The following is a 72,089-nucleotide window of genomic DNA, read 5'->3' as shown; positions in this document are numbered from 1 at the left end:
AAATGTATGCTCTTCAACCGATCGCTGCCCGCACCCGCCCGTCCAGCATAACTACTCTGGACGTTTCTGACTTAGAATATGTGGACAACTATAAATACCTAGGTGTCTGGCTAGACTGTAAACTCTCCTTCCAGGCTAATATTAAGCATTTCCAATCCAAAATTAAATCTAGAATCGGCTTCCTATTTCGCAACAAAGCCTCTTTCACTCACGCTGCCAAACATACCCTCGTAAAACTGACTATCCTACCGATCCTTGACTTCGGCAATGTCATTTTCAAAATAGCCTCCAACACTACTCAGCAAACTGGATGCAGTCTAACACAGTGCCATCCGTTTTGTCACCAAAGCCCCATATAGCACCCACCACTGGGACCTGTGTGCTCTCGTCGGCTGGCCCTCGCTACATATTCGTCGCCAAACCCACTGGCCCCAGGTCATCTATAAGTCTTTGCTTAACTCAGCTCACTGGTCACCATAGCAACACCCACCCATAGCACGCGCTCCAGAAGGTATATCTCACTGGTCGTCCCCAAGCCAACACCTACTTTGGCAGCAGAGAACTGGCAGGAAATGCGGCCAATCACTGGAACGAATTGCAAACATTTCTGAAGTTGGAAACTTATCTCCCTCATTAACTTTAAGCATCAGCTATCTGAGCAGCTTACCGATCGCTGCAGCTGTACACAGCCCATCTGTAAATAGCCCATCCAATTACCTACCTCATCCCCATGTTTTTATTTACTTTTTTTGCTCTTTTGCACACCAGTATTTCTACTTGCACATCATCTGCACATCTATCACTCCAGTGTTAATTTGTTAAATTGTAATTACTCTTCTGCTGCTACTATGGCCTATTTATTGCCTTACCTCCGTACTCCATTTGCACACACTGTATATAGATTTTTCTATTGTGTTATTGACTGTACGTTTGTTTATCCCACGTGTAACTCTGTTGTTTTTGTCGCATCGCTTTGCTTTATCTTGGCCAGGTCGTAGTTGTAAATGAGAACTTGTTCTCAACTGGCCTACCTGGTTAAATAAATGTGAAATAAAAAAATAGAATCTTAACTTTATTGACAACAACCAAATGGATACTGTCATTAACGCGGTTCTTCAATAATTACACATAATTCTTAATACTGTAGCAAACATTTATATTAAACAGGACATTCAAACGAGCCTTACAATTATAATCCAAAGTAGTGTGAAATGTACTCATAAGCAACCTGGAAATGGAGGTTACTCCCCTGAGTTTCCCCCATTCACATTCAGAATACATTGTGAAAAACTAAAGTCTTTGCTCACCATTTTTGCTCCAGGCCGATATGGAATATCCATAACTACCGGTTTCCTCATTAGCAGGGAGGAGTTTCTGCAATCAAATTGCCCTCGTGCTGCAATTTTAAGCAAACACAGAAAGGGGCCTATATTGGAGACCAAAAGTCTTCTGGCACACTGTTTAGAGTTTCAACAACATGAATATCTTATTTCTAGCCTACAATCATCAATGTTACTACTAATGTGAAAACAAGACAAAATATGACTATTCTTGCTCATTTTAAGACAATTGTCAAATAATTTTAACATTCATTACAGACGTCAATTGTTGTATAACATAATGGCTACGCTGTTGGCATCACCTTTTACAGTGGATTTCTGCTGTTGTGGGCCTTTAATCATCTGTCTGACTTTGTTGTTCACACAGGAGAGATGCTTAACTATCGTAAATCCTCTGGGGAGCCTCAACAACCTCGTGATGCTGAAGAGGCAGAGAAGAGTCTCTCCAGATCAGAACACCTCAATAAACACCTGCAGAGATCCACAGGGAAGAGAACTCACTGCTGCTCTGACTGTGGGAAGAGATTCACTTCCCCATCAGGCATTAAAATTCATCAGAGAATCCACACAGGAGAGAAACCTTATATCTGTGATCAATGTGGGAAGACTTTTGGTCGATCTGAAAATCTGACAGTGCACCAGAGAATACACACAGGAGAGAAACCTTATAGCTGTGATCAATGTGGGAAGAGTTTTGGTGGATCTAGAGAGCTGACAGTGCACCAGAGAATACACACAGGAGAGAAACCTTATAGCTGTGATCAATGTGGGAAGAGTTTTACTACATCTAGCCATCTGACATTACACCAGAGAACACACACAGGAGAGAAACGTTATATCTGTGATCAATGTGGGAAGAGTTTTGGTCAATCTGGACAGCTGACAGTGCACCAGAGAACACACACAGGAGAGAAACCTTACAGCTGTGATCAATGTGGGAAGAGATATACTTTATCTGGCTCTCTGACTATACACCAGAGAACACACACAGGAGAGAAACCTTTTATCTGTGGTCAATGTGGGAAGAGTTTTGGTCGATCTGGCTCTCTGACTCTACACCAGAGAACACACACAGGAGAGAAATTGCATAGCTGTGGTCAATGTGGGAAGAGTTTTGCTGCATCTAGCACTCTGACTCGACACAAGAGAACACACACAGGAGAGAAACCTTATAGCTGTGGTCAATGTGGGAAGAGTTTTAATACATCTGGGAATCTGACTATACACCAGAGAACACACACAGGAGAGAAACCTTACAGCTGTGATCAATGTGGGAAGAGATATACTTTATCTGGCTCTCTGACTATACACCAGAGAACACACAAAGGAGAGAAATCTTATAACTGTGATCAATGTGGGAAGAGTTTTGGACAATCTGGCCTGCTGACTCAACACCAGAGAATACACACAGGAGATAAACCTTATAGCTGTGGTCAGTGTGGGAAGAGTTTTGTAAAATCTAGAGATCTGACAGTGCACCAGAGAATACACACAGGAGAGAAACCTTATAGCTGTGGTCAATGTGAGAAAAGTTTTGGTCAATCTAGCCATCTGACAGTGCACCAGAGAAGACACACAGGAGAGAAACCTTATAGCTGTACTCAATGTGGGAAGAGTTTTGTTCAATCTAGCCAGCTCACATTACACCAGAGAACACACACAGGAGAGAAACCTTATAGCTGTGGTCAATGTGGAAAGAGTTTTGCTGCATGTAGCATTCTGACTCTACACCAGAGAATACACACAGGAGAAAAATATTTTAGCTGTGGTCAATGTGGGAAGAGTTTTGTTCAATCTGGCCATCTGACTCGACACCAGAGAACACACACAGGAGAGAAAGCTTATAGCTGTGACTAGAGATAATCTGATAAAAGTACATACATGAAGGAGTTGTTTCATGATATCAATGAATTAATGTCACAATGTAGAATGTTTTAACATTGTAGTAGGAGTATTTTAATGATGTCACAATGTAGAAGCCTAAACGTTTGTCCCCTGTTCTATTGATTTCAACATGATATGGATATTAGCCTCAGGGGGAAAATCCAGGCTCTGAAATGGAAGAGTTACTATTTATGAGATTTAACAAAAAGTGACTAACAGGAAAATAGTTGTGTTATACTTACCATGTTGGTGATCCACTTGAATCAAAATGCAGCACTTCAAAATGTAGCTAGCTGTTTTCTACAAATTGTCCTCTAACCAGGGATGTACACATTATTCCCAGATTCCGTGTGGTTTTTGAGCTGTTAGTTTTAACAGGACGTGCAACCTCATCTCCCTCCTCTCGGCACAAATGATTTCAACATGATATCGATGAGTGATGACAAATAAGTGTTGTGTTCCTTTGTTTAGCGACCCCTACATTTAAATGCATCACTCCAAAATGTAGCTGACTTTCTTCTGCAGGTTGTCCTCTAACCAGTGAGGTAAAAGATATCTCCCATTTCCATGTGTTTTGTTTAGTTGTGTTAGTTTCAACAGCACGTACAACCTGATTTCCCCCCTAATCGATATCAGTGATTTATTGCTACTTGTCAAAACAACAGCGTTTTTGGTGCTTGTGCAGTTTATAAGGTGCTTGTTTTAAAAAATACAAGTAATATGATTATTGTGGCAGATGTTTGTGTACATCGCACATTTTATGTTTAGGTTTTCACTTTATCCCAAACTGTCTGCATATTGGTTATTGATTTGGACACGTTAAAACTGTGTTTTGACATTGGGCTATCCCACCTAGCAAAATGTAATTGAAAATACTTTGAAAATAAGACTATGCAACCAAATATTTCATATTTACATTTCATGTAACATTTAGTAATGATTATTATTATTATTAGCATGTAGTAAGGACAACTTGGTTGCTGATTGTCTCAAGGGTAGGCAGTCAAAATATTTGTGTTTTGCGTTTAACCAGTGTGTTACCATTTATCACAATTTATCTTGACACGTTTTTCCGTGTTGGATATTAGTTTTATCTCTTATTCTTATCTTATTAAACTGCACTGCTGTTTAGGGGCTCGTAAGTAAGCATTTCACTGTAAGGTCTACACATGTATTCAGCGCATGTGACTAATACAATTTGATTTGAGTTTTGTTTGGGCTCGTTCCAAGGGGACGAGAGTTCTTGAAGGAAAAAGGAGAATAAAATAATACGATTGTATATTATTATTTAGAAATACGTGTTTTTTTCTTGTTTTAATGTTTGACTGCCAGTAGACACCATGTTTATATTGTAGAAGGTTTAGCATTGTAGTTGATTATAATGTAAAATGGTAGTTGTTTTCTAGTCACTTGTACAACTGAAATGTGTCTTGGGTGCACTGATTGGTGTCACCTCGTTAGTCAGTGTGTGTTACACCTGTGCTGGCTTGTCCATCTCGTTAGTGGGAAGGTGTTTCACCTGAGCTGGTCCAGGTTCTATTTAAGAGTGTCTGGCCCAGTGCTCCAGTTGTCTTGATACATGTGGAGAGTCAACACCTTTAGTTGCTCCACCTTTTTGGTTTGCTTCCTGTCTTTAAGTTTGGTGTGGGTTTTTCTTTTGTTTTCCTCTTCTTGGGCAGATTTAGTGGGTCTCATGGTGGGTGTCTTTTAGGTCCCAGTTGTTGTTACTAGTCAACTTCCAGTGGACACCCCCATAGTGTCTTTTAGAGACCCTCCTAAAAAACAAGCTCATATTTTGGGTTGGATATTGCATCCAATTAATATTTTAATTAATGGCATTTCCTTAGGGTGCTCATTAGTCTTTCTGTTGTTAGTCTTCTGTTTGTTGTGTACTAAATATTTCTGTTTATTTTCTTTTTTTCTTCCTGTGAAGCCATTATGTTGCATCCATGTCTGAAATGTGCTGTATAAATAAAGCTTGATTTGATTTCAACAAATTAACCCAATGACTGACCAATCGACAGACTCTTGGTCCCTTTTAGTATGAAAAACCGTATCAATCCCACTTTTCCAGCCTGCTGAAGGCGTGGTGGAGTGGTAAACACCACCCCCGGCTCTACCAGGGGCTTGAGGTGGTCTCCCACAGCTCTGCTTATGTCATGTTCTGTGGCCTTGCTGTTCCATTTCTTGACTGCCCCTGCAACACAGAAAGAAACACATTTAGTCATATTATATAAAACACTCAAAGTAATGGATATGGAGCATCTATGGCCTCACTTACACCTGGCACCTAAATGTGACTTCTGTCATCTGATCACACCAAACTGCATTAGGTTCAGATCTACCAGGTTGGGCCTTTGACAGTCTGGATGCAGTCAGGCCACTGAATATGCATCAGCAATGAGTGGAGAAAAGTACATTTTACACAAGTGACCTTCATAATAAATCAAATCAAATGTTATTTGTCACATACATGTGTTTAGCAGATATTGCAGGTGTAGCGAAATGCTTGTGTTCCTTGCTCCAACAGTGCAGTAATATCTAACTAAATGCTTGATTTCCTTGCTCCAACAGTGCAGTAATATCTAATAATTTCGCAACAAATACCTAATACACACAAATCTAAGTAATGGAATAAGAATATATAAATATATGGACGAGCAATGATGATGTCAGAGCGGCATAGACTGATACAGTAGAATAGTATAGAATACAGTATATACATATGAGATGAGTAATACATAGACAGATACAGTAGAATAGGATAGAATACAGTATATACATATGAGATGAGTAATGCCAGATATGTAAACATTATTAAAGTGACTAGTGTTCCATTCCTTAAAGTGACAGCCTCTCTGTGTTAGTGATGCTATTTAACAGTCTGATGATCTTGAGATTGAAAAACAGCTTCTGTCTCTCGGTCTCAGCTTTGATGTACCTGTACTGACCTCGCCTTCTGGATGATAGCAGGCTGAACAGGCAGTGGCCCGGGTAATAATAAAGAACAAATGTGTGTGTCTGAGGGGAAATTAACTTTCATACAGCCAAAAGGGGTGAGAAATTACACCAATATCACCGATATCAGTGGACAATTTGCACTAATGGAACCTGTGTCCTGCGTAACTTCATGAGGATGGACACGAGGACCAGGAGGGGATCTGCAGCTCGCCGCCGTGTGCCAGAGGAGGAGTCTGCTGCTCTGCAGGATGTTTCAAGAATGGGGTTCAACAACGCAGCAAGAGAGGCAATCCGTGTGCAGGAGATCTTCACCTCCTACTTCTTCAAAGAGGGTGCTGTTCCCTGGCAACACCATATACTACACTATGCACAACCAAAGGCTCTTTTAAGAGCCATTCACATTGCAATAAGAGTATTCTTCCATTTACTTAGCTATGTCAACTGCAGTTATTCAATTCACAGTTTCTCTCCCTTTGATTTCTACTTCTCAGGTGAGGGTGCTGTTTAGGTAAGGGTGTGATGTCTGTGCAAAAACAAAACAGGCTATTTTAAATCCCCCATATTGAAAAAATGTAGAACAATTAGACACCCTATAACCCACACCTACACACTCATGTATCAATCTGATTGATGGATTGTGCTGTGCAGTAAACAGGCTCAGATGTATAACTGTGGCTCCTTCCACCTTCAAAGAATAGGCAAGAGGGCCAACCATGGAGAATAGTAAGACACTTCATTATTTCTATAACTACACTGTATTGTTTGTCCTCGTGGGTCCGTTCATGTTTTTCAGCATAAAGTACTCTGCAGCCACTTAGTGTGGTGTGGACACCAGGTGAGGCCACACACAGATTCCTGTTGAACACTGTCACTTTAACTACCTTATTTTCTCAATAACAGTCTCTCTCCTTCACTTCATCCCTCTCTTCCCTTCTCCCTAAATGCTCTAGGTTATATCAGCTGTGTCGGTGAACCCCTCCTGCATCTGAACTGGCTACATAGAGGGCACAGCATGATCAGAGGTGAGAGGTCACTTGGTCAGGTCAACAGGAAGTATTGTTAAAGAGATGCTTTACATTGAAATACAGATAGAGATGCAGTAGTCCCAGAGTTAATGATCCCAGGTCAGTTTATATGATACAGGAAGTATTATTCAAGAGATGCTTTACATTGAAATACAGACAGAGATGCAGTAGTCCCAGAGTTAATGATCCCAGGTCAGTTTATATTATACAGGAAGTATTATTCAAGAGATGCTTTACATTGAAATACAGACAGAGATGCAGTAGTCCCAGAGTTAATGATCCCAGGTCGGTTTATATTATACAGGAAGTATTATAAAAGAGATGCTTTACATTGAAATACAGATATAGATGCAGTAGTCCCAGAGTTAATGATCCAAGGTCAGTTTTGCATTTCACCTCCTGATTGATGACTAACAATGTCAGAATAAAAAATAAAAACAAGGCTTAAACATGCTCTCTCTCCATCTGTCTCTCCATCTGCAGGTATGTTTTGATGTGAGAGGATGCCAACCCCCAGTCCCATCATCGCCACCTCACCTGCTTTTAAGAACCTTTGGGCCGACGAGAGACACTATTATGTAATTGTGATGAACTGAGAGAATATTTAGGTAGCACTGTGATTCATTAATCATGTGCTGCCTTCCCTGCTCCTATGTTCTTACCTCTTTCCCTTTCTGTCTTTTACACCTCTCTCACCACCTCCTCTTTCTTCCTCTGTTTTTATAATGCACAACAGATGTGCATTGAAGGACAGATTAAACTTGTATTTATAACACTTGGATAATGAGCTTTTCAATAAAGTGTTTCACATTCTCTACTGGTTGAAATGAAGTGTAATGTGATGAAATACTCCACCTATCCTGTGTTTATCAGATCAATGCAGATGAAGGGCATTAGATGTTGAGATGAACCAGTGTTAGAGTATTTACATGATGCATAGGAAGTGTAGTGTTCTGTTTTTTAACATTATATTTCTGTATATATGAACTAACTAGTTAAATCCTGTTTGTAGTCTATTAGTTACAATGTGTAATCATTGATGTCCCAGGACCAAGATTGGTAAACACTGTTGAAGTGTATAATTGTAATACATACTTGCAGACACAGCGTCATTCAAAGACTGGAATTTGATACTCCTGGTATTGGATATGACTGAAAAATAATCTCAAAGATATTCATACCTAAACTGCACCTTTATTTGCCAAGGTACATGATCAGTGAATATATTAAATGTACAGGCTACAATGTGGGAATCTCATGCATGGTAATAACTACATGTATATACGACTTGTATCCTTCTCACAACATGATATTATATTCTACTCAATCCATAGGCTTCATTAATGTCATTCAGGCTGTTTTGAAGGTGATACAACTGGCTATGATAGCTGAGGTTCATAGGTTCTGAACTAATATGTATACCAAACGTTTGGGTCCATACACAGATCGGCTAGATAGCTATCTACACATCCATAGGCATACAGGTATTATAATCATCCATTGCACAATAAGCAAGAACATAGCTAGCTACGTTATTTCATCTATTTGCATGGCAAATATCAGCAAGGCAAGCTTACAAAATTGTACATTCAATTTGCAGTAAATTCTTCAACTAGCTAGATTCTATACATCCACTGTTTCACCAAACGACAGCCTGGTTTGCTGGTTGTTTCAGTTTGCTGAGTAGAGTGTTGGAGGCTAAATGACATTGCCGAAGTTAAGGATCGATAGGATAGTCAGTTTTACGAGGGTATGTTTGGCAGCGTGAAGGAGGCTTTGTTGCGAAATAGGAAGCCGGTTCTAGATTTAATTTTGGATTGGAGATGCTTAATATTAGTCTGGAATGAGAGTTTAGTCTAACCAGACACCTACCGTAATTTCCAGACTATTGAGCGCACCTGAATATAAGCCGCACCCACTGAATTAAATATATATTTTTTTTTAACATAAATAAGCTGCACATGTCTATCAGCCGCAGGTGCCTACCGGTACATTGAAACAAATTAACTTTACACAGGCTTTAACGAAACACGGCTTGTAACAAAAATAAATAGGCTTTAAACGAAACAAGGCTTGTAACAAAAAATAAAAAAATTTGCTGTAAACAGTAGCCTACCAAGAAAGTCATTGCTCCAGACCAAGCTCCCGTGCAGCAGCTCTATTTCCTTTTCCAACAGCCAGATAAATCGCCTTCAACTTGAAAGCTGCATCATATGCATTTCTCCGTGTCTTTGCCATGATGAGGGTGACAAAATGACTACCGTAATCAGAATGATGGGAAGTTTGAGAGCGCTCGATTTAATCTAAAAAGTAAACAAAAAAGTTGTTTGACCTTAACCCATTCGGCAATTTCATTGGTCTAATGAAAGCTTCATGCCGCCAAAAAACTGAGCACATCACAGAATGTTTAAAAAAAAAGAAAAACATTTATTTGAAAGCGGGAAAAATCCATATATTAGCCGCGTCATTGTTTAAGCCGCGAGGTTCAAAGCCTGGGAAAAAAGTAGCGGCTTATAGTCCGGAAATTACGGTAGGTATTGTAGTTGTCCACATATTCTAAGTCAGAAACGTCCAGAGTAGTGATGCTAGTCAGGCGGGTGTAGGCAGCGATCGGTTGTTGATTGATCGGTTGTTCTTATCGGCTGATGAGTCTGCCAATAAGAATACGGTGATTGACAGAGTCGAAAGCCTTGGCCAGGTCGATGAAGACAGCTGCACAGTACTGTCTTTTATCGATGGCGGTTATGATATCGTTTAGTACCTTGAGCGTGGCTGAGGTCCACCCGTGACCAGCTTGGAAACCGGATTGCACAGCGGAGAAGGTACGGTGGGATTCGAAATGGTCAGTGATCTGTTTGTTAACTTGGCTTTCGAAGACTTTAGAAAGGCAGGGCAGGATGGATATAGGTCTGTAACAGTTTGGGTCTAGAGTGTCACCCCCTTTGAAGAGGGGGATGACCGCAGCAGCTTTCCAATCTTTAGGAATCTCAGACGATACGAAAGAGGTTGAACAGACTAGTAATAGGGGTTGCCACAATGGCGGCCGATAACTTTAGAAAGAGAGGGTCCAGATTGTCTAGCACAGCTGATTTGCACGGGTCCAGGTTTTGCAGCTCTTTTAGAACATCAGCTATCTGGATTTGGGTGAAGGAGAAGCTGGGGAGGCTTGGGCAAGTAGCTGTGGAGCTGTTGGCCGGGGTTGGGGTAGACAGGAGGAAAGCATGGCCTGCCGTAGGAAATGCTTATTGAAATTCTCGATTATCGTGGAGTTATCGGTGGTGACAGTGTTTCCTAGCCTCAGTGCAGTGGGCAGCTGAGATGAGGTGCTCTTATTCTCCATGGACTTTACAGTGTCCACAAACGTTTTGGAGTTAGAGCTACAGGATGCAAATTTCTGTTTGAAAAAGCTAGCCTTTGCTTTCCTAACTGACTGTCTGTATTGGTTCCTGACTTCTCTGAAAAGTTGCATATCGTGGGGACTATTCGATGCTAGTGCAGTACGCCACAGGATGTTTTTGTGCTGGTCGAGGGCAGTCAGGTATGGAGTGAACCAAGGGCTATATCTGTTCTTAGTTCTACATTTTTTGAAAGGGGCATGCTTATTTAAAGTGGTTAGGAAATGACTTTTAAAGAACAACCAGGCATCCTCTACTGACGGGATGAGGTCAAAATCCTTCCAGGATACCCGGGCCAGGTCAATTAGAAAGGCCTGCTTGCAGAAGTGTTTTAGGGAGCGTTTGACAGTGATGAGGGTTGGTCGTTTGACCGCGGACCCATAACAGATGCAGACAACGATCGCTGAGATCCTGATTGAAAACAGCAGAGGTGTATTTGGAGGGCAAGTTGGTCAGGATAATATCTATGAGGGTGCCCATGTTTACGGATTTAGGGTTGTACCTAATGGGTTCATTGATAATTTGTGTGAGATTGAGGGCATCTAGCTTGGATTGTACGACGGCCGGGGTGTTAAACATATTACTCTGAAGATAGATAGGGGGCAATCAATTCACATATGGTGTCCAGGGCACAGCTGAGAGCTGAGGGGGGTCTATAACAGGCGGCAACAGTGAGAATTATTTCTGGAGAGATTCATTTTTAAAATTAGAAGCTCGAACTGTTTGGGTACAGACCTGGAAAGTATGACAGAACTTTGCAGGACATCTCTGCAGCAACTCCTCTCTTTTTGACAGTTCTATCTTAACTGAAAATGTTGTGGTTGGGTATGGAAATTTCAGAATTTTTGGTTACCTTCCTAAGTCAGGATTCAGACACGGCTAGGACATCACACAGGGCCTGGGTTAACCTCTACATCACCCGAGGAACAGAGGAGTAGGATGAGGGTACGGCTAAAGGATATCAGAATTGGTTGAATAGTGCGTTGTGAACAGAGAATAAAAGGAGCAGATTTCTGGGCGTGGTACAGCACTTTGAGATTTCAGCTGATGTACGAAGGGCTATATAAATACATTTGATTTGATTTGATTTGCTAACAATGACTAAATAGCTAGTAGCTAATTAGCTGGTTAGCTTCTGATGGCTAGGTTCTAGCTATACGGTCTAAAAAAATAGCAGATCCGTGTCACATTGGGTGAGGCGGATTGCCGGAAGGTATATTTAATTTAAACATGGAAAAAGAGATTGAAATATTTTGCAATATATACAAAAAAAGACAAAACATAACATTTACAACAAACAGGTCATACTGCTACGCCATCTTGGATTAGAAGATGACTCGGTTAACCTGTTATGGCTAGGGGGCAGTATTTTCACGGCCGGATAAAAAACGTACCCGATTTAATCTGATTATTACTCCTGCCCAGAAACTAGAATATGCATATAATTATTAGCTTTGGATAGAAAACACTCCAAAGTTTCTAAAACTGTTTGAATGGTGTCTGTGGGTATAACAGAACTCATTTGGCAGGCCAAAACCTGAGAAGATTCTGTTCAGGAAGTACCCTGTCTGACCATTTCTTGCCCTTCTTGATTATCTCTATTCAATACAGGGGATCTCTGCTGTTACGTGACACTTCCTACGGCTTCCATGGGCTCTCAGAAGGCGGCAAAAAGCTGAATCGTGGCTTTGCAGGCTCTGGCTGAAAAAAAGTAGCGCGTTTGGATAGTGTCACAGTACTATGAAACTCAGGCTCGTGCACGAGGGGATCCCATGCTTTTATTTTCTCTCTCTTTGTAAGTATACACGCTTTCCCGGTCGGAATATTATCGCTTTTTTACGAGAAAAATTGCATAAAAATTGATTTTAAACAGCGGTTGACATGCTTCGAAGTACGGTAATGGAATATTTAGAATTTTTTTGTCACGAAATGCGTCGTGCGTGTGACCCTTATTTATACTTCGGATAGTGTCTTGAACGCACGAACAAAACGCCGTTATTTGGATATAACTATGGATTATTTTGAACCAAACCAACATTTGTTATTGAAGTAGCAGTCCTGGGAGTGCATTCTGAGGAAGAACACCAAAGGTAATCCAATTTTTCTTATATGCATATTCTAGTTTCTGGGCAGGAGTAATAACCAGATTAAATCGGGTACGTTTTTTATCCGGACGTGAAAATACTGCCCCCTATCCAAGAGAGGTTAATAACCCTCCAGACGAGCTTCAATGCCATACAACTCTCCTTCCGTGGCCTCCAACTGCTCTTAAATACAAGTAAAACTAAATGCATGCTCTTCAACCGATCGCTGCCTGCACCTGCCCGCCCGTCCAGCATCACTACTCTGGACAGTTCTGACTTAGAATATGTGGACAACTACAAATACCTAGGTGTCTTGTTAGACTGTAAACTCTCCTTCCACACTCACATCAAACATCTCCAATCCAAAGTTAAATCTAGAATTGGCTTCCTATTTCGCAACAAAGCATCTTTCACTCATGCTGCCAAACATACCCTCGTAAAACTGACCATCCTTCCGATCCTCGACTTCGGCGATGTCATTTACAAAATAGTCTCCAATACCCAACTCAATAAATTGGATGCAGTCTATCACAGTGCCATCCGTTTTGTCACCAAAGCCCCATATACTACCCACCACTGCGACCTGTACGCTCTCGTTGGCTGGCCCTTGCTTCATACTCGTCGCCAAACCCACTGGCTCCAGGTCATCTACAAGACCCTGCTAGGTAAAGTTCCCCGTTACCTCAGCTCGCTGATAACCATAGCAGCACCCATCTGTAGCACGTGCTCCAGCAGGTATATATCTCTGGTCACCCCCAAAGCCAATTCCCCCTTCAGCCGCCTCTCCTTCCAGTTCTCTGCTGCCAATGACTGGAACGAACTACAAAAATCTCTGAAACTGGAAACACTTATCTCCCTCACTAGCTTTAAGCACCAACTGTCAGAGCAGCTCACAGATTACTGCACCTGTACATAGCCCATCTATAATTTAGCCCAAACAACTCCCTCCTCCCCTACTGTATTTATTTATTTTATTTTGCTCCTTTGCACCCCATTATTTTTATTTCTACTTTGCACTTTCTTCCACTGCAAATCTACTATTCCAGTGTTTTACTTGCTATATTGTATTTACTTCGCCACCATGGCCTTTTCTGCCTTTACCTCCCTTATCTCACCTCATTTGCTCACATTGTATATAGTCTTATTTTTTTTTCTTTCTATTATTGACTGTATGTTTGTTTTACTCCATGTGTAACTCTGTGTTGTTGTATGTGTCAAACTGCTTTGCTTTATCTTGGCCAAGTCGCAATTGTAAATGAGAACTTGTTCTCAATTTGCCTACCTGGTTACATTTTTACATTTCAGTCATTTAGCAGACGCTCTTATCCAGAGCGACTTACAGTAGTGAATGCATACATTTCATGCATTTTTATTTTTATTTTGTACTGGACCCACGTGGGAATCGAACCCACAACCCTGGCGTTGCACACACCATGCTCTACCAACTGAGCCACAATAAAGGTGAAATAAAAATAAAAAAGTAAACAAAGTCTGATCCAGATCAATTGCTTATGACAATAGTTCCTCAAAGTATTTTCATAAAATATTTCCACTTGGAATGAAAGGGAAAAATGTAACGCTCTGATCCAGTGGAAATGTCAAAAAATTCCTGATTACTTCTTATCCTTTGCACAAATAGCCGACAGCTGTGTCTGTCCCAAACTCACTGGCGCAGGAAACCTAGGGCCTAGAATATTTTATACAATGTTGCCAGCTGTTATCAGGAGTTTCGGAGGACCCAGTTGATACAATGTTTCAAGTTTGTTGTAGACAGGCCATGTGCAGCCAATGTGATTTCTAGGATATTTTGTACCTGCAGGCTGCAATGTATATATTTGTTATGTAGACAATTGTTTTACATAGTTGGCAATGGCAATAAAAGTTACTTTTAGATTTGTATAATTTTCATTTTGATTTAGATAGAATGTAGATTAATCACAGACAATAATTTTGAGATAATATTATAAATTAAATGAAACTGTTCCAGTAAAAGGTGCATATGAAAATCATAACTGGCCCGCAGATCCGTAGAAATGGTAAGATACATTGTCACTCTAAATGGAATAGTTTGACGACCGCTGGTGTAGTTAATTACTGAAAACTTCAGGAGCATAACGGCAGAATTTACAATGTCCAGCAGCAGCGGGAGGAGGAGGGGAGAAGAGTTTTTCTCGGTTATGTTGATGACTGGCTCCCTCAAGTAACTTGTGTATCTGTAATTATTTAATCAAACAGAATGCTTAACTTCTTTGGGAGCGGGGACAGTATTGAGTAGCTTGGATGAATAAGGTGCCCTATGTAAACTGCCTATTACTCAGGCCCAGAAGCTAGGATATGCATATGCATGGTAGTATTGGATAGAAAACACTAACGTTTCCAAAACTGTTAAAATTATGTCTGTGAGTATAACAGAACTCGTATGGCAGGCGAAAACCTGAGAAAAATCCAACCAGGAAGTGGGAATTCTCAAGTTTGTAGTTTAAGCCTATGTATAACACTTGCATCTTTCAATGTTTATGATGAGTATTTCTGTAATTTGATTTGGCTCTCTGCAATTTCACCAGATGTTTTTGAGACAATGCATTACTGAACATAACACGCCAATTTAAACTGAGGTTTTTGGATATAAAGATTAACTTTATCGAACAAAACAAACATGTATTGTGTAACATAGAGTCCTGGGAGTGCAACCAGATGAAGATCAAAGGTCAGTGATTAATTTAAACGCTATTTCTGATTTTTGTGACTCCTCTCCTTGGCTGGAAAATGTCTGTATGGCTTTTTGTGGTTAGGCGGTGTCCTAACATAATCGCATGGTATGTTTTCGTCGTAAAGCCTTTTTTGAAATCTGACACCTTGGCTGGATTAACAACAAGTTAAGCTTTATTTTGATGTATTGCAATTGGGATTTCATGAAGGTTTAATATTTATAGTAATTTCATTTGAATTTGGCGCTCTGCCATTACACCGGATGTTGAAATTAGCGGATGTTGACGCTAACGTCCCACCTATCTTAAAGCATCAGACAAGTTACGTACATACAGTTGATTTTATTAAAACACATGGAGAGATTGATAGAAAGAACAGATGACTTGGTTGACCAAGATTTATTTTAGTTGGGGACAGCACTAGAACATGATTCTGGGGCTCCCGAGTGGCACAGCGGTCTCAGACACTGCATCTCTGTGCTTGCAGCGTCACTACAGGCTGTATCACAACCGGCCGTGATTGGGAGTCCCATAGGGTGGTGCACAATTGGCCCAGCGTCGTCCAGGGTAGGCCATCATTGGAAATAAGAATTTGTTCTTAATCTTAACTGACTTGCCTAGTTAAATAAGGTTACATTTAAATAAATAAGTGTTTTTTTGACAAACCGTTTTTCACAAATCCATCAAGGGACCAACTTTGAGAAGGGTTTAAAACAAAGGTTTCAAACCAATTCATGAATGTTATTGAATCTTGGTATGTTTCGCCTTTCATGAATTGCCATGAAAAAAAAATTGGCTGAATATTATACAATGACTTATCAACAGCTGTAATAATTTGACCCCCACAGGAAATCTACATGGGTAATTATAGAATATACTATATAGCCTAGAAACCTGGTTAAACTATCATTATGACATCATGGGTGAAAACTAAAATATACTATATAGCCTAGAAACCAGGTTAAACTATCATTATGACATCATGGATGAATTCTAGAATATACTATATTAGAGGTCGACCGATTATGATTTTTCAACGCCGATACCGATTATTGAAGGACCAAAAAAGCCGATGCCGATTTTTTTATTTATTTATTTGTAATAATGACAATTACAACAATACTGAATGAACACTTATTTTAACTTAATATAATACATAAATACTATCAACTTAGCCTCAAATAAATAATGAAACATGTTCAATTTGGTTTAAATAATGCAAAAACAAAGTGTTGGAGAAGAAAGTGAAAGTGCAATATGTGCCATGTAAGAAAGCTAACGTTTAAGTTCCTTGCTCAGAACATGAGAACATATGAAAGCTGGTGGTTCCTTTTAACATGAGTCTTCAATATTCCCAGATAAGAAGTTTTAGGTTGTAGTTATTATAGGAATTATAGGACTATTTCTCTCTATACGATTTGTATTTCATATATACCTTTGACTATTGGATGTTCTTTTAGGCACTTTAGTATTGCCAGTGTAACAGTATAGCTTCCGTCCCTCTCCTCGCTCCTACCTGGGCTCAAACCAGGAACACATCGACAACAGCCACCCTCGAAGCAGCGTTACCCATGCAGAGCAAGGGGAACAACCACTCCCAAGTCTCAGAGCGAGTGACGTTTGAAACACTATTAGCGCGCACCCGGCTAACTAGCTAGCCATTTCACATGGGTAACACTAGCCTAATCTCTGGGGTTGATAGGTTTGAAGTCATAAACAGCGCAATGCTTGAAGAATTGCTAAGAGCTGCTGGCAAACGCACAAAGGTGCTGTTTGAATGAATGCTTTCGAGCCTGTTGCTGCCTACCATTGCTCAGTCAGACTGATCTATCAATTATCAAATCATAGACTTAATTATAATATAATAACAGACAGAAATACGAGCCTTTGGTCATTAATATGGTCGAATCTGGAAACTATCATTTCGAAAACGAAACGTTATTTTTCAGTGAAATACGGAACCGGTACGTATTTTATCTAACGGGTGGCATCCCTAAGTCTAAATATTCCTGTTACATTGCACAACCTTCAATGTTATGTCATAATTATGTACAATTCTGGCAAATTAATTACGGCCTTTGTTAGGAATAAATGGACTTCACAGTTCGCAATGAGCCAGGCGGCCCAAACTGCTGTATATACCCTGACTGCTTGCACGGAACGCAAGAGAAGTGACAACTCCCCTAGTTATAAGAAATTCATGTTAGCAGGCAATATTAACTAAATATGCAGGTTTAAAAATATATACTTGTGTATTGATTTTAAAGAAAGGCATTGATGTTCAAGGTTAGGTACATTGGTGCAACGACAGTGCTTTTTTCGCAAATGTGCTTGTTAAATCATCACCCGTTTGTCAAAATAGGCTGTGATTCGATGAGAAATTAACAGGCACCGCATCGATTATATGCAACGCAGGACACGTTAGATAAACTAGTAATATCATCAACCATATGTAGTTAACTAGTGATTATGTTATGATTGATAGTTTTTTTATAAGATAAGTTTAATGCTCGCTAGCAACTTACCTTGGCTTCTTGCTGCCCTCGCGTAACAGGTAGTCAGCCTGCCACGCAGGCTCCTCATTGAGTGCAATGTAAGGCAGGTGGTTAGAGCGTTGGCGGAAGGTTGCAAAAACGAACCCCCGAGGTGACAAGGTAAAAATCTGTTGTTCTGCCCCTGAACAAAAACAAATCCCCCCTGAACAAGCCAGTTAACCCCAGTTCCTAGGCCGTCATTGAAAATAAGAATGTGTTCTTAATCTGGCTTGCCTAGTTAAATAAAGGTGTGTTAAAAAAAAATATATATATATATAATTATTATTATTATTTTATTTTTTTTAAATCGGTGGCCAAAAATACCGATTACCGATTGTCATGAAAACTTGAAATCGGCCCTAATTAATCGGTCATGCCGATTAATCGGTCGACCTCTATAGCCTAGAAACCTGGTTAACTTCTTAAAGTATAGGGGGCAGTATTTTCACGGCCGGATGAAAAACGTACCCAAATTAAACTGGTTACTACTCTGGCTCAGAAACTAGAATATGAATTTTATTAGTATATTTGGATAGAAAACACTCTGAAGTTTCTAAAACTGTTTGAATGGTGTCTGTGAGTATAACAGAACTCATATGGCAGGCAAAGACCTGAGAAAAATCCATCCAGGAAGTGGAAAGTCTGAGAATTGTAGTTCTTCTTTTGAATCTCTATCGAAACTACAGTGTCTGTGGGGTTACGTTGCACTTCCTAAGGCTTCCATTGGCTGTCAACAGCCTTTAGAAACGTGTTTCATCCTTCTCCTATTACTGGGCAGAAAATAGGAGCTCAGTCAATGAGTGGACTGCCTGAGGACAAAGGATTTGGTGATGCGCGAGCCCGCCAGCGTGCCGTTCCTTCTTTTTCTTCTTGAATGAATACGTGTCAAGTTGTGTATGGTTCACACTGCAGCTCTTTGCCCAAACTTGAAAAAGGCCTTTAAGGACTGAAGGACGCAAGGGACAACTCAATTTTCTTCTGACTTCTTTTATTTATTTAGTCAGTTAGTTAGTTAGTTTTTTTAGTTAATTAGTTAGGTTGATAACCTTTAAAGGCAAACACAAAAAGAAATATACATTACTTCAAGTAAGGTCATTTCAAATGAAATATATAATCTCAATGTAGTCATATTATCTAAATTATACTACATACTAAATTAGACAATTGGTCTCAATTCTCAACACAAATAAACACCTAACTGGCAACAATTTTACACAACAATGTCCATGTGCCTACCGGTTGAGTCTCCAAAATCCTACATGAGCTGAATGTGTATGAATGAGAGTCTCCTCTCTGCTATCACAAAGGTGCACCAGATATATGTTCCCCAGGGAAACACAAGCTAATGATGGGTTCCACAATGCATACACTCTTTCGCCCCCTGCTGGTGTTTTATCTTTGAAATCAGTTGAAAATGTGAATGCCTTGAATATGAATACCTGTCTTTTGACGCAACAATACGCTATTGTACGGTTGGAATATTAACAACGTTTGACATGTTTCTACGAACGGTAATGGAACTATTTGACTTTTCGTGTCTGGATTTACGCTCGCGCGTTATGCCTTTGGATAGTGATCTGGACGCACGAACAAAACGGAGGTATTTGGACATAAAAATTGAGTATTTCGAACAAAAATAACATTTATTTTGGAAGTAGGAGTCCTGGGAGTGCATTCTGACGAAGATCAGCAAAGGTAAGAGAATATTTATAATACTAATTCTGAGTATAGTTGACTCCAGAACTTAGGGTTATTGTATAGCTTGCGGGTATCTGTATAGCTTGCTTTGATGGCGAGCTATGTACTCAGAATATTGAAAAATGTGCTTTCTCCGTAAAGCTATTTTAAAATCTGACATAGCGGTTGCATTAACTTCTATGGGCTACGTGGGATGCTAGTGTCCCACCTGCGGGACACAGCCAGTGAAATCTCAGGGCTGCAAATTCAAAACAACAAAATGTCATAATTCAAATTTCTCAAACATACAACTATTTTACACCATTTTAAAGATACACCTCTCCTTAATCTAAGCACATTGTCCGATTTCAAAAAGGCTTTACGGCGAAAGCATAAAGTTAGATTATGTTAGGACAGTGCCAACACAAGAAAAACCACACAGCCATTTTCCAAGCAGGAGAGGGGTCACAAAAACCAAAAATACAGCTAAAATGAAGCACTAACCTTTGACGATCTTCATCAGATGACACTCATAGGACTCAATGTTACACAATACATGTATGTATTGTTCGATAAAGTTCATATTTATATCCAAAAACCCCATTTTACATTGGCGCGTGATATTTAGAAAATATTTTGCCTCCAATACTGCCGGTGAATCAGCACAACAATTTACAAAAATACTCATCATAAACATTGATAAAATATTAAACTGTTATTCAAAGAATCATAGATAAACATCTCCTTAATGCAACCGCTGTGACAGATTTCAAAAAAGCTTCACGGGGAAAGCGCACTTCGATGACGCCATTTTTGAGTCATCGAAAATCATAAATAGCATTATAAATTTTCCCTTATCTTTGATGATCTTCATCAGAAGGCACTTCCAGGAATCCCAGGTCCACAATAAATGTTGTTTTGTTCGATAAAGTCCATAATTTATGTCCAAATACCTCCTTGTTGTTTGCGCGTTCAGTAACCTACTCCAAATGTAGGAAGTGCGCCGAAAATTTCACGACGAAAGGTAAAAAAAAGTTATATTTACATTCGTAGAAACATGTTAACCTCTTACATCTAGATGTTCCGCTAGCGGAACACCTGCTCCAATATCCAATGATGGGCATGGCGCGAAATACAAATTCCTCTAAAATCCGAAAACTTCCATTTTTCAAACATATGACTATTTTACAGCATTTTAAAGACAAGACTCTCGTTAATCTAACCACACTGTCCGATTTCAAAAAGGCTTTACAGCGAAAGCAAAAAAACATTAGGTTATGTCAGCAGAGTACCCAGCCAGAAATAATCAGGCACCCATTTTTCAAGCTAGCATATAATGTCACAAAAAACAAAACCACAGCTAAATGCAGCACTAACCTTTGATGGTCTTCATCAGATGACAACCCTAGGACATTGTTATACAATGCATGCATGTTTTGTTCAATCAAGTTCATATTTATATCAAAAACCAGCTTTTTTACATTAGCATGTGACGTTCAGAACTAGCATACCCCCCGCAAACCTCCGGTGAATTTACTAAATTACTCACGATAAACGTTCACAAAAAACATAACAATTATTTTAAGAATTATAGATACAGAACTCCTCTATGCACTCGATATGTCCGATTTTAAAATAGCTTTTCGGTGAAAGCACATTTTACAATATTCTCAGTAGATAGCCCGGCATCACAGGGCTAGCTATTTAGACACCCACCAAGTTTAGCCTTCACCAAAATCAGATTTACTATAAGAAAAGTTTGATTACCTTTCCTGTTCTTCGTCAGAATGCACTCCCAGGACTTCTACTTCAATAACAAATGTAGGTTTGGTCCAAAATAATCCATAGTTATGTTCCATCAGCGACGTTTTGTTTGTGCATTCTAGACACTATCCCAATGGTAAATAAGGGTCGCGCGCATGGCGCATTTCGTGACAAAAGATTTCTAAATATTTCATTACCGTACTTCGAAGCATGTCAACCGCTGTTTAAAATAAATTTTTATGCCATTTTTCTCGTAAAAAAGCGATAATATTCCGACCGGGAATCTGCAATTAGGTAAACAGCCGAAAGAAAATACATCACGGGGTCGACTCGGGCACGCGCCTAAGCCTTTTGTCTGCTGATAGACCACTTAGCAAAAGCGCTCGTGTGTTTCAGCCAGGGCTTTGAATTACGTCATTCAGCTTTTTCCCGGGCTCTGAGGGCCCATGGAAGCCGTAGGAAGTGTCACGTAACAGCAGAGATCCTTTGTAATGGATAGAGAGAATCAACAAGGGGAAGAAATGGTCAGACAGGGTACTTCCTGAACAGAATCTTCTCATGTTTTGGCCTGCCAAATGAGTTCTGTTATACTCACAGACACCATTCAAACAGTTTTAGAAACTTTGGAGTGTTTTCTATCCAAAGCTAATAATTATATGCATATTGTAGTTTCTGTGCAGGGGTAATAATCAGATTAAATCGGGTACGTTTTTTATCCAGCCGTGAAAATACTGCCCCTATCCATAACAGGTTAAACGTTGTATAGCATCAATCTTTAGGGCTTTTTTAACATAAAACTTCAATAATATTCCAACCGGACGATTCCAATGTCTTGAAAAACGTTTTGGACCACAGCTACCTCATCACGTGAAAGCGCGCCAATGAACTCATGTAATTTTCTGAGTCACCAACTTCCCGGCCTTCTTGTTCGCTCTCTGTTCACTGCAAAAGCCTGAAACAAGGTTCTAACAACTGTTGACATCTAGTGGAAGCCTTAGGAAGTGCAAAATGAACCCTAAGTCACTGTGTGTTAGATAGGCAATGACTTGAAGACTACAAGCATCAGATTTCCCACATCTTGGTTGGATTTTTCTAAGGTTTCTGCCTGCCATATGAGTTTTGTTATACTCACAGACATCATTCAAACAGTTTTAGAAACTTCAGAGTGTTTTCTATCCAAATATACTAATACTATGCAAATATTTGACTCTGGACCCGAGTATTACGCCGTTTTTCATCCGAAATCGAAAATACTGCCCCCTATACCTTAAGTTAAGGAGAAGTGTATCTATAATTCTTTCAATAACTGTTGTAAATTTTATCAACGTTTATGAGTATTTTTGTAAATTGATGTGCTCATTCACCGGAGGTTTTGGTGGGAATACATTTTCTGAACATGACGCGCCAATGTAAAATGGGGTTTTTGGATATAATTATGAACTTTATCGAGATAAACATACATGTATTGTGTAACATGAAGTCCTATGAGTGCCATCTGATGAAGATCATCAAAGGTTAGTGAATATTTTAGCTGAATTTTTGGCGTTTGTGATGCATGTCCTTGCTTGGAAAATGGCTGTGTGGTTTTTCTTGTGAAGTTTATGTCCTAACATAATCTAATTTTATGCTTTTGCCGTAAAGCCTTTTTGAAATCGGACAATGTGGTTAGATTAACGAGACGTTTATCTTTAAAATGGTGTAAAATAGTTGATTGATTGAGAAAATAAAATTATGAGATTTTTGCTGTTTTGTATTTCGCGCCATGCTATTTCACTGGCTGTTGAATAGTGTGTCCCGCAGGTGGGATGCTAGCGTCCCACGTAGCCCTGAGAAGTTAAATTGTTAATACACACACGGATGCAGCGGTCTAAGCCACTGCATCTCAGTGCAAGATGCGTCACTACAGTCCCTGGTTCGAATCCAGGCTGTGTCCAGGCTGTATGATTGGGAATCCCACAGTAGTTGTCTGTTATTGGTGTAGAGTTGACGACAAAAGAGAGGGATCCAACATGTGGATAGGAAGATACAAATTATCATTATTACTGGAAAATATTCATTTAAAATCCTGGAATTTTAAAACTTTATCTCTCTAGGTCAAGCCAGTAGGCTACAGTAGGTTGTAACTCTCTAGGTCAAGCCAGTAGGCTACAGTAGGTTGTATCTCTCTAGGTCATGCCAGTAGGTTACAGTAGGTTGTAACTCTCTAGGTCAAGCCAGTAGGCTACAGTAGGTTGTAACTCTCTAGGTCATGCCAGTAGGTTACAGTAGGTTGTAACTCTCTAGGTCATGCCAGTAGGTTACAGTAGGTTGTGTCTCTCTAGGTTCATGCCAGTAGGCTACAGTAGGTTGTAACTCTCTAGGTCATGCCAGTAGGTTACAGTAGGTTGTATCTCTCTAGGTCATGCCAGTAGGCTACAGTAGGTTGTATCTCTCTAGGCCATGCCAGTAGGCTACAGTAGGTTGTGTCTCTCTAAGTTCATGCCAGTAGGTTACAGTAGGTTGTATCCAAGTGGTTTAATCTCTCTAGGTCATGCCAGTAGGCTACAGTAGGTTGTAGCTCTCTAGGTCATGCCAGTAGGCTACAGTAGGTTGTAACTCTCTAGGTCATGCCAGTAGGCTACAGTAGGTTGTGTCTCTCTAGGCCATGCCAGTAGGCTACAGTAGGTTGTGTCTCTCTAGGTTCATGCCAGTAGGTTACAGTAGGTTGTATCCAAGTGGTTTAATCTCTCTAGGCCATGCTAGTAGGCTACAGTTGGTTGTAACTCTCTAGGTCATGCCAGTAGGCTACAGTAGGTTGTATCCAAGTGGTTTTATCTCTCTAGGCCATGCCAGTAGGCTACAGTTGGTTGTAACTCTCTAGGTCATGCCAGTAGGCTACAGTAGGTTGTATCCAAGTGGTTTAATCTCTCTAGGTCATGCCAGTAGGCTACAGTAGGTTGTATCTCTCTAGGTCATGCCAGTAGGCTACAGTTGGTTGTCACTCTCTAGGTCATGCCAGCAGGCTACAGTAGGTTGTAACTCTCTAGGTCATGCCAGTAGGCTACAGTTGGTTGTAACTCTCTAGGTCATGCCAGTAGGCTACAGTTGGTTGTAACTCTCTAGGTCATGCCAGTAGGTTACAGTAGGTTGTAACTCTCTAGGTCATGCCAGTAGGCTACAGTTGGTTGTAACTCTCTAGGTCATGCGAGCAGGCTACAGTAGGTTGTAACTCTCTAGGTCATGCCAGTAGGCTACAGTTGGTTGTAACTCTCTAGGTCATGCCAGTAGGCTACAGTTGGTTGTAACTCTCTAGGTCATGCCAGTAGGCTACAGTTGGTTGTAACTCTCTAGGTCATGCTAGTAGGCTACAGTTGGTTGTATCTCTCTAGGTCATGCCAGTAGGTTACAGTAGGTTGTAACTCTCTAGGTCATGCCAGCAGGCTACAGTAGGTTGTAACTCTCTAGGTCATGCCAGTAGGTTACAGTAGGTTGTATCTCTCTAGGTCATGCCAGTAGGCTACATCCAGGTGGAAACTATCAACCAATGTGGAAAGTGTCGAATTTGGTCAACAACAAAATGAATGGCTTATTTGCTACGTGAGGTTTACTTGATCCAACAGAAGGTTCGTAATTCTTAAGTTGTTATGTGGACACGTGACATACCGACAACTTGATAAAAACACTATAGGAGTTGTCTCCAGATCGCTATGCATATTCATGCTAGTAGCTTAGCATCTCTCTTCATTAAATACAGGCGGTTGACGTCAACAACCCTCATAGAATATAAACAATAGATTACAATAATAAGATGTATCCACCAATCCAAAGACAGGATAGGCGGGAGATAGACAACCCACAGTGCAGCTTTGTGGACAACGACTCCCCTTGTTAGGACGGAGAGACATCTTGTCAGTATATCCATAATCTTTGGTGTAGCCAACCCAACTCTCACATGGCACTATTGGGGGGGCACGGTGTGCAGTAAAACATCACTACATTAAAATCAATACATGCCGTGCCCCCCAGTCTGCGGTCAGCAGATAGACCCTTCTCAAATATATATGTTAAGTCACTTTTTGGAAACGGAATGGAGAAAACAAGGGGCAGCTTGTTCTCCACGTCGTCTGATTCTAGACATATCAGTCATCATCCCAGGGCCCTCCGTTGAAGAGGTATTGACGAGCCAACTCCGAATATCCAAAGTTAAAAACGAATTGAAGGCGGTACTTACTGGTGTTATTCAGATCTCCTATCTCCTCTTCATCTTCCAATGTGACAGTAATCTCTCCTTCCTTTTTTCACTTCAAAAACGACATCCTCCTCTTTCACTCTGAACGCGTCTTCCTCTTCTTTAACTGAAACGTGTTTCTCTTCTTCTTTCACTGTAACAGCCTCACCCTCTACTTCTTGTTTTACTGTAACATCCTCCTCTTCTTTAACAGGAGGGGAGTAGTTTAGGGAGCTCATGTTCGGGGATGTTAGCTAGCTAGCTATCATTAGCGACTAGGCTAATGCTAACTTAATCAGCCAGCTACTATAGCTGACTAATAAATAATAACTGTTATCCTATTTCTGGATTTTCAGAAAGCATTTGATACAGTAAGTCACAATTTTATCTTTGATTGTCTTAAGCATTTGAAATTTGGTCGTTTCTTTGTTGATGCTATTAGAACTCTGTATAATGGTGGCAATAGCTGTATCAAACTCTGTCATGGAACATCCTCAAGATTTAACATTTACAAAGGAATACGACAAGGTTGTCCAATTTCACCTTTTTTATTTTTGTTAGTTTCTCAAATGTTATGCTCATTAGTTCATAAAAGTCCATTTGAAGGCATTATATTCCAGTCCAGAGAGATCAAGATATCCCAACTGGCGGATGACACCTCACTTTTTTTGAAAAATGTATCTCAAGCTAGATTAGCATTGGATATCGTGAAGCAGTTCTCCAAAATCTCAGGCTTGACTTTAAATCTTTCCAAATGTGAGTTGTTTGTTGTGAAAGGAGCTGTCAACCCAGCAGATTGTAACATCTCTGAAAAAGATACTGTAACCTACCTCGGTGTAAAGATCACCAAAAATCTTAAGGCTATGAATGATCTTAATTTGAACCCTGTAACTGAATCTGTCAAAAAAAAATTATCCTCATGGTTAGGGAGGGATTTAAGTCTTCAAGGAAGGGTGCTTTTATCCAAAGCTGAGGGGCTATCTCGTGCATCCTATCTTTTTTCATCTATTGACATTTCCAAATCCACTTGCTGTACCTTAGATAGGCTTTTGTACAACTTCATATGGAAAAACAAGCCACATAAGATAAAAAGAGATGTTATCAACAACAGGGTTTGTGATGGCGTCTAAATGTCTTAGATTTCACTCTTCAATCAGATATCAAAGGTCAACTGGATTAAAAGGTACATAAAAAATCCTCATAGCTTCTGGAATATTAAACCTCATTTTGTTTTTCAGAAGTTTAATGTGCTGGGCTTTGTTGTATAAACACAACTTTTCACCTCATAAATGTTTTATTTGGAACAATAGGTCAATATTACATAGAAATAAGATGTTATTTAACCATAAATGGTTCTCGAAAAACATTGTTCTTGTCAGCCAATTGGTTAATAACAGTGGGAATCTATTTACACGGAGAGAATTTATGGAAATATACAACTTTGAGGTTTCAAGCAAGGAATATGACACTGTTATTAAAGCTATACCTAGTGGGATAAAAACTTTACTTCAGAATAATACATATTTTGGAATATCTCCGATTGTAAGCGATATTCAGGTGAATGGCATTGGTCTACTAGATACGAAATTCAACAATCGTTTAATAAGGGATATTTTCTACAGGAAGTCTATTCCCTCTGCGATATTTTGTTGGGCTTCATCGCTTGATGTAAACTGGCGCCGTGCTTGGCTCACTCCACACAGATTTATGGTGACCAATAAAGTAAAGGAGATCTCCTTTAAGATAATCCATAGATGCTATCCGTGTAATAGCTTATTTTCTAAATATATATTTGACGTTACCAGTGAATGCAGTTTTTGTGAACTAGAAACTGAATCTATTGAACACTTATTCTGTAATTGTTTATATAGTGAAGTGTTTTGGACTGATGTAAAACTATATCTTAGCCGCAAATTGCATACAACCATTGATATTACTAAGTTTGACATATTATTTTACTACACTGATTCCACAATTGAACGTGAGTATGTCATAAATCTCTTTATTTTATTATGAAAATCTTTCATCCACAAATCAAAATTTATGAAGAAAAAGCCCCTTTTCTTAATTTTTTTATCTGATTTGGAACAGTACGTAGAATCTTTAAATCGTATACAAAACAATATGTCAAAAAAAATTATTCGATATATGTCTGTGTTTGATTTGAATTAATAGTTTTTTTTTTTCTCTAATTTCTTTGGATTCCCTCTGGCTGTTATGTTATGTTTATGTTTTGCATGTTACTGTTATTTACAACAAGTTAAATAAAGATTTGTGCAAACTTAAAAAAATAAATAAAAATAAATAAATGTTGGCTAGCAAGCTACCGAGGTGGTTGACGAGCTGTTTATGAAGAACCGTCCACTAGATTATACGTCACGCTGCAGCATCGCCTGAAAGACGCACATCGCCGTCTGCTGACTGGAGGGAAACGCAGTTGAGGATCATATTTTATTTTCAGACAAAGATTATTTTACATGGATTTAATTAAATAATACCATTATATTGAGACATACAAGGACAGGAATGTGTTGATTGATTAGTGCGAATAAAAAATGTTTACTACAGCACATTTAAGGCAGTTTCATTCTGTCAAACTAAATCTAAATAAGTAGCCAGCTACTGTCGGTCTACACTGCTCCTACATGGTGTAACAATACATCATGTAGATGTATATATATTGAACAGACTAGGTCTATACTGCTCCGACATGGTGTAACAATACATCATCAATACATCATCATTTGCAACAATAAAACAAACATTTTATTAAGCAGGACATTCAAACGAGCCTTACAATTATAATCCAAAAGTAATGTGAAATGCACTCATAAGCAACCTGGAAATGGAGGCTATTTTTGCTGTCAGCCTATGAGAACTCCCCTGAAACTGTAGAATTGTGTGACATGTGTTAAGATCATAAGACTATAATCTGATGATGATGTGTGTTTCAAAGTAGGTCAGAGAAATATTGACAGTTAGGAGGGAACATGTCTGTGTTGGTTTGTCGGAAACAAGTTGATCTATTTCTCTGAAGACTGAGCTCTGAGAAGGGAAGTAATCCCGGCGTTGCAAAAACACAGAGGTTTCCTGTTTTGAGCCAGACTTGTCAGTTGCAGACATGAAGATGGAGGAACCCGGTTAGACAGAAAGAGCTATCAAAGTAGAACATTGCGACAGAGTTAAAGAAGAGGGGCATTTATAAAGTGTATGATATAACCAAATGTGAGGTATAAAAGGCTATGTACATTGTATGATTTTTAGAATAAATTGAATAGAATAAAGGACTGATCTATTGCAGAATCTGAGACTTTGTCTAATTCTTTATTTATTGAAGCCTTACAACCTTCAGGAAATAGACAAAGCTTTGAGTAGTAGTTGAGTTCAACCATTGAGATAGCAAAATTCCCATGACAAATAACAGAAATATTTAGTACACAAACATAAGATAAAAAACAGATGACTAAACTGAAAGACTAATGAGCATTGATTAAAATATTAATTGGATGCAATATCCAATCCAAAAATATAGGCTTGTTTTTTAGGAGGGGCTCTGAAAGTCACTATGGGGGTGTCCACAGGAAGTTGACTAGTAACAACAACTGGGACCTAAAAGACACCCACCATGAGACCAACAAAATCTGCCTAAGAAGACGCAAACAAAAGAAAAACCCACACCAAACTTAAAGACAGGAAGCAAACCAAAAAGGTAGGGCAACTAAAGGTGTTGACTCTCCACATCTATCAAGACAACTGGAGCACTGGGCCAGACACTCTTAAATAGAACCTGGACCAGCTCAGGTGAAACATCTTCCCATTAACGAGATGGACAAGCCAGCACAGGTGTAACACATACTGACTAACGAGGTGACACCAATCAGTGTGTCCTACGTGCTAACGAGCTAACGAGCTATACGTGCTAACGAGCTATACGTGCTAAAGTCCAACCTCAAACATAAATGGAAAAACCAAAGAATGTAACACCTTCCCCCTTAAAACCTGTTGTGGCTAGGGGGCAGTATTTGCATGGTCGGATAAAAAACGTACCCGATTTAAACTGGTTACTACTCTTGTCCAGAAACGAGAATATGCATTTAATTAGTTGATTTGGATAGAAAACACACTAAAGTTTCTAAAACTGTTTGAATGGTGTCTGTGAGTATAACAGAACTCATATGGCAGGCCAAAACCTGAGAAAATTCCATTCAGGATGTGCCCTGTCTGACACTTTGTTGTCCTTCTGTTGCATCTCTATCGAAAATACAGCATCTGTGCTGTAACGTGACACTTTCTAAGGCTCCCATTGGCTCTCTAAAGCCGCCAGAAAGTGGAATGGGGTGTCTGCTGTCTCTGGGCGAAGAACAGCAGGAGAGTTTGTGAGTGGTCAGCCTGGGGACAGTGACACTGGAGATGCGCCTTCACGAGAATTCTCAAATTTTTTCTTTCAGCCTTTGAATGAATACAACGTTGCCCAGTTGGAATATTATCACTATTTTACGAGAAAAATCGCATAAAAATTGATTTTAAACAGCGTTTGACATGCTTCTAAGTACGGTAATGGAATATTTTGAATTTTTTGTCACGAAATGCGCTCGTGCGTCACCCTTCGGATAGTGACCTGAACGCACAAACAAAACAGAGCTATTTCAATATAACTATGGATTATTTGGAACCAAAACAACATTTGTTGTTGAAGTAGAAGTCCTGGGAGTGCATTCTGACGAAGAACAGCAAAGGTAAACCAATTTTTCTAATAGTAATTCTGAGTTTAGTGAGTCCCAAACTTGATGGGTGTCAAAATAGCTAGCCGTGATGGCCGAGCTATGTACTCAGAATATTGCAAAATGTGCTTTCGCCAAAAAGCTATTTTAAAATCTGACACCGCGATTGCATAAAGGAGTTCTGTGTCTATAATTCTTAAAATAATTGTTATGTATTTTGTGAACGTTTATCATGAGTAATTTAGTAAATTCACTGGACGTTTTCGGTGGGTATGCTAGTTCTGAACATCACATGCTAATGTAAAAAGCTGTTTTTTGATATAAATATGAACTTGATTGAACAAAACATGCATATATTGTATAACATAATGTCCTAGGAGTGTCATCTGATGAAGATCATCGAAGGTTAGTGCTGCATTTAGCTGTGGTTTTGGTTTTTGTGACATATATGCTTGCTTTGAAAATGGCTGTGTGATTATTTTTGGCAGGGTACTCTCCTGACATAATTTAATGTTTTGCTTTCGCTGTAAAGCCTTTTTGAAATCGAACAATGTGGTTAGATTAACGAGAGTCTTGTCTTTAAAATGGTGTAAAATAGTCATATGTTTGAGAAATTGAAGTTATAGCATTTTTGAGGTATTTGTATTTCGCGCCACGCGATTCTACTGGCTGTTGACTACTCCTCGCCCAGAGAGGAGAATGCTTACCACCAACAGAAAACAACTTCCATTCCTCATTATAATCAACTACAATGCTTCACCTTCTACAATATAAACATGGTGTCTACTGGATGTTAACAGTTAAAAACAAGAAAAAACACATTTCTAAGTATATATATTTTTTGAAAAATTCACTAGCTTCTAGAACTCTAGTCTTTCTAAAACTCACTAGCTTCTAGAACTCTCGTCCCCTTGGAACGAGCCCAAACAAAACTAATCTCCAATACAGGAAAAGGTGCAGACAAAATAAATTGTGATCCATGGTAACGCACTGGCTAAAACCAAAACACAAATATTTTTAACTGCACACCCCTGAGACAATCAGCAACCAAGTTGTCCTTATCACAAACATGTCTGATTTCAAGAGGAAACTCCTGCAATATCCGTAGTAACTTTCCACCTCACCGCGGAGCTTCTCTCTCTTTTCAGGGTTCACTAGATAGGCATGTTGTAGGATCGGGGCCCAGTCTCCAATGTCATGCTCTAGTACATTTGGGTTAGCACATCTGAGAATGAACCCTGATATTCTAAAAGCAGGGCAACAGTGATGCATTTACATTTAGGGGTCGCTTAACCTCTCTAGGGTAGGTGGCAGCATTTTGACGTCCGGATGAAAAGTGTGCCCGTAGTAAACTGCCTGCTACCCAGGCCCAGAAGGTAGGATATGCATATTAATTGTAGATTTGGATAGAAAACACTCTGAATGATGTCTGTGAGTATAACAGAACTCATATGGCAGGTAAAACCCTGAGAAAAATCCAACCAGGAAGTTGAAAATCTGAGGCTTGTAGTTTTTCAAGTGATTGCCTATCCAATACAAAGAGTCTATGGGTTAATTTTGCAGTTCCTAAAGCTTCCACTAGATGTCAACAGTCTTTAGAACGTTGTTTCAGGCTTCTACTGTGAACTGGAAGGAAATGAGATACATTTGTATCAGGTACCTGGCTGATCATCAGTTCATCAGCCATCAGTTCATTGATGCGCGTGGCCGTCAGCGGGAGCTGCTTTCTTTTTCCTTTCTGAAGACAAAGGATTTGTCCGGTTGGAATATTATCGAAGATCTATGATAAAAACATCCTAAAGATTGATGCTATACATCGTTTGACATGTTTCTACAAACTGTAGTATAACTTTTTGACTTTTCGTCTGAACAAACTGCACGAGCATGGCGCATTTGGATAACTCGACTGAACGCGCAAACAAAAAGGAGGTATTTGGATATAAATATGGATTTTATCAAAACAAAATGAACATTTATGGTGGAACTGGGATTCCTGGGAGTGCATCAAAGGTAAGTGAAGATTTATGATACTATTTCTGACTTTTGTTGACTCCAACATGGCGGCTTTCTGTATTGGTTGCTGTTGTTGTGTGAATGCCGTACTCAGATTATTGCAAAGTGTGCTTTCGCTGTGAAGCTTTTTTGAAATCTGACACAGCGGTTGCATTAAGGAGAAGTGTATCTACAATTCTTTCAATAACTGTTCTATATTTTATCAACGTTTATGATGAGTATTTCTGTAAATTGATGTGCTCATTCACCGGATGTTTTGAGAGGCAAAACATTTCTGAACATTACACGCCAACGTAAAATGGAGTTTTTGGATATAAATATGAACATTATTGAGCAAAACATACATGTATTGTGTAACATGAAGTCCTATGAGTGCCATCTGATGAAGATCATCAAAGGTTAGTGCTTAATTTTAGCTGTATTTCTGGTTTTTGTGACCCCTCTCCTTGCTTGGAAAATGGCTGTGTGGTTTTTCTTGTTTAGGTACTGTCCTAACATAATCTAATTTATGCTTTCGCCATAAAGCCTTTTTGAAATCGGACACTGTGGCTGGATTAACGAGAAGTGTATCTTTAAAATGGGGTATAATAGTTGTATGTTTGAGAAATTTGAGGCTAACAAAGGAACGCAACACTTATTTGTCAGCACTCATTGATATCATGTTGAAATCAATTGTGCGAGAGGAGGGAGATGAGGTTGCACGTCCTGTTAAAACTAACAGCTCAAAAACCACACAGAATCTGGGAATAATGTGTACATCGCTGGTTAGAGGATAAGTTGTAGAAAACAGCCAGCTACATTTTGAAGTGTTGCATTTTGATTCAAGTGGGTCACCAACGTGGTAAGTGTAACAACTCTTTCTTTGTTAGTCACTTTTTGTTAAATTTCATAAAAACTACTCTTTCAATTCAGAGCCTGGATTTTTCCCCTGAGGTTAAAATCAATTGAACAGGGGGCAATGGTTTAGGGTTCTACATTGTGACATCATTAAAATACTCCTTCTACAATGTTAAAACATTCTACATTGTGACATTATTTCATTCATGATATCATGAAACAACTGCTTCATGTATTTTCTGATGTTTAATCAGAGATCTTTTATCAGAGTATCTCTTCCCACATTGATTACAGCCACATGGTTTCTCTCCTGTGTGTGTTCTCTGGTGGTATATCAGGCCGTTTAGCTGAATAAAACTCTTCCCACATTGATCACAGCCATAAGGTTTCTCTCCTGTGTGTATTCTCTGGTGTGATTTCAGGGTTTGTAGCCGAATAAAACTCTTCCCACATTGATCACAGCCATAAGGTTTCTCTCCTGTGTGTATTCTCTGGTGTGTAGTTAGATAGCTAGATGTAGTAAATCTCTTCCCACATTGATCACAGCTATAAGATTTCTCTCCTGTGTGTCCCCGCTGGTGTACTATCAGGCTGCTTAGCTGAGTAAAACTCTTCCCACATTGATCACAGCCATAAGGTTTCTCTCCAGTGTGTGTTCTCTGGTGTATAGTTAGATAGCTAGATGAGGTAAAACTTTTCACACATTGATCACAGCAAAAAGGTTTCTCTCCCGTGTGTCCCCGCTGGTGTACTATCAGGCTGCTTAACTGAGTAAAACTCTTCCCACATTGATCACAGCCATAAGGTTTCTCTCCAGTGTGTGTTCTCTGGTGTATAGTTAGATAGCTAGATGTAGTAAAACTCTTCCCACATTGATCACAGCTATAAGATTTTTCTCCTGTGTGTCCCCGCTGGTGTACTATCAGGCTGCTTAACTGAGTAAAACTCTTCCCACATTGATCACAGCCATAAGGTTTCTCTCCAGTGTGGGTTCTCTGGTGTGATTTCAGGGAGCTTGACTGAGTAAAACTCTTCCCACATTGATTACAGCTATAAGGTTTCTCTCCTGTGTGTACTCGCTGGTGTATTTTAAGTTCTGATGAAGATTTGCAACCTTTCCCACAGTCAAAGCAGCAAATAGATTTCTTCCCTGTGGGTCTCTGCTGGTGTGTCTTGAGGTGTTCTGATGTGGAGAGACTCTTCTCTGCCTCGTCAGCATCATGATGTTGTTGAGGCTCCCCAGAGGATCCACGATAGTCACATCTCTCTCCTGTGTGAACGACAAAGTCAGGCGGACGGTTAAAGGCCCACAACAGCAGAAATCCAATATGTATTTGAGGTAAAAGGTGATGCCCAGATCATACCAATGAAGTTGTACAACAATTGACTCCTGTTAAATTATATGACAATTGTCTTGTTTTCACAGTAGTAAGATCGATGATTGTAGGCTAGAAATAAGTTATTCAAGTTGTTGAAACGTTAAGCAGTGTGCCAGACGACTTTTGGTCTCCAATATGGGCCCCTTTCTGTGTTTGCTAAAATTGCGGCACGAAGGCGATGCACATGCAATTTGATTGCAGAAACTCCTCCCTGCTAATGAGGAAACCACTAGTTATGGATGTAGTATATCTGGTAATGAGGAAACCACTAGTTATGGATGTAGTATATCTGGTAATGAGGAAACCACTAGTTATGGATGTAGTATATCTGGTAATGAGGAAACCACTAGTTATGGATGTAGTATATCTGCTAATGAGGAAACCACTAGTTATGGATGTAGTATATCTGCTAATGAGGAAACCACTAGTTATGGATGTAGTATATCTGCTAATGAGGAAACCACTAGTTATGGATGAAGTATATCTGGTAATGAGGAAACCACTAGTTATGGATGTAGTATATCTGCCTGGAGCAAAAATGGTGAGCAAAGATTTTAGTTTTTCGCAATGTATTCTGAATGTGAATGTTGGAAATCTCAAGGGAGTAACCTCCATTTCCAGGAAGATTATGAGTGCATTTCACACTACTTTGTATTATAATTGTAAGGCTCGCTTGAATGTCCTGCTTAATATAATGTTTGTCATCATCGCAAATCAACCGCTTTGTACTTCAACCAGTAAAATTCTCTTTGGTTAGCTTTTTCCATCAGCCTGACAATGAGGGTTTGTACACTGTTGGCCAAATTGTCCCATAACTTCACCTAACAACAACATAGACCTAGGATTATAAATCATTTAATATTTCAGGTGAAACATGGAAACTAAAATGTCTTTGTCATGACATTTCATAACCAGATCATTTTGTGAATAATCCCACTAGGCTACTCTGTAATGTGTGGTCATTCTAAATGTTCTGAATAAAGGAAAATATCTCTGTGTGTTGTACAATAGCCTGTCCATCAAGGAACAGTTCTCTACACATGAGCTAAGTATCTCTGTGTCCAAACAGACTAACGAGACCCTACTGTAAATCAATCAGACAATAACACATTATAAACATCAATTTGTTAGGGATGTTGGATCCAACGTGGAGAACGGCATAACTGTCTTTACCAGAGTAATGAATGAAGAAGCACTTTGGTTGTTGTTGCATGTCGTGATGTTTGTCATGTGACTGTCATTCGAAAATCCATTTCCTGGATCAGCTGATGATAGTTGAACATGTGACTGTAACTAAACAGCTACAGTATTAAGAATTATGAGTAATTATTGAAGAACCACATTAATGACAGTATCCATTTGGGTGTTGTCAATAAAGTTAAGGTGACTGTCAGAACCATTGGATTTAGCAAACTCTGAAATTATTTAGGATTTCTGTGCCCATGAAAACTGTTTTCCCAGCGTAACATAAGGAGACACTAAATGTTATGTAGTTCGAGAGCATTTCAGCGATCTGAATGCAAAAAACTGTCCTAACAGGACAATAACCTAAACCACAAGGCCAAATCTACACTGGAGGAGCTTACCAAGATGACATTGAATGTTCCTGAGTGGCCTAGTTACAGTTTGGACTTAAATCATCTTGAAAGTCTATGGCAAGACTAGAAAATGGCTTTCTAGCAATGATCAACAACCTACTTGACAGAACAGGAAGGATTTTAAAAAGAATAATGAATATTCATATGAAGATCAGTCTCCTATTGGATGACATCACGACTTCCCATCAAGCCAACTCCTTGAAGGCCTTACTATGACATCACTCACCCCTTCTAGTTTGCAGTTGTCTAAAAAAAACACTATTTTACTCAAAAGATTTGTTTGTTTCACTTTAGTGTGTTTATGCTTTACTGTATTTATATCACTTTTCAACAGGAAAAGTTTTTAAAAAATCACTGGAGGACGTCATGAACAATTCCGCCAGAACAAAAACATATTCAAGTGAAAAATGAACTTTTAAAAATCACACATTAGTTCAACAACTGCAGAGTTTGTGTCCCTGTTTTATAAGATAGTACTCACTGTATTTACTGGTGTTAATCAGATCAATGTCCCTGTTTTATAAGATAGTACTCACTGTATTTATTGGTGTTAAACAGATCAATGTCCCTGTTTTATAAGATAGTACTCACTGTATTTACTGGTGTTAATCAGATCAATGTTCCTGTTTTATTAGATAGTACTCACTGTTTTTACTGGTGTTAATCAGATCAATGTCCCTGTTTTATTAGATAGTACTCACTGTATTTACTGGTGTTAATCAGATCAATGTCCCTGTTTTATTAGATAGTACTCAGTGTATTTACTGGTGTTAATCAGATCAATGTCTCTGTTTTATTAGATAGTACTCACTGTATTTACTGGTGTTAAACAGATCAATGTCCCTGTTTTATAAGATAGTACTCACTGTATTTACTGGTGTTAATCAGATCAATGTCCCTGTTTTATAAGATAGTACTCACTGTATTTACTGGTGTTAAACAGATCAATGTCCCTGTTTTATAAGATAGTACTCACTGTATTTACTGGTGTTAATCAGATCAATGTCCCTGTTTTATTAGATAGTACTCACTGTATTTACTGGTGTTAATCAGATCAATGTCCCTGTTTTATTAGATAGTACTCACTGTATTTACTGGTGTTAATCAGATCAATGTCCCTGTTTTATTAGATAGTACTCAGTGTATTTACTGGTGTTAATCAGATCAATGTCCCTGTTTTATAAGATAGTACTCAGTGTATTTACTGGTGTTAATCAGATCAATGTCCCTGTTTTATAAGATAGTACTCACTGTATTTACTGGTGTTAATCAGATCAATGTCCCTGTTTTATTAGATAGTACTCACTGTATTTACTGGTGTTAATCAGATCAATGTCCCTGTTTTATAAGATAGTACTCACTGTATTTACTGGTGTTAATCAGATCAATGTCCCTGTTTTATAAGATAGTACTCACTGTATTTACTGGTGTTTACCAGATCTCCAGTCTTCTCTTCTTCGTCCTCCTCTAATGTGACAGTAATCTCCCCCTCTTCCTCCTTCATTCCAAAAACGGCATCTTCCTCCTCCTCTTTCACTCTGAAGGCGTCTTCCTCTTCTTTCTCTGAGACGTCTTTTTCTTCTTTCACGGTAACAGCTTCACCCTCTACTTGTTTTTGTATTGTAACAGCCTCCTCTTCCTCCTCCTCTTTAACGAGAGTTTCTTTCTCCATCCAACAGACCTCTTCTTTAGCAGGAGGAGAGTAGCTTAGTGAACTCATGGTCGGGGATAATAGCTAGCTAGCATTAGCGACTAGACTAGTGCTAAATTAACCAGCCAGCTAGCTGACTTACAACGTAAATATTACATTAAATGGGGTAGCTAGTTGTTTCCACATAAGTATGTTTAAATCATAGTAGCAATTAAACCACGAAATCGTATAAAGAACTTGAACGTTCCTACTTTGTTGGCTAGCGAGCGACGGAGGTGGCTGCAGTTGTTGAAGAAGCGTTCCGTCCACTAGATTATACGTCACACTAGAAACATCGCCTGAAAGACACATATCGCCATCTGCTGTCTGGAGGGAAGAAACGCAGTTGAGGAGGGACAACTTTTTTTATTCTTCATTGAATTATAATATTATAAAGCAGTTTAGGGAAACGTTTTTCCTTCTTCATTAAATAAGAATATTATATCAACACGTACAAAGAGCAACAAGTGTTGTTTGATTAGTTCAGATTTTTTTTATGAGAATTTAAAACAAACTACATCTACTCCACATCTGTATTTCTGATTCAGTCAAATAACTAGATATCAAAATAAGCACCTAGTTATTGATACCCTTGATAAAGATGAGCAAAAATTACTGTATGAAATAAATAAATAAACTTTACCCACTACCAGGATATTTTAGCCCATAACCTGGTTCCCTCTCTGCTAGGAGGCTGAAACTTGGCCATAAGTGGATCTTCCTGCAAGACACATTAACATCCACATAGAAATGGTTAATTTGGCACAAAAGCAACATTTTCAATTGCCAACTCCATTGAAAACCTGTGGTTTGAATTGAACAGGGCAGTCCATAAGCGCAGGCAAAATATATCAGGGACCTGGAGAGATTCTGTTTGGAGGAATGGTCTAAGATCCCTTTCAATGTGTTCTTTAATCTCATAAAACATTTCAGTGTCGTTATTCTCCCAAGGTGAGGGTGAGTATGGAAAACATGGGTGGCAATAATTCAGACCCCTGCCTTTTGAGAATTACATGTTAAACTAAATCTCTTTCTCTGAGCAATTGTACTAGTGTCAAATAATAAAATGTCCCTTTAATTTTTACATACAATATAGATCAGTATTTTAATTCTTTATTTTATAGAGTTGTTTTTGCTCATCTTTATCAAGGGTGTCAACAATTTTGTCCCCCACTGACCTCCATACATGGTGTAACAATACATCATGTAGATGTACAGTGAGGAAAAAAGTATTTGATCCCCTGCTGATTTTGTACGTTTGCCCACTGACAAAGAAATTATCAGTCTATAATTTTAATGGTAGGTTTATTTGAACAGCATGTGATTGTGTTAGTTTCACTCATTAAAATGCAAATCAATTTATAGCATTTTTGACATGTGTTTTTTTTTTTTTTTTGTTATTCTGTCTCTCACTGTTCAAATAAACCTACCATTAAAATTATAGACTGATCATTTCTTTGTCAGTGGGCAAACGTACAAAATCAGCAGGGGATCAAATACTTTTTTCCCTCACTGTATATAATGAACAGACTAGGTCTATACTGCTCCTACATGGTGTAACAATACATCATGTAGATGTATATAATGAACAGACTAGGTCTATACTGCTCCTACATGGTGTAACGATACATCATGTAGATGTATATAATGAACAGTCTAGGTCTATAATGCTCCTACATGGTGTAACAATACATCATGTAGATGTATATAATGAACAGACTAGGTCTATACTGCTCCTACATGGTGTAACAATACATCATGTAGATGTATATAATGAACAGACTAGGTCTATACTGCTCCTACATGGTGTAACGATACATCATGTAGATGTATATAATGAACAGACTAGGTCTATACTGCTCCTACATGGTGTAACAATACATCATGTAGATGTATATAATGAACAGACTAGGTCTATACTGCTCCTACATGATGTAACAATACATCATGTAGATGTATATAATGAACAGACTAGGTCTATACTGACACAGTTCCTCTGAAGTACATCAACGGTTCCCCATATAAAAAATAAATAATAATAATTCACCAGGTGGCCAGTTGAGAACAAGTTCTCATTTACAACTGCGACCTGGCCAAGATAAAGCAAAGCAGTGCGACAAAAACAACAACACAGAGTTACACATAAACAAATCTTCAGTCAATAACACAATAGAAGATCGAGTTTCTTTTTTTGATTAGGAATATTGTGAAACACGATCATTCGAGAAATAACAGGGGCAATAAACAGCAGGCAAAGTGACCGTATCAGGACAAAATTAACTCAAACTTTTTATCATTGGAACACTTGATGTAATTAAATCAAACGTTGTACCATTGGAACACTTGTTGTAATTAAATCAAACGTTTTACCATTGGAACACTTGATGTAATTAAATCAAACGTTGTACCATTGGAACACTTGATGTAATTAAATCAAACGTTGTATCATTGGAACACTTGATGTGGCCTGCATTCCCATTCTCCATGGTTGTCTCCAGCATGCTAAAGCGTTCACATATCTGGCATTACTCATCTCATATGTATATACTGTATTCTATCCTATTCCACTGTATTTGTCTATGTATTACTCATCTCATATGTATATACTGTATTCTATCCTATTCTACTGTATCTGTCTATGTATTACTCATCTCATATGTATATACTGTATTCTATTCTACTGTATCTGTCTATGTATTACTCATCTCATATGTATATACTGTATTCTATACTATTCTACTGTATCTGTCTATGTATTACTCATCTCATATGTATATACTGTATTCTATACTATTCTACTGTATCTGTCTATGTATTACTCATCTCATATGTATATACTGTATTCTATCCTATTCTACTGTATCTGTATTACTCATCTCATATGTATATACTGTATTCTACACTATTCTACTGTATCTGTCTATGTATTACTCTTCTCATATGTATATACTGTATTCTCTCCTATTCTACTGTATCTTAGTCTATGTATTACTCATCTCATATGTATATACTGTATTCTACACTATTCTACTGTATCTGTCTATGTATTACTCATCTCATATGTATATACTGTATTCTATTCTACTGTATCTTAGTCTATGCCGCTCTGACATTGCTCGCCCCAATATTTATATATCCTTAATTCCATTCCTTTAGATTGTGTGTATTGTTAGATATTACTGGACTGTTGGAGCTAGAAACACAAGCATTTTGCTACACCCACAATAACATCTGCTAAACAAGTGTATGTGACAAATACAATGTGATTTGATGTATAGAGGTCTGGTGTTGGAGGTCATTCTACACTCTGTGTTCTACTACCCAGGTCTGGTGTTGGAGATCATTCCACACTCTGTGTTCTACTACCCAGGTCTGGTGTTGGAGGTCATTCTACACTCTGTGTTCTACCACTCAGGTCTGGTGTTGGAGGTCATTCTACACTCTGTGTTCTACCACTCAGGTCTGGTGTTGGAGGTCATTCTACACTCTGTGTTCTACCACTCAGGTCTGGTGTTGGAGGTCATTCTACACTCTGTGTTCTACCACTCAGGTCTGGTGTTGGAGATCATTCTACACTCTGTGTTCTACTACCCAGGTCTGGTGTTGGAGGTCATTCTACACTCTGTGTTCTACCACCCAGGTCTGGTGTTGGAGGTCATTCTACACTCTGTGGATCTCCTGCATGTATTTTCTGATGTTTAATCAGACCACATGAATGAGAGTATGTCTTGTCACATTGATCACAGCTATAAGGCTTCTCTCCTGTGTGTGTTCTCTGGTGTTGTGTCAGGTTTCTTAGGGAAGCAAAGCTCTTCAAAGTCAGAGCAGTGGTAAGATTTGTCTCCTGTGTGTGTTCTCTGGTGTTGTGTCAGGTTTCTTAGGGAAGGAAAGCTCTTCAAAGTCAGAGCAGTGGTAAGGTGTCTCTCCTGTGTGTGCTCTCTAGTGATACCAGGCTGTTTGACTGAGTAAAACTCTTCCCACACTGATTACAGCTATAGGATTTCTATCATGTGTGTGTTCTCTGGTGTCTATTCAGGCTGTTTGACTGAGTAAAACTCTTCCCACACTGATCACAGCTATAAGGTTTCTCTCCTGTGTGTGTTCTCTGGTGTCCTTTAAGGTGTTCTATCCGAGAAAAGCTTTTCCCACATTGCTCACAGCTATATGGCTGCTCTCCTGTGTGTGTTCTCTGGTGTGATACCAGGTTGCGTGACTGAGTAAAACTCTTCCCACACTGATCACAGCTATAAGGTTTCTCTCCTGTGTGTGTTCTCTGGTGTCCTTTAAGGTGTTCTATCCGAGAAAAGTTTTTCCCACATTGCTCACAGCTATATGACTGCTCTCCTGTGTGTGTTCTCTGGTGTGATACCAGGTTGCTTGACTGAGAAAAAATCTTGCCACATTGCTCACAGCTATATGGCTGCTCTCCTGTGTGTATTCTCTGGTGTGTTTTCAGATTACTTGAATGAGTAAAACTCTTGCCACATTGATCACAGCTGTAAGGCTTCTCTCTTGTGTGTGTTCTCTGGTGTGTTTTCAGATTACTTGAATGAGTAAAACTCTTCCCACATTGATTACAGCTATAAGGCTTCTCTCCTGTGTGTACTCGCTGGTGTTTTTTAAGTTCTGATGAAGATTTGAAACGTTTCCCACAGTCAGAGCAGCAGTGAGGTTTCCTTTCTGTGGGTCTCTGCTGGTGTTTCTTGAGGTGTTCTGATGTGGAGAAACTCTTCTCTGCCTCGTCAGCTTCATGATGTTGTTGAGGCTCCCCAGAGGATCCACGATAGTCAAGTCTCTCTCCTGTGTGAAGGTCAAAGTCAGAGAGTCAATGTAGTGAATGTTTAAATGTTTTTACAAACTTTGACAAAAGTTTTGTTTTAGTTTGATTTTGGTCCACCGGCCACTGTAGCAGGCAGATGATAGAATATACCAGCCACTGTAGCAGGCAGATGATAGAATATACCAGCCACTGTAGCAGGCAGATGATAGAATATACCAGCCACTGTAGCAGGCAGATGATAGAATATACCAGCCACTGTAGCAGGCAGATGATAGAATATACCAGCCACTGTAACAGGCAGATGATAGAATATACCAGCCACTGTAGCAGGCAGATGATAGAATATACCAGCCACTGTAGCAGGCAGATGATAGAATATACCAGCCACTGTAGCAGGCAGATGATAGAATATACCAGCCACTATAGCAGGCAGATGATAGAATATACCAGCCACTGTAACAGGCAGATGATAGAATATACCAGCCACTGTAACAGGCAGATGATAGAATATACCAGCCACTGTAACAGGCAGATGATAGAATATACCAGCCACTGTAACAGGCAGATGATAGAATATACCAGCCACTGTAACAGGCAGATGATAGAATATACCAGCCACTGTAACAGGCAGATGATAGAATATACCAGCCACTGATTTTTTACCAGCCAAAATCTTTTTTTGCCATGACTGATCACACCAAAAATCACAACTACAAGAAAACTAATGAGCAGCTTGGCAATGTTTGTAACACAAGGAATGTAAGTAAGATGTAATGTGGTATATTGCTCAATGTAATTTTAAAAAAATGTGACGAGTCTTTTAACCAATGTGTTAAAATAATTCATTTAGATACAATAGTAATGATTAACAGTTGTACAAGTGAACATCAAGAATCAACAAAGTGCCTCCATAACACAACACATCACTGCACACTGTCCTGCCAGATAAACTGCTGATCACTACACACCACACTGTCCTGACAGATAAACTGCTGATCACTACACACCACACTGACCTGCCAGATAAACTGATCATTACACACCACACTGTCCTGCCAGATAAACTGCTGATCACTACACACCACACTGTCCTGCCAGATAAACTGCTGATCACTACACACCACACTGTCCTGCCAGATAAACTGCTGATCACTACACACCACACTGTCCTGCCAGATAAACTGCTGATCACTACACACCACACTGTCCTGCCTGATAAACTGCTGATCACTACACACCACACTGTCCTGCCAGATAAACTGCTGATCACTACACACCACACTGTCCTGACAGATAAACTGCTGACCACTACACACCACACTGTCCTGCCAGATAAACTGATCACTACACACCACACTGTCCTGACAGATAAACTGCTGATCACTACACACCACACTGTCCTGCCAGATAAACTGCCGATCACTACACACCACACTGTCCTGCCAGATAAACTGCTGATCACTACACACCACACTGTCCTGCCAGATAAACTGCTGATCACTACACACCACACTGTCCTGACAGATAAACTGCTGATCACTACACACCACACTGTCCTGACAGATAAACTGCTGATCACTACACACCACACTGTCCTGCCAGATACACTGCTGATCACTACACACCACACTGTCCTGCCAGATACACTGCTGATCACTACACACCACACTGTCCTGCCAGATAAACTGATCACTACACACCACACTGTCCTGCCAGATAAACTGATCACTACACACCACACTGTCCTGACAGATAAACTGCTGACCACTACACACCACACTGTCCTGCCAGATAAACTGATCACTACACACCACACTGTCCTGCCAGATAAACTGATCACTACACACCACACTGTCCTGACAGATAAACTGCTGATCACTACACACCACACTGTCCTGCCAGATAAACTGCTGATCACTACACACCACACTGTCCTGACAGATAAACTGCTGATCACTACACACCACACTGTCCTGACAGATAAACTGCTGATCACTACACACCACACTGTCCTGACAGATAAACTGCTGATCACTACACACCACACTGTCCTGACAGATAAACTGCTGACCACTACACACCACACTGTCCTGCCAGATAAACTGATCACTACACACCACACTGTCCTGACAGATAAACTGCTGATCACTACACACCACACTGTCCTGCCAGATAAACTGCCGATCACTACACACCACACTGTCCTGCCAGATAAACTGCTGATCACTACACACCACACTGTCCTGCCAGATAAACTGCTGATCACTACACACCACACTGTCCTGACAGATAAACTGCTGATCACTACACACCACACTGTCCTGACAGATAAACTGCTGATCACTACACACCACACTGTCCTGCCAGATACACTGCTGATCACTACACACCACACTGTCCTGCCAGATACACTGCTGATCACTACACACCACACTGTCCTGCCAGATAAACTGATCACTACACACCACACTGTCCTGCCAGATAAACTGATCACTACACACCACACTGTCCTGACAGATAAACTGCTGACCACTACACACCACACTGTCCTGCCAGATAAACTGATCACTACACACCACACTGTCCTGACAGATAAACTGCTGATCACTACACACCACACTGTCCTGCCAGATAAACTGCTGATCACTACACACCACACTGTCCTGACAGATAAACTGCTGATCACTACACACCACACTGTCCTGACAGATAAACTGCTGATCACTACACACCACACTGTCCTGACAGATAAACTGCTGATCACTACACACCACACTGTCCTGACAGATAAACTGCTGATCACTACACACCACACTGTCCTGCCAGATAAACTGCTGATCACTACACACCACACTGTCCTGCCTGATAAACTGCTGATCACTACACACCACACTGTCCTGCCAGATAAACTGCTGATCACTACACACCACACTGTCCTGACAGATAAACTGCTGACCACTACACACCACACTGTCCTGCCAGATAAACTGATCACTACACACCACACTGTCCTGACAGATAAACTGCTGATCACTACACACCACACTGTCCTGCCAGATAAACTGCCGATCACTACACACCACACTGTCCTGCCAGATAAACTGCTGATCACTACACACCACACTGTCCTGCCAGATAAACTGCTGATCACTACACACCACACTGTCCTGACAGATAAACTGCTGATCACTACACACCACACTGTCCTGACAGATAAACTGCTGATCACTACACACCACACTGTCCTGCCAGATACACTGCTGATCACTACACACCACACTGTCCTGCCAGATACACTGCTGATCACTACACACCACACTGTCCTGCCAGATAAACTGATCACTACACACCACACTGTCCTGCCAGATAAACTGATCACTACACACCACACTGTCCTGACAGATAAACTGCTGACCACTACACACCACACTGTCCTGCCAGATAAACTGATCACTACACACCACACTGTCCTGACAGATAAACTGCTGATCACTACACACCACACTGTCCTGCCAGATAAACTGCTGATCACTACACACCACACTGTCCTGACAGATAAACTGCTGATCACTACACACCACACTGTCCTGACAGATAAACTGCTGATCACTACACACCACACTGTCCTGACAGATAAACTGCTGATCACTACACACCACACTGTCCTGACAGATAAACTGCTGATCACTACACACCACACTGTCCTGCCAGATAAACTGATCACTACACACCACACTGTCCTGACAGATAAACTGATCACTACACACCACACTGTCCTGACAGATAAACTGCTGATCACTACACACCACACTGTCCTGACAGATAAACTGCTGATCACTACACACCACACTGTCCTGACAGATAAACTGCTGATCACTACACACCACACTGTCCTGACAGATAAACTGCTGATCACTACACACCACACTGTCCTGCCAGATAAACTGCTGATCACTACACACCACACTGTCCTGCCAGATACACTGCTGATCACTACACACCACACTGTCCTGCCAGATAAACTGCTGATCACTACACACCACACTGTCCTGCCAGATAAACTGCTGATCACTACACACCACACTGTCCTGCCTGATAAACTGCTGCCTTATTATTATAGTTCAGGGCTCTACGCTGACATGTGTTTCTAAGTTTATATACTGAACAAAAATATAAACGCAACATGGAAAGTGTTGGTCCCATGTTTCATGCGGGATCGTCTGTGGGAGGGGGTGCGGAGGTGTATTTCTGTCAGTAATAAAACCCTTTTGTGTGGAAAACTCATTCTGTTTGGCTGGGTCTTGTGCCCCAGTGGGTGGGCATATGGCAGCACACCTGCCCAGTCGTGAAATCCATAGATTAGGGCCTAATGAATATATTTCAATTGGCTTCTATGAACTGTAACTCAGTAAAATCTTTGAAGTTGTCGCATGTTGCGTTTATATTTTTTGTTGAGTATAGTTAGGAGCTGGGCAATTCCACAGTAACGGAATTACACCAGACTCTGATTTTTCATTTTAAAATGTATGCAAAACAAAAACCATTGCTGCTTTAAAACCACGTTTGTGTTCATCAGTTCAACAACTGCAGGGTTTGTGCCCCGTTATTAAATATTAGTATTTACTGGTGTTAATCTGACCTGTCTCCTCCTCCTCCTCTTTCACTTCAAAAACTGCCTCCTCCTCTTCCTCCTCTTCTTTCACTGTAACATCCTCCTCCTCTTTCACTCTGAACGCGTCTTCCTCTTCTTTCACTGTAACGTCTTTCTCTTCTTCTTTCACTGTAACAGCCTCACCCTCTACTTCTTGTTTTACTGTAACAGCCTCCTCTTCCTTCTCCTCTTTCACGACAATGTTCAGCCCCAGAGCTTCTTTCTCCGTCCAGCAGACCTCCTCTTCTTTAACAGGAGGGGAGTAGTTTAGGGAGCTCATGTTCGGGGATGTTAGCTAGCTAGCTATCATTAGCGTCTAGGCTAGTGCTAACTTAACCAACCAGCTACTATAGCTGACTAATAAAAAATAACGTAATATTAAATTAAATAGGTTAACAAGTAGATACGACAGAAGTGTGTCTAAAACACAGTAGCTAATATAGACCGAAAGCGTATAAATAGGTTGAATCTTTCGGCTATGTTGGCTAGCAAGCTACCGAGGTGGTTGACGAGCTGTTTATGAAGAACCGTCCACTAGATTATACGTCACGCTGCAGCATCGCCTGAAAGACGCACATCGCCGTCTGCTGACTGGAGGGAAACGCAGTTGAGGATCAGATTTTATATTCAGACTAAGATTATTTTACATGGATTTAATTAAATAATACTATTATTTTGAGACATACAAAGACAGGAATGTGTTGGTTGACTAGTGCGAATAAAAAAATGTTTATTACAGCACATTTAAGGCAGTTTCATTCAGTCAAACAACATATAAATAAGTAGCCAGCTACTGTAGGTCTATACTGCTCCTACATGGTGTAACAATACATCATGTAGATGTATATAATGAACAGACTAGGTCTATACTGCTCCTACATGGTGTAACAATACATCATGTAGCTGTATATAATGAACAGACTAGGTCTATACTGCTCCTACATGGTGTAACAATACATCATGTAGATGTATATAATGAACAGACTAGGTCTATAATGCTCCTACATGGTGTAACAAATGTTTGGGGTCACTTAGAAATGTCCTTGTTTTTGAAAGAAAGTCAAATTTTTTGTCCATTAAAATGACATGAAATTGATCTGAAATACAGTGTAGACATTGTTAATGTTGTAAATGACTATTGTAGCTGAAAACGGCAGATTTTTTATGAAATATCTACATCGGCGTACAGAGGCCCATTATCAGCAACCATCACTCCTGTGTTCCAATGCCACGTTGTGTTAGCTAATCCAAGATTATCATTTTAAAAGGCTAATTGATCATTAGAAAACCCTTTTGCAATTATGTTAGTACAGCTGAAAACTGTTGTGCTGATTTAACAAAGCGTTTGTAAACAGTGTTGTTGCATAACAATCAGGCAGTAGAACAACAATAATCACCCTCTTGACCAATCTTCCCTCCCCTTAACATTGGGTTGATTCAGACCCTGTCAGAGTACCAGGTGGACATTGGCTTGATTCAGACCCTGTCAGTGTACCATGTGGACATTGGGTTTAATTCAGACCCTGTCAGAGTACCAGGTGGACATTGGGTTGATTAAGACCCTGCCAGTGTACCAGGTGGACATTAAGACCCTGCCAGTGTACCAGGTGGACATTGGGTTTAATTCAGACCCTGTCAGAGTACCAGGTGGACATTGGGTTGATTAACACCCTACCAGTGTGCCAGGTGGACATTGGGTTTGATTCAGACCCTGCCAGTGTGCCAGGTGGACATTGGGTTTGATTCAGACCCTGCCAGTGTACCAGGTGGACATTGGGTTGATTAAGACCCTGTCAGTGTACCAGGTGGACATTGGGTTTGATTCAGACCCTGCCAGTGTACCAGGTGGACATTGGGTTTAATTCAGACCCTGCCAGTGTACCAGGTGGACATTGGGTTTGATGCAGACCCTGTCAGTGTACCAGGTGGACATTGGGTTTGATTCAGACCCTGCCAGTGTACCAGGTGGACATTGGGTTTGATTCAGACCCTGTCAGTGTACCAGGTGGAAATTGGATTTGATGCAGACCCTGTCAGTGTACCAGGTTGACATTGGGTTTGATTCAGACCCTGCCAGTGTACCAGGTGGACATTGGGTTGATTAAGACCCTGCCAGTGTACCAGGTGGACATTGGGTTTGATTCAGACCCTGCCAGTGTACCAGGTGGACATTGGGTTTAATTCAGACCCTGCCAGTGTACCAGGTGGACATTGGGTTTGATGCAGACCCTGTCAGTGTAACAGGTGGACATTGGGTTTGATTCAGACCCTGTCAGTGTACCAGGTGGACATTGGATTTGATTCAGACCCTGTCAGTGTACCAGACATTGGGTTTGATTCAGACCCTGCCAGTGTGCCTGGTGGACATTGGGTTTGATTCAGACCCTGCCAGTATTTCAGGTGGACATTGGGTTTGATTCAGACCCTGCCAGTATGCCAGGTGGACATTGGGTTTGATTCAGACCCTGCCAGTGTACCAGGTGGACATTGGGTTTGATTCAGACCCTGCCAGTGTACTAGGTGGACATTGGGTTTGATTCAGACCCTGTCAGTGTACCAGGTGGACATTAGGTTTGATTCAGACCCTGTCAGTGTACCAGGTGGACATTGGGTTTGATTCAGACCCTGTCAGCATGGCCAGAAATGTATTCCAAGGTCAGTAACTTAGAACCACAGAACCACCCCAGACCTTTCATGCATGACTAAAAACACCTCAGTATTAGATTTACTGCCATGGTCTAGTATGTCACCACCTCAGACACCATTCACAATGCTGGCTGAGGTACGAGTAAAACATGACATATTATTTCCTAACCATTCACAATGCCGGCTGAGGTACGAGTAAAACATGACATATTATTTCCTAACCATTCACAATGCTGGCTGAGGTATGAGTAAAACATGACATATTATTTCCTAACCATTCACAATGCTGGCTGAGGTAGGAGTAAAACATGACCTATTATTTCCTAACCATTCTCAATGCTGGCTGAGGTACGAGTAAAACATGACATATTATTTCCTAACCATTCACAATGCTGGCTGAGGTACGAGTAAAACATGAAATATTATTTCCTAATTGTAAAAAAATCCCCACTCCTTAATCAACTAGTCTCTCACTGTTTAACCAGAATAACAGGAGTTGTGTCCTTCAAGCTGTTAGATTGTTAGTCCAAAAGAATATTCAGCTACTTAGATGTCATGTATTGTCATGTTATGCTCACTATAAGAAGTCCTGAATGTATTGAAATGCCTGGAGGGGATGTGTTAATTCATAACCCATCATTTATACCTGTTAATTCATAACCCATCATTTATACCTGTTAATTCATATCCCATCATTTATACCTGTTAATTCATAACCCATCATTTATACCTGTTAATTCATAACCCATCATTTATACCTGTTAATTCATAACCCATCATTTATACCTGTTAATTCATAACCCATCATTTATACCTGTTAATTCAGGGGCGGTTCAGGCAGGCTGGCACGCTCCCTAACCATACTCGGCAGGAACTCATGGGGATCTGTAATAAACCCCAGGAAGAGTAGCTGCTGCCTTGACAGGAACTAATGGGGATCCATAATAAACCCCAGGAAGAGTAGCTGCTGCCTTGGCAGGAACTAATGGGTATCCTTAATAAACCCCAAGAAGAGTAGCTGCTGCCTTGACAGGAACTAATGGGGATCCATAATAAACCCCAGGAAGAGTATCTGCTGCCTTGGCAGGAACTCATGGGGATCCATAATAAACCCCAGGAAGAGTAGCTGCTGCCTTGGCAGGAACTAATGGGGATCCATAATAAATACAAATACTTGTATCAATATATTTGTGTCTCTTTTCTCTCGGATTCTAAAAAGCTAATTAGCATCAAAGTAGATGACATGCAAGACTACAAATCCCTGCAAGCTCCTGCATGTCATCTCTAGCCAACACCTTTCACAGAACAGTTCACGGAATTGTCCATTGAAATAAATTTTGACAATTTAATCATTGCTACATTAAGGCCTGATTGCTGGAGTGCTGCAGAGATGGTTGTCCTTCTGGAAGGTTCTCCCATCTCCACAGAGGAACTCTGGAGCTCTGTCAGAGTGAACATCAGGTTCTTGTTCACCTCCCTGACCAAGGCCCTTCTCCCACGATTTCTCAGTTTGGCCGGGCGGCCAGCTCTAGGAAGAGTCTTGGTGGTTCCAAACTTCTTCCATTTAAGAATGATGGAGGCCAGTGTGTTCTTGGGGACCTTCAATGCTGCAGACATTTTTTGGTTCCTTTCCCCAGATCTGTGCCTCGACACAATCCTGTCTCAGAGCAATATGGACAATTCCTTTGACCTCATGGCTTGGTTTTTGCTCTGACATGCACTGTAAACTGTGGGACCTTATATAGACAGTTGTGTGCCTTTCCAAATCATGTCCAATCAATTGAATTTACCGCAAGTGGACTCCAAGTTGTAGAAACATTTCAAGGAAGATCAATTGAATCAGGATGCATCTGAGCTCAATTTCGAGTCTCATAGCAAAGGGTCTGAATACTTAAGTCAATACATTTGTAAAAATGTTTTTTAAAAATGATTTTGTTTTGTCATTATGGGTTATTGTGATGTCATTATGGGGTATTGATTATTCAATTATAAAATTATTCAACTTTAGAATAAGGCTGTAATGTAACTAAATGTTTAAAAAGTGAAGGGGTCTGAATACTTAATGAATGCACTGTATACCCCTTGCAGTTTTGTACACAGTCATGTGATACGTGGTATAGAAGAGTCCAATCTTAGGAGAGTACATGGGAGGCACTATACTGTGTGTCTGCATGTGTCTATCTGGTTAAAACCACTGTTACAGGAGCCCCTCCACCCTCTGGTGGGATGGATCATGTCTACAGAAAACCTAGATTCAAATACTTAGATTTGTGTGTATTGGGTATATGTTGTGAAATTGTTAGATATTACTTATTAGATATTACTGCACTGTCGGAGCTAGAAACACAAGCATTTCATTACACCCACAATAATATCTGCTAAACATGTGTATGTGACCAATAAAATGTGATTTTGTTTTGAAATAAACGTCCTATTTATCAAAGATGCTTTTGGCTGGAGTCAAAATGGCTCCAAAGGATTTGAATTTGTTAAAAGTCCATATTGATACAGAAACACTAAACCATGATATAGATTTCTTAAGAACAAGTTGATTGACAAAGTCATGAAAATTTGGAAGAATTGAATAAACCACATTTTGGCTATGATAAAAGATATGCCTCTGGGGTCAAAATGATCCATGTCATAAGTATGGTTCAATGCAAATATGTAGTGGGTGTAAAGTTTGTTTTAAATTCTCACTCATTAAACACGAATCAATCAACACATGCTTCTCTTTGAACGACTTAATGTAATATTAATCTTCTCTGAAATAAATGAAAAATAAGCGTTTGGTTCCTCAACTGCGTTGCCCTCCAGTCAGCAGATGGCGATGTGCGTCTTTTAGGTTCAGGCGATGCTGCCAGTGTGACGTATAATCTAGTGGACGGACGCTCCTTCAACAACAACAGCTAGTCAGACACCTCGGTAGCTTTCTAGCAAACATAGCTACAACATTCACGCTCTTTACACTGTTTTGGTGTATATTAGTCGCTGTGTATTAAACACACTTCTGTCGTATGTACTTGTTGGCCCATTTAATGATATATTTACGTTGTTTGTCAGCTAGCTGGTTTGCTAAGTTAGCTTAGAAGTAGGCTAGTCGCTAATGCTAGCTAGCTAACATCCCCGACCATGCGCTCACTAAGCTACTCTCCTCCTGTTAAAGAAGAGGAGGTCTGCTGGACGGAGAAAGAAGCTCTAGTGAAAGAGGAGGAGGAAGAGAAGGATGTTACAATACAAAAACAAGTAGAGGGTGAGGCTGTTACAGTGAAAGAAGAAGAGAAAGACGTTTCAGTGAAAGAAGAGGAAGACGCGTTCAGAGTGAAAGAGGAGGAGGAAGAGAAAGAGGAGGATGCTGTTTTTGGAGTGAAGGAGGAGGAGGAGGAGAAGACTGTCACATTGGAGGAAGAAGAGGAGGTTGGAGATCTGTTTAACACCAGTAAGTACCGTCTCTGCAGTCGTTGAACCAATATGCAGTAAAGGGGTTCTACACTTTAATGTTGTTCTGTAGGAATGGCTGAAGCTTCACTGTAACGTGTAGAACATCAAGAGTGGACCATCAACAAAACGTTAACAATTGATCAAATGCATCCAATGACAATGCCTGAAATACTGTAGTCCTCAATATCTCCTATTAGATTAGCCCAATATGTTCTCTTAAAGGGGCAATCAGCAGTTGTTACATCCATTTTGGGACTTATACATTAATGATATGTACCCATTGTTTCTTTAAGAATTCACTTTTAAATGCCTCATGAGCTAAGTTCAACTGTCGTACCCCATCAGAACCCAAAATATAAGCTTTTTTTTACTCCAATGTTTGTCAGTAAATATAAACAAACACTGTATATCCTCAAAACATGGTTAAAACTATAATGTTGATATCATGGATGGTTGCATTTCTCCAGCCCCATCCCTCAGCTTTTTACCGAAACGGGCAGGGAGTACGCTTTGTTATTGTTTCTGCTGCTGATTTCTGCCCCCGTTACTCCTCAAGGGCCAAGGACTGCATGTTATTTTATGAGGTAGACTGGCTCTAGCAGCTAAAATAGTCAAATATTCCATCTAAATGTGAATCGATTCTCAATTGCGATACGTTTCTAGAAACATAAATTGCTGTACTTTCATATCAATTCAGAATAATTTCACACAATACTTAAATATCACATCAAAATAATTTCATACAATACTTTCATATCACATCAAAATAGGTAACCAGTCGCGATGCCCCAAACAGTGAATGCAAATCAATTTATAACATTTTTGACATGTGTTTTTCTGGATTTTTTTGTTGTTATTCTGTCTCTCACTGTTCAAATAAACCTACCATTAAAATTATAGACTGATTATTTCTTTGTCAGTGGGCAAATGTACAAAATCAGCAGGGGATCAAATACTTTTTTCCCTCACTGTAACTCCCAATCACGGCCAGTTGTGACACAGCCTGGACTTGAACCAGGGTGTCTGTAGTGACGCCTCAAGCACTGAGATACAGTGTTTTAGACCGCTGCACCACTCAGGGGCCCCAAAATCATGTTCTAGTGCTGTTCTAGTGCTGTTCTAGTGCTGTTCTAGTGCTGTTCTAGTGCTGTTCTAGTGTTGTTCTAGTGTTGTCCTAGTGCTGTTCTAGTGCTGTTCTAGTGCTGTCCTAGTGCTGTTCTAGTGCTGTTCTAGTGCTGTTCTAGTGCTGTTCTAGTGCTGTCCTAGTGCTGTCCTAGTGCTGTCCTAGTGCTGTTCTAGTGCTGTTCTAGTGCTGTCCTAGTGCTGTTCTAGTGCTGTTCTAGTGCTGTTCTAGTGCTGTCCTAGTGCTGTCCTAGTGCTGTCCTAGTGCTGTCCTAGTGCTGTTCTAGTGCTGTTCTAGTGCTGTTCTAGTGCTGTTCTAGTGCTGTCCTAGTGCTGTCCTAGTGCTGTTCTAGTGCTGTCCTAGTGCTGTCCTAGTGCTGTCCTAGTGCTGTCCTAGTGCTGTCCTAGTGCTGTTCTAGTGCTGTCCTAGTGCTGTCCTAGTGCTGTCCTAGTGCTGTTCTAGTGCTGTTCTAGTGCTGTTCTAGTGCTGTCCTAGTGCTGTCCTAGTGCTGTCCTAGTGCTGTTCTAGTGCTGTTCTAGTGCTGTTCTAGTGCTGTTCTAGTGCTGTTCTAGTGCTGTCCTAGTGCTGTTCTAGTGCTGTCCTAGTGCTGCTGTTCTAGTGCTGTTCTAGTGCTGTCCTAGTGCTGTTCTAGTGCTGTTCTAGTGCTGTTCTAGTGCTGTTCTAGTGCTGTCCTAGTGCTGTTCTAGTGCTGTTCTAGTGCTGTCCTAGTGCTGTTCTAGTGCTGTTCTAGTGCTGTTCTAGTGCTGTTCTAGTGCTTCACCTAAAATATATCTTGGTCAACCAAGAGTCGTCTGTTCTTTCTACCAATCGATTGGTTGAAATGTTATGTATATTTTTCCATATATAGACACAACCCCATGTGTTTTAATAAAATCAACTATATGTACTGAACTGGTCTGATGCTTTAAGCACGTTGTTTGACCAAATAATTAAGACACTCAAGGGATGACTCGAACCTTTTCCATTTCGAGTGGCAACTTATCTGACCATTTCTACTGATCTGGTACCAGTTAGGATTTTCATATGCACATTTTCATGGAAGATTTTAAAAACATTGTCTGTGATTAATCTACATTCTATCTAAATCTAAAAGAAAATTATACAAATCTAAAAGGAACTTTTACTGCCAACTATGTAAAAATAGCCTCCATAAAACCAACAAATAAAAACATTGCAGCCTGCAGGTAGAAAATATCCTATAAATCACATTTGCTGCACATGGTCTGTCTACAACGAACTTGAAACATATCAACTATCAACTGGGTCCTCCGAAACTTGTGATAGCAGCTTGCAACATTGTATAAAATATTCTGGGCCCTCAGAGTTTCCCGGCCAGTGAGTTTGGGACAGACACGGCTGCAGGCTATTTGTTCAAAGGATAAGAAGTAATCAGGTATTTTATGACATTTCCACTGGATCAGAGCATTACATTTTTCCCTTTAATGCTGAGTGGTTATCGAAAGGGTGAGAGCTGGAAATATATTTTTTAAATACTTTGAGGAACTATTCTCATTTGCAATTGATTTTGATTAGACTTTGTTTACTTGCTTTTTGATGTGAAGAAAAAAATTACTGTTATTGTTTGTTAAACACTTAGTGTACAAACCCTCATTGTCAGGCTGATGGAAAAGCTAGCCAAGGAGCATTTTACTGGTTGAAGTGTTTTTTAAGTATAAAGCAGTTGATTTGCGACAATAACACAAACATATTAAGCAGGAGATTCAAGCGAGCCTTACAATTATAATCCAAAAGTAATGTGAAATGCACTCATTAGCAACCTGTAAATGGAGGCTATATTTGCTGTCAGCCTATGAGAACTCCCCTGAGTTTTCCCCCACGGTGGTGAATTAGTAAATAGACACAGAGCTTAATGTGAGTTTCCTTGAGTAGCACTCCTGATCTTGCGCTGTCATATTCAGAATACATTGTGAAAAACTAAATTTGTCGCTCACCATTTTTGCTCCATGCAGATATACTACATCCATAACTAGTGGTTTCCTCATTAGCAGATATACTACATCCATAACTAGTGGTTTCCTCATTACCAGATATACTACATCCATAACTAGTGGTTTCCTCATTACCAGATATACTACATCCATAACTAGTGGTTTCCTCATTACCAGATATACTACATCCATAACTAGTGGTTTCCTCATTACCAGATATACTACATCCATAACTAGTGGTTTCCTCATTAGCAGATATACTACATCCATAACTAGTGGTTTCCTCATTACCAGATATACTACATCCATAACTAGTGGTTTCCTCATTAGCAGATATACTACATCCATAACTAGTGGTTTCCTCATTACCAGATATACTACATCCATAACTAGTGGTTTCCTCATTACCAGATATACTACATCCATAACTAGTGGTTTCCTCATTACCAGATATACTACATCCATAACTAGTGGTTTCCTCATTACCAGATATACTACATCCATAACTAGTGGTTTCCTCATTAGCAGATATACTACATCCATAACTAGTGGTTTCCTCATTACCAGATATACTACATCCATAACTAGTGGTTTCCTCATTACCAGATATACTACATCCATAACTAGTGGTTTCCTCATTACCAGATATACTACATCCATAACTAGTGGTTTCCTCATTAGCAGATATACTACATCCATAACTAGTGGTTTCCTCATTACCAGATATACTACATCCATAACTAGCCATTTCCTCATTAGCAGGGATGAGTTTCTGCAACCAAATTGTGTGCTTTGCCCTTTTAGCAAACACAGAAAGGGGCCTATATTGGAGACCAAAGTCGTCTGGCACATTGCTTAGGGTTTCAACAACTTTAATAATTTCTTTCTAGCCTACAATCATCGGTTTTACTACTAATGTGAAAACAAGACTAAATATGACTATTCTTGCTCATTTTAAGACAATTGTTAAATCATTTTAACATTCATTACAGACGTCAGTTGTTGTACATCATGGCTACGCTGTTGGCATCACCTTTTACAGTGGATTACTGCTGTTGTGGGCCTTTAATCATCTGTCTGACTTTGTTGTTCACACAGGAGAGAGACTTGACTACCGTGGATCCTCTGGGGAGCCTCAACAACATCATGATGCTGACGAGACAGAGAAGAGTCTCTCCAGATCAGAACTCCTCAAGAAACACCAGCAGAGACCCACAGGGAAGAAAACTCACTGCTGCTCTGACTGTGGGAAGAGATTCACCTCCTCATCAGGCATTAAAATTCATCAGAGAATCCACACAGGAGAGAAACCTTATAGCTGTACTCAATGTGGGAAGAGTTTTGTTTCATCTACTGGTCTGACAGTACACCAGAGAATCCACACAGGAGAGAAACCTTATAGCTGTACTCAATGTGGGAAGAGTTTTGTTTCATCTACTGGTCTGACAGTACACCAGAGAACACACACAGGAGAGAAGTCTTTTAGCTGTGATCAATGTGGGAAGAGTGTTACTACATATAGAAATCTTACTCTACACCAGAGAATCCACACAGGAGAGAAACCGTATAGCTGTGATCAATGTGGGATTTTTTTTGCTAGATCTAGCAGTCTGATTCGACACCAGAGAATACACACAGGAGAGAAACTTTATAGCTGTAATCAATGTGGGAAGAGTTTTGTTTCATCTGGCGATCTGACAGTACACCAGAGAATACACACAGGACCGAAATCTTATAGCTGTGATCAATGTGGGAAGAGTTTTACTCAGCTAAGCAACATGATATCACACCAGAGAACACACACAGGAGAGAAACCGTATAGCTGTACTCAATGTGAGAAGAGTTTTACTCAGTTAAGAAACCTGATATCACACCAGAGAACACACACAGGAGAGAAACTTTATAGCTGTGATCAATGTGGGAATATTTTTGCCAGATCTAGCAGTCTGATTCGACACCAGAGAATACACACAGGAGAGAAACTTTATAGCTGTACTCAATGTGGGAAGAGTTTAAGTCATTCAAGCAGCCTGATATCACACCAGAGAACACACACAGGAGAGAAACCGTATAGTTGTACTCAATGTGGGAAGAGTTTTAGTCATTCAACCAGCCTGATATCACACCAGAGAACACACACAGGAGAGAAACCGTATAGCTGTACTCAATGTGGGAAGAGTTTTAGTCATTCAACCAGCCTGATATCACACCAGAGAACACACACAGGAGAGAAACCGTATAGCTGTACTCAATGTGGGAAGAGTTTTAGTCATTCAACCAGCCTGATATCACACCAGAGAACACACACAGGAGAGAAACCTTATAGCTGTACTCAATGTGGGAAGAGTTTTAGTCATTCAACCAGCCTGATATTACACCAGAGAACACACACAGGAGAGAAATCTCATAGCAGATCTCAGATCAAATATCAGAAAATACATACATGAAGGAGTTGTTTCATGATATCAATGAATTAGTGGCACAATGTAGAATGTTAACATTGTTGTAGGAGATTTTAATAATGTCACAATGTAGAAGCATAAATGTTTGCCCCTTTATCAATTGATTTCAACAGGATTTGGATATTAGCCTCAGGGGAAAATCCAGGCTCTGAATTGAAAGTTGTTTTTTTTGTGTTTAGTTGTGTTACACTTACCACGTTGGTGACCCACTTGAATCAAAATGCAACACTTCAAAATGTAGCGAGCTGTTTTCTACAAATTGTCCTCTAACCAGGGATGTACACATTATTCCCAGATTCCGTGTGGTTTTTGAGCTGTTAGTTTTAACAGGACGTGCAACCTCATCTCCCTTCTGTCACACAAATGATTTTAGCTTGATATCGATCGAGTTATGACAAATAAGTGTTGTGTTCCTTTGTTTAGCGACCCCTAAATTTAAATGCATCACTCCAAAATGTAGCTGACTGTCTTCTGCAGGTTGTCCTCTAACCAGTGAGGTAAAATATATCTTCCATTTCCAGATGTGTTAGTTTCAACAGCACGTACAACCTGATTTCCCCCCTAATCGATATCAGTGATTTATTGCTACTTGTCAAAACAACAGCGTTTCTGATGCTTGTGCAGTTTATAAGGAGCTTGTTTAAAAAAATACAAGTAATATGATTATTGTGGCAGATGTTTGTGTATATAGCACATTTTATGTTTAGGTTTTCAATTCATCACAAACTGTTTCTGCATATTGGTTATTGATTTGGACACGTTAAAACTGTGTTTTGACATTGGGGCTATCCCACCTTGCAACATGTCATTGAAAAGCTGTTGAAAGTAGACTATGCAACCAAATATTTCATATTTACATTTCATGTAACATTTAGTCATGATTATTATTTATGTAACCAACTGACATATTTGGGGTACAATTATATTAACATTGTTGCCCTGCTTTTAGAATATCAGGATTCATTCTCAGATGTGCCAACCCAAATGTACTAGAGCATGACATTGGGGACTGGGCCCCGATCCAACAACATGCCTATCTAGTGAACCCTGAAAAGAGAGAGAAGCTCCACAGTGAGGTGGAAAGTTACTACAGATATTGCAGGAGTTAAGGACAACTTGGTTGCTGATTGTCTCAAGGGTTGGCAGTCAAAAAGTTTTGCGTTTAGCCATTGTGTTGCCATGGTTCACAATTTATTTTGACTGCACGTTTTTCCATATTGGAGGTGAGTTTTGTTTGGGCTCGTTCCAAGGCGACGAGAGTTCTAGAAGCTAGTGAGTTTTAGGAAGACGAGAGTTCTAGAAGCTAGTGGGTTTTAGGAAGACGAGAGTTCTAGAAGCTAGTGGGTTTTAGGAAAACGAGAGTTCTAGAAGCTAGTGGGTTTTAGGAAGACGAGAGTTCTAGAAGCTAGTGAGTTTTAGGAAGACGAGAGTTCTAGAAGCTAGTGAGTTTTAGGAAGACGAGAGTTCTAGAAGCTAGTGGGTTTTAGGAAGACGAGAGTTCTAGAAGCTAGTGAGTTTTAGGAAGACGAGAGTTCTAGAAGCTAGTGGGTTTTAGGAAGACGAGAGTTCTAGACGCAAGTGAGTTTTAGGATTCTATAGAAATTATATGATTGTATATTATTATTTAGAAATGTGTGGGTTTTTTGTTTTTAATTGTTGACAGCCAGTAGACACCATGTGTATATTGTAGAAGACCTAGTCATTGTAGTTGATTATAATGTGAAATAGAAGTTGTTTTCTGTTGATGGTGAGCAAACTTGTCCAACAAAAATATAGGATATATTTGTTGTCTTAAGGGGGAAGGTGTTACAGGCTTTGGTTTTTCCATTTATGTTTTGAGGTTGGACGCTAGCACGTCTAGCTCGTTAGCACGTCTAGCTCGTTAGCACGTCTAGCTCGTTAGCACGTCTAGCTCGTTAGCCCGTCTAGCTCGTTAGCACGTAGGACGCACTGATTGGTGTCACCTCGTTAGTCAGAATGTGTTACAACTGTGCTGGCTTGGATTTTCTTCAGGGTGCTTATTAGTCTTTCAGTTGTTAATCTTATGTTTGTTGTGATATATATAATATAAATATTTCAGTTTATTTTCATTGTTTTTTCCTGTGAAGCCATTGCGTTGCATCCATGTCTGAAATGTGCTGTATAAATAAAGCTTGATTTGATTTGAACATATTGCAAAACAAAGGAACCCAATGACTGACCAATCAACAGTCTTAATTATTTTTTGTATTTTATTTAACCTTTATTTAATTAGACAATTCAGTTAAGAACAAATTCTTATTTACAATGATTGCCTACCAGGGAACAGTGGGTTAACTGCCTTGTTCAGGGGCAGAACAACATATGTTTACATTGTCAGCTCTAACCACTAGGCTACCTGCCGCCCTCTTGCATAACCAATGAACACGTATTTTAGTCCATCTTAGTATGAAAAACAGTATAAATTCAGTGTATCTTCCACTATGTCAAAACAGTATCACTTTTCAACCAACCCAGTGCATTTGTTGAAACTGAAAAGTTTTGAAATCAAGCCTAAATGAGAACACCTGATTGGGTTCAGTATGAATACCTGGGTTAATCCTGATTAGGTTCAGTATGAACACCTGGGTTAATCCTGATTAGGTTCAGTATGAACACCTGGGTTAATCCTGATTAGGTTCAGTATGAACACCTGGGTTAATCCTGATTAGGTTCAGTATGAACACCTGGGTTAATCCTGATTAGGTTCAGTATGAACACCTGGGTTAATCCTGATTAGGTTCAGTATGAACACCTGGGTTAATCCTGATTAGGTTCAGTATGAACACCTGGGTTAATCCTGATTAGGTTCAGTATGAACACCTGGGTTAATCCTGATTAGGTTCAGTATGAACACATGCTGTTGGTCTGGTGGTGCTCATTCAAACCCGGAATAGAAAACACCAATACTGGTGTGAATCTTGAGACGAAACAATGGCAGAGGCAAAAATAATTTGTTAAAAAAAACTTTAGTGTGAATGAAAAAACGCTCCAAAACAAATGTTGTCAAACCATCCAGTTATTGAAGGTACATTTAGTCTGCTAAATTTAGTCATTTAGCAGATGCTCTTATCCAGAGCGACTTACAGTAGTGAATGCATACATTTAATTTCATTTCCATGCATTTTTTGTACTGGCCCCCCATGGGAATCAAACCCACAACCCTGGCATTGCAAACACCATGCTCTACCAACTGAGCCACACTGCTGCTACTGAGCAGTAGAACAAGAGGGTTGGGCTGCAATTTGCAGTGAATTCAATGGAAATGTAACCACAAGAAGAGTACAACAACTAGAGGTGAGATATCTGCATTATTATCAGGATTACAAGAAGAAACAACAACTAGAGGTGAGATATCTGCATTATTATCAGGATTACAAGAAGAAACAACAACTACAGGTGAGATATCTGCATTATTATCAGGATTTCTCATATTCATATTTTTGTGACATAACTTTTATTATTAAATGATATCTGCCTTTTATAGACTCTGTGGAAGAACCTTAAACTGGCTTTAAAACGAGAGAAAGCAGAGATCAGAAGAGAGAGATTTACTACTGGTGGTGGACCACCAAAACAACACAACACTGATGAATTGAGTGACTTCCTGTCTGGAATAATAGAGCAGCAGCAACATCTGGATGGTATACCAGATGATGACCAACCTCTGGATGGTATACCAGATGATGACCAACATCTGGATGGTATACCAGATGATGACCAACCTCTGGATGGTATACCAGACGATGACCAACCTCTGGATGGTATACCAGATGATGACCAACCTCTGGATTGTATACCAGATGATGACCAACAGGTTTGAAGAGCCAGCACACAGTGAGGGTGGAATGTGAACAGGTTGGAAGAGCCAGTACACAGTGAGGGTGTAATGTGAACAGGTTGGAAGAGCCAGTATACAGTGAGGGTGGAATGTGAACAGGTTGGAAGAGCCAGTACACAGTGAGGGTGGAATGTGAACAGGTTGGAAGAGCCAGTACACAGTGAGGGTGGAATGTGAACAGGTTGGAAGAGCCAGTACACAGTGAGGGTGTAATGTGAACAGGTTGGAAGAGCCAGTACACAGTGAGGGTGGAATGTGAACAGGTTGGAAGAGCCAGTACACAGTGAGGGTGGAATGTGAACAGGTTGGAAGAGCCAGTACACAGTGAGGGTGTAATGTGAACAGGTTGGAAGAGCCAGTACACAGTGAGGGTGGAATGTGAACAGGTTGGAAGAGCCAGTACACAGTGAGGGTGTAATGTGAACAGGTTGGAAGAGCCAGTACACAGTGAGGGTGTAATGTGAACAGGTTGGAAGAGCCAGTACACAGTGAGTGTGAACCCTCCACATCTGCTATAACATCCCTGAGAGAAGATGATGCCACCACCTTTCAGCAGAGAACAAAGAAGACGACAATACATGAAACGTTAACCAGAGAATTTCATGAGCATAAAATGAAATATCTGAAGGAAGAACATGAAATGAGAATTGTCCAGGTTGAATTGGATATGAAGTTGGAAGAGAGAGGTATGATCCTAAAAAGAGACAGTAATGAGACAATAGTGATGACCAGCCACGGTGAACAATATGATATGTAAAACAATACATGTTTTGGCATTTGGATATTCATGAGTGAGAGTATTTTAATCACCACAAACTACATTTTAAACCAGTCTTGGTTTAGTCACTCATTTAATTTTGCTTCACACTATTTGAATTTTGTACAGAACAAACATTATCAAACCAAAAATAAGCCATAATGAATACATTCTATATTTAAATGCATCTCATCTAGTTGAAATGCTGCAATGTGAAGCAACTGTGCAAGTCCTCGTTGGTCATTGACTGCCTCAGTCATGGACACATCTGCCTCAGTCATGGACACATCTGCCTCAGTCACATCTGCCTCAGTCATGGACACATCTGCCTCAGTCATGGACACATCTGCCTCAATCACATCTGCCTCAGTCATGGACACATCTGCCTCAATCACATCTGCCTCAGTCATGGACACATCTGCCTCAGTCATGGACACATCTGCCTCAATCACATCTGTCTCAGTCATGGACACATCTGCCTCAGTCATGGACACATCTGCCTCAATCACATCTGCCTCAGTCATGGACACATCTGCCTCAATCACATCTGCCTCAGTCATGGACACATCTGCCTCAGTCACATCTGCCTCAGTCATGGACACATCTGCCTCAGTCACATCTGCCTCAGTCATGGACACATCTGCCTCAGTCATGGACACATCTGCCTCAATCACATCTGCCTCAGTCATGGACACATCTGCCTCAGTCATGGACACATCTGCCTCAATCATGGACACATCTGCCTCAATCACATCTGTCTCAGTCATGGACACATCTGCCTCAATCACATCTGCCTCAGTCATGGACACATCTGCCTCAGTCATGGACACATCTGCCTCAATCACATCTGTCTCAGTCATGGACACATCTGCCTCAGTCATGGACACATCTGCCTCAATCACATCTGCCTCAGTCATGGACACATCTGCCTCAATCACATCTGCCTCAGTCATGGACACATCTGCCTCAGTCACATCTGCCTCAGTCATGGACACATCTGCCTCAGTCACATCTGCCTCAGTCATGGGAACATCTGCCTCAATCACATCTGCCTCAGTCATGGACACATCTGCCTCAATCACATCTGCCTCAGTCATGGACACATCTGCCTCAATCACATCTGCCTCAGTCATGGACACATCTGCCTCAATCACATCTGCCTCAGTCATGGGAACATCTGCCTCAGTCATGGTACATCTGCTTGATGCTGATCATGGGAGGATCAGGACAGTCATGGTACATCTGCTTGATGCTGATCATGGGAGGATCAGGACAGTCATGGACACATCTGCTTGATGCTGACCATGGGAGGATCAGGACAGTCATGGACACATCTGCTTGATGCTGATCATGGGAGGATCAGGACAGTCATGGGAACATCTGCTTGATGCTGATCATGGGAGGATCAGGACAGCCATGGGAACATCTGCTTGATGCTGATCATGGGAGGATCAGGACAGTCATGGGTACATCTGCTTGATGCTGATCATGGGAGGATCAGGACAGTCATGGGAACATCTGCTTGATGCTGATCATGGGAGGATCAGGACAGCCATGCTGCTTCAGGTAGTTGTGCATCACAGCTGTAGCAATGATCACCTTGCAGCAACTTCTTGGCTTGAAACCAAGTGTATTGCGAAAACACTGGAATCTATTTTTCGCTGGACCATCCCTGGACCATCCCTCTCGTGTGGATATGAGCTCTGTTGTATCTTTGCTGCTCGGCTGTTGTGGGATTTATGTCTGGAGTGAATAAAAAGTTACTCTGACCATGTTAATATATAGTAACTATTAGTAGACCATGTTACTATGTAGTAACTATTAGTAGACCATATTACTATGTAGTAACTATTAGTAGACCATGTTACTATGTAGTAACTATTAGTAGACCATATTACTATGTAGTAACTATTAGTAGACCATGTTACTATGTAGTAACTATTAGTATACCATGTTACTATGTAGTAACTATTAGTAGACCATATTATTATGTAGTAACTATTAGTAGACCATATTACTATGTAGTAACTATTAGTAGACCATGTTACTATGTAGTAACTATTAGTAGGCCACGTTACTATGTAGTAACTATTAGTAGACCATGTTACTATGTAGTAACTATTAGTAGACCACGTTACTATGTAGTAACTATTAGTAGACCATATTACTATGTAGTAACTATTAGTAGACCATGTTTCTCACCCTAATATCCACTGTCACCAAGTAGTTGTCCACTATGTTGTCCTCTCTGAAACTGAGACCAATGAAGAGTTGAGTTCCATCCTGAGTTGCACCTTTCCAACAGGCAACAATGTTTGAGAACTCTAAATTAGGATTAGCATCCACCCTGAACATTGATGGATACCCAGTTGTTATGGTTACGGTACTCCTCAGCATCAGGAGTTGATGGAAAACCAGTTGTTATGGTTACGGTACTCCTCAGCATCAGGAGTTGATGGTAAACCAGTTGTTATGGTTACGGTACTTCTCAGCATCAGGAGTTGATGTAAAACCAGTTGTTATGGTTACGGTACTCCTCAGCATCAGGAGTTGATGGTAAACCAGTTGTTATGGTTACGGTACTCCTCAGCATCAGGAGTTGATGGTAAAACAGTTGTTATGGTTACAGTACTCCTCAGCATCAGGAGCTGATGGACAGTTGATGGGAACATGACATCCATCTAACCAGCCAATCACTCCTGGGAACTGCCCATATTCAGAGAATTGCACTTCATAGTTGGCTTGACCAGCAGCATCAGGAAACTAGATGTAAAGACTCCTCCTGCAGACTTTATAGTTGGCTTGACCAGCAGCATCAGGAAACTAGATGTAAAGACTCCTCCTGCAGACTTTATAGTTGGCTTGACCAGCAGCATCAGGAAACTAGATGTAAAGACTCCTCCTGCAGACTTTATAGTTGGCTTGACCAGCAGCATCAGGAAACTAGATGTAAAGACTCCTCCTGCAGACTTTATAGTTGGCTTGGCCAGCAGCATCAGGAAACTAGATGTAAAGACTCCTCCTGCAGACTTTTTGAACTATTAAACACACAGTTGCTTCACTGGCACTGACACAAATCACCAGTTTCACAATGAAATATTCCAGATGCCAAAAGCCTCAGTGATCAGAACTTGGAGAGAATTGAGACAGAGAGGAAAGTCTAGGCTCAAGCAGAGATATTATCTCCAATGCATTTTCTTTGTACATAAGAAAGCGGTCTCAAGGTAATGTAATGGATTCCTCCTATCCACAAGTACTGGTCTGGCCTCTGTAGTGCATGTTGGTCTTCATTTAGACATTCCACATAGTCCAGGCTCCCTCACAAATAGCACTAAGCAGAAGTTAAACCTGCCTCTTTGAAAGATTCATTTAATCTTCCATTTAGTCCTGGAGTAGCTCTAATCCTCCCTCTTGCAATCGGCTTTGATTAGTCCAGAACAGCTAAATCTACGACTATTGTAAGATAACTCAAAGCGACATGCACAGACTTAAGACAGCTCAAACAAGCATTTTAGTCTGGGACTAAGCTTAAGCCTTGTCTGTGAAACCAGCCCTGAGTGTTTTATATAATATTACTAAATGTGTTTATTTCTGTGTTGCAGTCAAGAAATGCAACAGCAAGGCCACAGAACATGACATAATCAGAGCTGTGGGAGACCACCTCAAGCCCCTGGTAGAGCCGGGGGTGGTGTTTACCACTCCACCACGCCTTCAGCAGGCTGGAAAAGTGGGATTGATACTGTTTTTCATATTAAGACTGACCAAGAAATGTGTTGCTTTTACACATATTTGTTCATTGGATTCATTTGTTTTACAATATGTTTAAATCAAATCAAGCTTTATTTATACAGCACATTTCAGACATGGATGCAACACAATGGTTTCACAGGGGAAAAAAACTATGAAAACAAACAGAAATATTTAGTACACAACAAACAGAGGATAAAAAACAAGATTAACAACTGAAAGGCTAATGAGCACCCTAAAGAAATGCCATTGATTAAAATATTAACAATTGGATGCAACATCCAACCCAAAATATAACTTGTTTTACTACATTGTTTGTTGTTACGTTCCCCTACAAGAAAAATCTAAAATGTTGCTCAAACAGAAGAGGAACTAACAAAGAGTCACTGACAACAACCACAACTAAACAGGTGGGGTTTTAGGAGGGGCTCTGAAAGACACTATGGGGGTGTCCACTGAAAGTTGACTAGTAACAACAACTGGGACCTAAAAGACACCCACCATGAGACCCACTAAATCTGCCCAAGAAGAGGAAAACAAAAGAAAAACACACACCAAACTTAAAGACAGGAAGCAAACCAAAAAGGTGGAGCAACTAAAGGTGTTGACTCTCCACATCTATCAAGACAACTGGAGCACTGGGCCAGACACTCTTAAATAGAACCTGGACCAGCTCAGGTGAAACACCTTCCCACTAACGAGATGGACAAGCCAGCACAGGTGTAACACACACTGACTAACGAGGTGACACCAATCAGTGCGTCCTACGTGCTAACGAGCTAGACGTGCTAACGAGCTAGACGTGCTAACGAGCTAGACGTGCTAACGAGCTAGACATGCTAACGAGCTAGACGTGCTAACGAGCTAGACGTGCTAACGAGCTAGACGTGCTAAAGTCCAACTTCAAAACATAAATGGGGAAACCAAAGCCTGTAACACCTTCCCACTTAAGACAACAAATATATACTATATTTTTGTTGGACAAGTTTGCTCACCATCAACAGAAAACAACTTGCTGTCAACAATTAAAAACAAGAAAAAACACGTATTTCTAAATAATAATATACAATTATATCATTTTTCTAATTTTTTCTTACTATAGAATCCTAAAACTCACTAGCTTCTAGAACTCTCGTCCCCTTGGAACGAGCCCAAACAAAAATCAAATCAAATTGTATTAGTGATGTCTGATTTCAAGAGCAAACTCCTGCAATATCTCGATAGGCATGTTGTTGGATCGGAAAACACATATTTTTGACTGCCCACATCTGAGACAATCAGAAACCAAGTTGTCCTTGGCAATAATTAACTTAATGGTGAGGCATGAAATAATAAAACATGTATCTATTGTCAGGCTGGATGTTTGAAATATGAGGTGATTTGAGTCATGCTTCTTCAGTAGTGGAATAAAGACAATTAGCATTTGAATGTTGTAAAGAAATACTGGAGTGATGTAGGATTGTTAATAAAATTGATTATAGACAAATTGATTATTGGCCGTCGGGCATAGTATTCTTTTCAATGACGTTTTGCTAGATGGGACAGCCCCAATGTCAAAACAGTTTTAAAGTGTCCAAATCAATCACCAATATGCAGAAACAGTTTGTGGTGTATTGAAAACCTAAACATAAAATGTGCTATATACACAAACATCTGCCACAATAATCATATTACTTGTATTTTTTTAAACAAGCACCTTATAAACTGCACAAGCACCAGAAACGCTGTTGTTTTGACAAGTAGCAATAAATCACTGATATCGATTAGGGGGGAAATCAGGTTGTTCGTGCTGTTGAAACTAACACAACTAAAAAAAACACATGGAAATGGGAGATATATTTTACCTCACTGGTTAGAGGACAACCTGCAGAAGACAGTCTGCTACATTTTGGAGTGATGCATTTAAATGTAGGGGTCACTAAACAAAGGAACGCAACACTTATTTGTCATAACGATATCATGTTGAAATCAATTGTGCCGAGAGGAGGGAGATGAGGTTGCACGTCCTGGTAAAACTAACAGCTCAAAAACCACATGGAATCTGGGAATACTGTGTACATCCCTGGTTAGAGGACAATTTGTAGAAAACAGCTAGCTACATTTTGAAGTGTTGCATTTTGATTCAAGTGGGTCACCAACATGGTAAGTGTAACACAACTCTTTTTTTGTTAGTGACTTTTTGTTAAATCACATAAATAGTAACTCTTTCAATTCAGAGCCTGGATTTTCCCCCTGAGGCTAATATCCATAAAATGTTGAAATCAATAGAACAGGGGACAAACGTTTAGGGTTCTACGTTGTGACATTATTAAAATACTCCTACTACAATGTTAAAACATTCCACATTGTCACATTAATATCATGAAACAACTCCATGTATTTTCTGATATTTGATCAGAGATCTTTTATCAGATTATCTCTGGTCACAACTAAGAGGTTTCTCTCCTGTGTGTGTTCTCTTGTGTACAGTCAGACTGCTAGATTGACTAAAACTCTTCCCACATTGAACACAGCTATAAGGTTTCTCTCCTGTGTGTGTTCTCCGGTGTAGAGTCAGATTGCTAGATGAAACATGACTCTTCCCACATTGACCACAGCTATAAGGTTTATCTCCTGTTTGTGTTCTCTGGTGTAGAGTCAGATTGCTCGATGTAGCAAATCTCTTCCCACATTGATCACAGATATAAGGTTTCTCTCCTGTGTGTGTTCTCTGGTGCACTGTCAGAGCTCCAGATTGACCAAAACTCTTCCCACATTGAACACAGCTATAAGATTTCTCTCCTGTGTGTGTTCTCTGGTGTTGAGTCAGATGGCCAGATGTGGTAAAACTCTTCCCACATTGATGACAACTATAAGGTTTCTCTCCTGTGTGGATTCTCTGATGAATTTTAATGCCTGATGGGGAGGTGAATCTCTTCCCACAGTCAGAGCAGCAGTGAGTTCTCTTCCCTGTGGGTCTCTGCTGGTGTTTCTTGAGGTGTTCTAATGTGCAGAGACTCTTCTCTGCCTCGTCAGCATCATGATGTTGTTGAGGCTCCCCAGAGGATCCACGACTGTCCCGTATCTCTCCTGTGTGAACAACAAAGTCAGACAGATGGTTAAAGGCCCACAACAGCAGTAATCCACTGTAAAAGGTGATGCCAACAGCGTAGCCATGATGTTGTACAACAATTGACGTCTGTAATGAATGTTAAAATTATTTGACAACTGTCTTAAAATGAGCAAGAATAGTCATATTTAGTCTTGTTTTCACATTAGTAGTAACATCGATGATTGTAGGCTAGAAATAAATTATTAAAGTTGTTGAAACTCTAAGCAGTGTGCCAGACGACTTTCGCTCTCCAATATAGGCCCCTTTCTGTGTTTGCTAAAATTGCGGCACGAGGGCAATGCACATGCAATTTGATTGCAGAAACTCCTCCCTGCTAATGAGGAAACCACTAGTTATGGACCTAGTATATTTGGTAATGAGGAAACCACTAGTTATGGACCTAGTATATTTGGTAATGAGGAAACCACTAGTTATGGATGTAGTATATATGGTAATGAGGAAACCACTAGTTATGGATGTAGTATATCTGGTAATGAGGAAAACACTAGTTATGGATGTAGTATATCTGGTAATGAGGAAACCACTAGTTATGGATGTAGTATATCTGGTAATGAGGAAACCACTAGTTATGGATGTAGTATATCTGGTAATGAGGAAACCGCTAGTTATGGATGTAGTATATCTGGTAATGAGGAAACCGCTAGTTATGGATGTAGTATATCTGGTAATGAGGAAACCACTAGTTATGGATGTAGTATATCTGGTAATGAGGAAACCACTAGTTATGGATGTAGTATATCTGGTAATGAGGAAACCACTAGTTATGGATGTAGTATATCTGGTAATGAGGAAACCACTAGTTATGGATGTAGTATATCTGGTAATGAGGAAACCACTAGTTATGGATGTAGTATATCTGGTAATGAGGAAACCACTAGTTATGGATGTATTCTGAATGAAAGATCAGGATGCTACTCAAGGAAACATTCAGCTCTGTTGTCTATTCACTAATTCACCACAGTGGGGAAACTTACAGGCTGCCAGCAAAAACAGCCTCCATTTCCAGGTTGCTTATGAGTATATTTCACACTACTTTGGATTATAATTGTTAGGCTCATTTGAATGTCCTGCTTAATATAATATGTGTTGTCGCAAATCAACTGCTTTATACTTTTAAAAAAACACTTCAACCAGTAAAATGCTCTTTGACTAGCTTTGCTACCAGTCTGTCAATGAGCGTTTGTAAAATAAATGTACCCAAATTGGCCCATAACTTCACCTAACAATAACATAGACCTACTGTAGGACCCATAACTTCACCTAACAACAACATAGACCTACTGTAGGACCCATAACTTCACCTAACAATAACATAGACCTAGGACTATAAATCATTTAACATTATAGGTGAAACATGGAAACTAAAATGTCTTTGTCATGACATTTCATAACCTGATCACCAGATAATTTTGTGAATAATCCCACTAGGCTACTCTGTAATGAGTTGTCATTCTAAATGTTCTGAATAAAGGAAAATAGCTCTGTGTGTTGTACAATAGCCTGTCCATCAAGGAACAGTTCTCTACACATTATGAGCTAAGTATCTCTGTGTCCAAACAGACTAACGAGACCCTACTGTAAATCAAGCAGACAATAACACATTATAAACATCAATTTGTTAGGGATGTTGGATCCAACATGGAGCACGGCATAACTGTCTTTACCAGAGTAATGAATGAAGAAGCACTTTGGTTGTTGTTGCATGTCGTGATGTTTGTCATGTG

The 72,089-nt window shown here is 40.0% G+C and overlaps 3 protein-coding genes across 3 annotated transcripts in view; 2 read left to right on the top strand and 1 right to left on the bottom strand.

Annotated features, from left to right (window-relative positions):
• Positions 1 to 3,197, top strand: part of LOC115178630 (zinc finger protein 420-like) — a 13,033-nt gene extending 9,836 nt beyond the window's left edge. Inside the window, exon 2 of the mRNA XM_029739883.1 lies at positions 1,833 to 3,197. Within this exon, the coding sequence (XP_029595743.1) occupies positions 1,833 to 3,197 (1,365 nt within the window). The remainder of the gene's footprint in view (positions 1 to 1,832) is intronic.
• Positions 3,198 to 33,221: 30,024 nt separating this feature from the next.
• Positions 33,222 to 42,291, bottom strand: LOC115178629 (zinc finger protein 271-like; the record flags this gene model as incomplete). Its single annotated transcript, XM_029739882.1, has 3 exons — positions 33,222 to 33,241; positions 33,407 to 34,264; positions 41,874 to 42,291. Coding segments are annotated over 3 exons (1,296 nt in total), but the record flags the coding sequence as incomplete, so codon positions are not given.
• A 15,501-nt stretch (positions 42,292 to 57,792) lies between these two features.
• On the top strand, positions 57,793 to 58,806 carry LOC115178285 (zinc finger protein 79-like; the record flags this gene model as incomplete). The annotated part of the gene is made up of 2 exons (XM_029739392.1): positions 57,793 to 58,067; positions 58,401 to 58,806. Coding segments are annotated over 2 exons (681 nt in total), but the record flags the coding sequence as incomplete, so codon positions are not given.
• Positions 58,807 to 72,089: the final 13,283 nt, after the last annotated feature.

The sequence above is a fragment of the Salmo trutta genome, chromosome 38, assembly GCF_901001165.1.
Source record: "Salmo trutta chromosome 38, fSalTru1.1, whole genome shotgun sequence".
NCBI lineage: Eukaryota > Metazoa > Chordata > Actinopteri > Salmoniformes > Salmonidae > Salmo > Salmo trutta.
This window is presented reverse-complemented; position numbering and strand designations above follow the sequence as displayed.